The following is a 60,948-nucleotide window of genomic DNA, read 5'->3' on the forward strand; positions in this document are numbered from 1 at the left end:
TAGAGCACGTGCACACGAAACACATGCACTCTCGCCGACACACGCGCGCCCACGCAGAACAGTTAAAATACACAAAGGACGATCTGTATCCAAAAAAACAAAAAATAGTTGGTGTCACATCCAAATTAAGTGGTTTCAAGACAAACAAAGAACATACTGTGATTGTTACACTTTGTCAAAATGTGAGAAATTTCTCACACACTTGAGCAGATTTTTTCCCAACATTGCTGGATTAAAAATATCAGAGCTTTCCAGTTCTGGATCTGGCAGAGACGCATGCTAGCTTTGGTGAGACGTGAGCGTCGTTGAAACAGGCACTGCTGGTGAATCTAAAGTGTCTCATACAAGCAGATGAAGTGGCCAGATGTTTAACAGGGTTACCAAGGTAACAGGGAGAGGAGGTCACCGCAGACAGCGGCTGAAGTAAGCAGGTGTGAGAGGTGTTCGATGGCTGCAGTGTCAGTGTTCTCCATCAGCCCCCCCCAAAAAAAAAAGAGAAAAAAAAGCTAGAGTGTGGGTGGATGGAGCTGCATTACTCACAGCCAGGCAAATACACACATATTAAGGAGACAGAAAAGAACACCGCAGAATTACCCTGGACTCAAAACAACCAGCCATGAAATACCTTCCTGCTACATCTGATCGTGCTGAGACTGACTGTCAAAGCAGTGGTGACATTTTTTTTTTTTTTTTACATATACATAAAAGCAGCTGAAGTCATCTCTCAGTGGGGAAACACTTGGACCTGGATCGTCTCCTTCTGGAGGTTCTGGACAGCAGTAATGGCATCCGTCACTGCAGGAGAGACGACACAAGGCGGTCACAGAGTGAATGATCTTCCTTGCTGGCCACTTTCACATGACGTGCTTTTAAAGACATGTTTTTTTTCCGGGTCTGACAAATATTTTTCTTGGAGGATAATCCTGCATAATGTTGAATAATGAACTTGAAAAGCTGATTATGCTAATCTGATTTGGACGCGGTCTCCGCTCTCAGGTTGGTTTATCTCGTCTCTTAACCGCAGTCCTGGAAAGGATGGTAGCATATGGTGGAAAATATGGCAGCGGTTTAGCACATAACTAATCTCCCATGTTCTATCTGGTCCCTATTTATCTGCTCTCTCAGCCAGCACAGGGGCTTAGCACACATACACAGGGACCCAAAAAAAAGACTGTGACCGTTTAGATTTATCTGGACCTATATAACAAGTCACAGTGGAGAGCGTAAAGTGAATATGAGGGAAATAAAAGTCACCGTGGTGTAAATCTACTGACAGATCCCGTGGCAGCACAGCCGAGGGCGATGGAGCGACGCCGCTCGTCAGGTCCAGTGCGATCCCCGATCTGCTCTTCCATCGGTGTAACTGGAGAGGAACACACAACACAAAGCAGCAGAAAAGTGGGACGCCACCCAACTGTCCACCCAAGACACCCCCAGGGATTATTGCTCCTCTGGTTTCTCATTACTGCTCTTTATCTAAACATAAATGAAACACACCCACTGCTGAAAGATCCCTGACATCATCTGTTCTTAATATAAATTCTCCATCAGGTGACAAAGATAATCCAGCCTGTACACATAACCTGTCCTGCTGGTGGATCCTCCCGGTGTCCTGACGGGTCACACGTCAGCTGCTCTGTCCATGAATCCGCTGCAACACTGACCACAGGGTTGCCTACAAAATAAAAGCATGCCGGATAAGGATAAGGGTGTGGAATATTTTACACTTGGTCATATCTGTCCCTTTTGATGTGTGGAGTCCACGACAGTGGACAGATATTTGAATGCTATTTTGAATTCCATTCCCTTAAGGTTAGAGTATTATGTGTCAATCACCAGGTGACGGATCCCCAAAGAGTATTAGCATTGAATATTATGGCATCATGAATTCAAAATGGCGGAGGGAAGATAAGATTCACCAAGATCCATTGGAATAACTGTTAAATCCTCTTGTTCTCAGAAAACCAGACAGCCACAGAATGTTTTTTAACTAATAAAGTGTCAGAAACACGTTTATTCAGATGTTACAGACATTTTTTTTTCTTCTGTGACTGAAAATAAATCCTGCCACTCCTGTAAGTTACGCGCCAAACACTCTGCGTATTCAGATTCTGCCTGTCTACTGTCTTTTGTTTGAAAGTTATGATATAATTTACACTTGAACTGTTAAACAGCAGTATTGAATAGTCTTCAGACTTTATTTAAATACAGGTCCAGTGGGCAGAATATAACCTTTGGCGCATGATGTGTTTCACCTGTCTGGTTTTCCGAGAAAAAAAAAAAAGGATTCACAGTTATTCCTGAATCTCTTCTTCTACCTCTGATGCAAATACAAACATTTCAATTAATATCACTTGGTGATTGAATAGCTCATGCATGAAAGGGCTATCCTTGATTTGACAGTGAATGGTTTTTGAATTCGATTTTTTGGTAGATGGTGGCCCACTTCTAGGCTGGAATCAGAACTGCACATTATATGAATGCCTGAGTCCGATCTGATGATATTCCAGTCACACATATGGTATAGTGGCTGCAGCTCATGCTAGAGATACTGTCTACGTGGGGGCCATGGATGTTGCACTGTAGGCACGGTGCTTACAGCAACATATCGTCAGACATGATCTAAACCTTAATTATAATCTGGCACGTGCCCACCAGAAATAGCTTCTCTATAAATAGGCTCATTTTAATATTCATAAAGCCTTCACAGGATGTGAGACTGAGGAGACATCTCCTCACACTAGGCCCTCCTCTGCAGGAAAGTAATGAGTCAGTGTTTATCTAATCCAACGGCAGATTCAAAAAACAATCCAACCTGTTTGATTAGCGCAGCAAATAACGTGTAACATGTACAGACAGCAGCCACTGATCCTTTTTTTTCTTACCACTGATTTCCAGAGTCCATGCGCACCTGTCCCACAGAATCAGGCGGTGCGAAAAGATCCCATCTTCCTCCTCCTCTTCTCCGTCTCCTTCCTTCTCCTCTTCTTCTTCTTCTTATCTCCATGCTGGGGGGGAAAAAAGAGCTGCCTAACCTGCAAACTCAAGCCTCGTTGTGTGCAGTGATATCGCCCGCAGTGAAAGGCTTGCTCGGCCCCTGGACCTACCTCCTCTCTGCGCACTAACACGAGCCGCGCCTGAGCGTCGTACATGGCCGCCGAGCGCAGAGAGGCAGATGTGGGAGTGCCTACAACAGCTGCGCACTGACGGCCGTCCAGTCCGCGGAAGAAGAGGGAAAAAAAACGGGGTAAAGTGGAGACGGAAGCCCCGGGACAAAGAAAATGGATGGGAGGTGTTGAGGAGGACAGCGACGTCTTTGAGTGAGCAGGACTGCGCGGAGCTGAATTAATGAGCGGGCTCGGTCTCCAGCTGCTGCCACAGGTTCATGGTCTTTTGTATGCGCGCCCTTCATCCACCATCTGTGTTTCCTGGGCAACCGAGGACTGCCTGCAGGCACCACCAGCTCACACACACACACACACACACACACACACACACCAGTGTCTGCTGCACTTGTACTTAAAGGGACATGCCGGAGCTGAACTAATGCTTTGTATTAATGTTCAGCTCAATTATTTACCGATCTCTGCTCGAGGATAAACATTTATTCTCATTTTACTTTTGATTAATAGCACAAAAATACACAATAGCACTGTAAATACGCAGCTCGGATCTTTCATTCAAGATGGTTCGCATAATTATTAGTGACAACAGCTTATCTTAAAGTTTATAGTGTCTGAAATATTTAATTTCCCGCCTGATCGTCCATATTGTAGCTAATAAAGACTCATTCACTTTAGTGTTTCATTGTGACATCTTGATTAGACAGATATAGGCCTACTTCTGTTATTATTGGTTCTCATTTTTATGTGATGAACTTGGGCCAACTTCCTTATGTGAAGAAAGACCAACTAAATAAAGTAGCCTAGTGATACAATGCTAACAAATGTATTAGGGCCTACTTATTAACAGAAAAGCATGTAAGCTTATTAGATTTGAGAGAAAAAAATGATATTAGTTAGCATCGCCCTGGTTCCTTCATCAAAAAGCCTGTGGGATCTTCCATGGGATCTTGTTTCGGAATATAAACTCTGTGGCTAACACAAGTTTATGTAGCCTAGTATACTTAACATGTACTGATCAGCAATATAAGCTTCACAGATGAACGCCATTTTTATCATTGTTTAATTGTTTGTGAAATTGCCAGATGTTAAAAGCTAGCTATATTAGCTATCCGTGTGCTACATTACGATCACATGACTTAAATGTCCAGAGAAATCCTCTCTGCTTGATTTATTCTTATTTCTCCTCGTAAATTCAGATATTCGTATTTTTGAGTGATCATTGTGTTATAGCCACTATCAGATTAGCTAAGCTCCCAAAAGCAAAGCCACGTATAGTTCTTAAACGTGATTATAAACATTTCTGTGAGCAGGGTTTTCATCATGATTTATGGCACTTTGATCGGTCCAGGATCTCACTTTTTAATGATGTAGAGCTGGCCTGGAAGTACTTTTATGATGCTTTTAGCATTATTATAAAGAAACATGCCCCTCTCCGCAAATTTAGAGTGAAGGGTAGAAACAATCCTGGTTCTCCCCTGAGTTGTCCAGTCTTCTTAAAGCAAGGGATGATGCCTGGGATAAGGCCAGAAAATCTAAATCCCAGGATGACTGGCTGATATTCAAACAGCTCAGAAATCATTTTACTTCCCCTGTTAAAAAGGCTAAGTCTGATTTTTATGTTGATAAACTACCAGTAACCTAAATGACCCTATGAAGATTTGGAAAGTAGTTAAATCCTCATTTGGGGATGAAACCAAAGACGAATTGCCTGCTTGCATAGTAAAAGATGCACATACCCTGGCTGACAAAACAGCCATTCTTAATTATTTTAATGAGCACTTTGTTTCTTCAGGGTCTCTATTTGAGTCCTCACACCCACAACAATCTAATGTGCTACACGTTTGCCTTCAATCACCACCTATTAATGCTATGGCTCCAGGATTTAATCTGACTCCTTTTGATGTAGCCGAGGTCCATAGGGCTCTGCAGCAATTGGATCTAAGTAAATCTGCTGGACCTGACAATCTCGAGCCTTTCTTTTTGAGGTCAGCTGCAGACTTTGTAGCAGAACCTGTGTGTCGTATTTTTAATTTAACTCTTTCTGAAAATAAGATTCCGAGAATATGAACGTCTGCTTATGTTCTTCCCTTGCTGAAAGGGTGGTGATCCCTCCATAGTGAACAACTACAGGCCGATCTCTAAATTGTGTGTTCTCTCCAAAGTTTTAGAAAAGTTGGTCAGTGAACAACTTAAATGTTTTTTAGATGCCCGTGGTCTCCTCTTACAATATCAGTCAGGTTTTCATAAACAGCACAGTACAATAACTGCTGCTGTTAAAGTGGTAAATGACATCATAGAGGCACTAGACGAACGAAAATATTGCGCAGCTCTTTTTATAGACTTGTCAAAGGCATCTGACACGGTCGACAATGCCATCCTGGCAGATAGACTCCACAAGATTGGCTTATCTAACCAGGCTGTAAACTGGTTTTCTTATTATTTATCAGGCCACCAGGAATTTTTCCTCTTTTCTCCCTGTCCCAAAGGGCGTGCCACAAGGTTCCATATTAGGGCCACCGTTGTTCACAATTTATGTGAATAATCTCTGTGATAATTTGTCTTATGCTGTGTCCCATTTGTATGCTGATGATACAGTAATTTACTGTTCATTTTCTTCTGCTTTAAAATCACTTGAGTTGTTGCAATCAGCCTTTGACACTGTTCAGTTCCGTTTGGCTCAAGTTAGTGCTGAATGCACATAAATCAAACACCATGCTATTTTCAAATGGCAAGCAGCTTCCATCTCACCTCCCTAGGTCGTCAACTGTTCATGGGGTTGAAATTGAAATGGTCACATCTTACAAATAGGCATTCTAATTGATGAGAACCTGTCCTTTAAACTGCACATCGATAAACTCGTTTCTAAGCTGAAATTGAAATTGGGTCTCTTTTTTAGAAATAAATCATGTTTTTCATTGCAAGTCAGAAAACATTTGATCACCACAACTTTCTTACCCTTGTTGGACTATGGAGACCCGCTTTTTATGAACGCTCCTGATCAGTTTTTAAAGAAATTGGATACTGCATACCACTGTGCTTTGCGTTTTATTAGTGGTTGCAGCTATCATGTACATCATTGTTCCTTATATGCCGTCAAACATTGCCCATATTTATATGTCCATAGACTCTCTCACTGGCTGACTTTTATTTATAAGTCTATTCATGGACTGGAGTATTTACTGGCATTTTTCATGTTGCTGAGCAAAAAGGAAAACACCTCTTAAGCTTGTGTTAACCACAGACCTTAATTTAGGCAGTTAACTGAAAACCTGTTCAAAAGTCCCATTTAGTTTTGAGACGAGGGAACAGGAAGTGCACAAACTTATTTTCACGACAGGAGAGAAAAACAAAGTCAGATTAAACATCTAATATTCAAAGAAGTCTTATTATAATCGAAAGACTGTTTTTTATATTGAATCAAAATTACCATATGTGTGAAGCACAACCCCAGCAGTAAAAATAAGTGTCAGCAGTTTTGTGTAGCTCATCCAGACCCCATCCAGCCGGGGGCGACAGCGTGCGCCTTCACACACATTTGGCCTTCCTGTGTTGCCTTACCGCTGACAGGCGCTTGTTCCTCGATGGATCGACCGGGAAACTTTGCAGCCTTTTCAGTGAGACAACTTCGCTGCAGCGATAAATCTCACTCCCTGCATGCATCAGTCGGGTCGTGCAGGTCTGTCAGGCCTGTGCCGGGTCACCGACCACCTGTACCTCAGTAATGGCCGAGCGGCTAATGATTCCTCCCAGCTGACTCGGTGCAACATAACCTGCATCGTGAACGTTACTGAGAGCAGCAGCCCTCCTCCTCCAGGGGTGGAGGAGTACATCCACATCCCGGTCCCTGACACCCCGGGGTCTCCTCTCTGCGACCACTTTGACGAGGTGTCGGATAAGATCCGGCTCACCGCGGAGCGCGGCGGCCGCACGCTGGTGCACTGCAACGCCGGTGTGAGCCGCTCCTCCGCCCTGTGCATGGCCTATCTGATGAAGCACCGCGGCGCCACCCTCCTGGAGGCCCACAGGTGGGTGAGGACCTGCCGACCCATCGTGAGGCCCAACGAGGGATTCTGGAAGCAGCTCATCCGGTATGAGATGGAGCTCCGTGGGTGCAACTCCGTCCGGATGGTGTCCTCCTCCATGGGAGAGATACCAGACATCTATGAGGAGGAGGCCAGAAGTATGATGCCACTGTGAGGAGGGCAGTGCGTCACTGTGGAGGGCTGTATGGGCATCAGTACTGGTTCACATACACACACAGATACTATGCTGTGAAGTAACATTAAGTGTTAATGTGCTTTCTGAGTTGAATAAACTTTATTGTCTAAAATGACGCTGCTAAAGAAATCTTCACAGGGAATTTAATAATTACACTGTACATTACCCTCAACATCTGAAATGACATCAAGTATATTTTTCTATATTTGTGTATACAGATTATGGGTACGTTAACTAGGTAGTGGAGAAGAGGTTAGCTTTCGAACATGTTGGAGAATTTCTTAATTAAATCCCTTGCATGGGTTTACTGTTATTTCCCTTTTTTATTTCGTTGACTTGTTGTTTTTTTTAAGTCTTTTTACAGTGTGTTCCTTTTTTTGTTTTTACATTGTGAAAGTAAATATCCATTTGCCTCTTTGGAAGTTTTCTGTTTTTTTCAGTGAAAAACAAATTGGTGATGCAAAGATGGATAATTCATGTAATATAGAGAAATTGCAATATCTGTATTAATCACAATACAACTGATTTACCATATCGTGCAGCCCTACCAGTATTTTATAAATCTATCAATGTCAAACATGACTCAACAGCCACTGCATTCCATTAAAAAAAAAAAAAAGTATTTCAAAAGTGCTTTTACTACACATTTCCTGAGTCTAAAAGTCATACTCGAGTAAAATAAAGATATCATGTTCAAATGTTACTTTGGTAAAAGTAACCCATATAAATAGTACTCGAGTAGAAGCCTTAAAGTGTCAGATCTTAAATATGCTTACTTATCAAAAGTACAATTACAAGTATTTTATACATTTACATTTGTGTATATACTGCATTTTATGGGTTGACTGATTATCAGCCTGGAAGATGACCAGATCTGATATTCAGCATTTCTGATGATCAAACTCAGTGTTTGTTTTTTGCTGCTTTTTTATCTGTTGATTAAAAAAAAAAAGAAAGAAAGAAAAAAGAAAATAATGGAAAAGGGCTTCTGTAGTTCTGATGCATCCGACACTTGACTTGTAACTAAAATGATAAAATAAATGTACTAAAAAGTACATTTGCCTCGTATGCATAGTTGAGTAGAAGTATGAAATATAGAGAAAAATTGAGATACTCAAGTACAACACAACACATACCTCAATATTGCACTTTAGAGAATGTACTTACAGTTCAGCACTGCTTTTCAATTACAGTAAATGATCATAGAATTTCTTCTATAGGCTTCAGTTTGACGAGCACTGAACCACCTCAGCGGCTGCGACAGTGCAGGCAGACGATTCAACTTTCATTTGAGGCTAGAAATAACAAAAAGCTTTTCATTTAGAATCAATACCTCTTAATTGGTTCCGTACACACACGTCTATGCAATCATACATTTGAGGGACAGCAGGGGGGTTTTTCATGGACAGCCATTCCGAACAAATTGAAATAAATATATTTATTAAGCAATATGGTCATTAAACATCTTGCAAACATGCTAATTTCATGCTAATTTCGGCCAAACTGCCTGAACTAACAAACTAATTCTGCTGCTTATGTCACTCATGCGAAAAAGCAAAGTACTGTATAAAAACACTGAATTTTCTTTGCAGATTCCACCATACAAAAATATATTTCCGGAGCACAAAATGGACTTTTGATTCTGCCAAAAAAAAAACAAGTGGGTTATAGTTCCTTTCCTTTTTCAACAAAGTGCTCTCCATATATTCCGACAACCACCCAGAGGATATATAGAGTTAATGCAGGAGACAGGCACGAAACCAGAATCACAGTAATATTCTTCATAACTTGGCACAAGTCTGTCATCTATGAACTTAACACACACACATTTCTACTCTAGAAGAAAGATTTAATCTAATGTATTAGTGGTCAAATTATCCCCACAGACAAGTTTTTTTTTTGTTTTTTTTTTCTAATAGTGCAGTTCGAACAGTCAAAACAAAACTTTACTTCTGAATGCAAAGTAACAAGTGGCACAAGTTATTAATGCTCAACCAAAAGAGGAACCACAGAACCACAAAGGTGTTGGGCAGCCATACAGTATGCAGACAAACTTAAGAGATCCAACATTTTAACATTGCCGTTCATGTTACACAGATTTCTTTGCATTGAAGATAACGGAAATGGAACTTCTGTACCCACCACCCTGACAGCAACAGTTGGTTGTATGTCAAATGACCAGTTCAACATTTTGAGAAATATGTTTGGTCCCTTTTTTGCTGAGATTTGGATAAAGACCTTAGCCCCCCTCTCGTGGCTGTGCAACAAGTATGAAGTTTTGAGTTCCCCATTTCCAGTCCTTACGCTGGGCTATGCTAACCAGAAGCTTTGGCCGTTCCATTTGTGTTCCATTTACCAGAAAGACATAAGGGTGATATTGATCTTCTCATCTAACTCTCAGCAAAAAAAGGGCAAATAATCATATTTTTCAAAATGTCAAAAGATTGCATTAAGAACAAACTGTTAAAGGAGACCTATTACACTTTTCTGTTTTCTCCACTTTTCTGTTTTCTTTAGAGTTCAAAAGGGCAAATTCAACACCGACGGAAGCACCTCTCTCCCACAGAATACACTGCTCCTGAAACGCCTCGTCAGTATTCGCGCCTTTAATTCCATGACTTTGTGACATCACACGACATCACCATGTCACACATTTGCACAATGCATGCTTAGTTTGGCATCTAAGAATAGATTTAACACAGCCGCTCTGTTGTGGTAAGCGGTGCTGGTTCAGTCATGTTTGAGCTGACCAATCAGAGGAGACTGGGTATTCAGAAGTAGGGCCTTAAACAGACAGGAGGTAAACAGAGTGTTTCAGACAGCGGGGGGTACGCAGTGCTGGAGCACTGTTTAGTTCAGCGCCAAGGCATGTAAACCTACAAAATTATAAAAAATCTAATTATAAGCCTGAAAATCAGCATATGTCTCCTTCAAAGTCTCAGCCTTTAGCAATTTTTAAATGGGTGAGCACTGTGCAAGCATATCATTTGGAAACAACAATGGTTACCATTACATTCATCTGGCCAATGCTATACGGTTAGCAACAAAAGCAGAAACCCCATTGTGATAATTTTGTACATCTAAATGGACTCGTCATACATTATATCCCATAGACATTTAAAACAAGCTCAAAGAAATTGTACACAGCCAGTATTTTACAAAGATTCAGATGGCTTAATTAGGTGTGCAGTGCAATCACTAATGCAGACAAACAAGTCTGGAATCCAAAAAGCTAATATTTTCATCTGCTACTGAAATATCCTGAGTCAGAACCTTCTTAAGGTACAAGATTGCTTTTAAGAGTGGAATAATGACACGAGTGCAAAAACAGCATGCTTACTTTTACCTTCACTTCATTTGACTAATTCTCTCAATAAGGCAACAGTGTCATCTGCATAGTCACACAATAAGCATCTAAAAAGGTGCACAATAAACGAACGTCCATTTAACACAGGGTGAAATCAATGAGTCCACCAGGAATATATCTGATGGCGGTATCCATTCGTCCTCTTCTCACGCTGCCCACAGTGTATTCAACTGCTCGAGGCAGCAGCTTCAAGAGAACTTCAGATTACATCTGAAAGGAAATGGAGCGAATAAAAAAAAATTAAAATCACAAAGTATTTAATTAAACTATCATTTATGTTGTTCTTATATATCAACAACCTACCTGCTGTTCCAGCTTCTGGTATTCAGTAGATTTAGGTCGGCGTGCGGCCCTGGATTTCTTTCCTTCCAAAACGAAGGCAATTATCTGGGGAGAAACATATACGTTTTTAACTGACTTAGACCGTTGTATGAAGCTTGAAATCAACTGGCAACCTATAACAGGCCCATGCTAGAACTGCGAGACATCACAAAGGAATAAACATTTCTATCTGTGATAAAGGTGCTTTGTGTAAGTATTCAAAACAAAGAGGGAGTAGCAGATAACCACAGTAACTGCTAACTGCTGTTAATTGTAACTTGATGCAGTCATGAGTGCTGATGTTGCAGTTATTCCACTGCACATAGTGGAGATCTGAACAAGTATTAAACAGAGGTCTGCAACATGACGAGCAGAGACATTTCTGGGTTTCAAAAAAAAATAAAAAATCTAATTTCCATCTAGATTTGGTGCAACAAGAATGCACAAACCTCCTTTGCAACTCAAATGTGGGTCAGTGGAAACAGAGGAAGCATGCTTCAAAGATGTCTGAGTGGAAACAAAAGGTCAGGTACCTTGCGCTTGTTGTGGTAGGCGATGTACAGCACGGCCACCAGCACAGCTGCAGAGACAAGGTAGGCGAAGAAATGACTGCTCTCTGCCTCATCACTTATAACATAGGGGACAACCGGATTCATCTTTGTTTCTTTCTTTATGGCTTTACCCCAATCTCCCTCTCCCTCAGTGGCGCCCTCTCCCTCCTTCTTTTCCTCAGTGGGGCCCTCTCCCTCTTTCTTTCCCTCAGTGGCGCCCTCTCCCTCCTTCTTTTCCTCAGTGGGGCCCTCTCCCTCTTTCTTTTCCTCAGTGGGGCCCTCTCCCTCTTTCTTTTCCTCAGTGGGGCCCTCTCCCTCTTTCTTTTCCTCAGTGGAGCTCTCTCCCTCTTTCTTTTCCTCAGTGGGGCCCTCTCCCTTCTTCTTTTCCTCAGTGGGGCCCTCTCCCTCTTTCTTTTCCTCAGTGGGGCCCTCTCCCTCTTTCTTTTCCTCAGTGGGGCCCTCTCCCTCTTTCTTTTCCTCAGTGGGGCCCTCTCCCTTCTTCTTTTCCTCAGTGGGGCCCTCTCCCTTCTTCTTTTCCTCAGTGGGGCCCTCTCCCTCTTTCTTTTCCTCAGTGGGGCCCTCTCCCTCTTTCTTTTCCTCAGTGGGGCCCTCTCCCTTCTTCTTTACCTCAATGGGGCCCTCTCCCTTCTTCTTTTCCTCAGTGGGGCCCTCTCCCTTCTTCTTTTCCTCAGTGGGGTCCTCTCCCTCTTTCTTTACCTCAGTGGGGCCCTCTCCCTTCTTCTCTTCCTCAGTGGGGCCCTCTCCCTTCTTCTTTTCCTCAGTGGGGTCCTCTCCCTTCTTCTTTTCCTCAGTGGGGTCCTCTCCCTTCTTCTTTTCCTCAGTGGGGTCCTCTCCCTTCTTCTTTTCCTCAGTGGGGTCCTCTCCCTTCTTCTTTTCCTCAGTGGGGTCCTCTCCCTTCTTCTTTTCCTCAGTGGGGTCCTCTCCCTTCTTCTTTTCCTCAGTGGGGTCCTCTCCCTTCTTCTTTTCCTCAGTGGGGCCCTCTCCCTTCTTCTTTACCTCAGTGGGGCTGTCTTTCTTATTGTCTACATTCTTGTCTCCTGCCTTTTCATGGTTTGTTTCTCCAACTTCTGCTGCTGGTCCCACACTCTGCATATTGTTCACTTCTGTTTCTTCATGTTTGTTTTTACTGCTTGGGCCTGGACTGTCACCGACCTCCAGAAGTTTTCGTGCTGGAGCCCCTGTTAATAAGAAAAAACAACTGAAATTGAAGATTTAACCAGCAGAACACGGGGCATGGTGACAATAACAGAAAAAACAGTGTCTAGAATGACATAAAATAATAATTGCTGCCATTATGAGCTCTGCATTGCTGACCTAGATGCAACTGTTTGCTTGCCCTCATTCTTTTCCTCCGTTGTTTCCGCTGCAAACATTTGAATATTAGTAGGCACTGCTCGTCTGTTCCGTCACACCTTGTTAGTAATCTCCGCTGTCTTCTTTCTGTCAGCTACCCCAGCTTGATGAAATTAGCCAAGATGATTACCTTAGATGATCAGATTATATGCTGTAGAAAGCCTAACTAGAAGGCCATAACGCCGAAGTCGCAGACAAAGCCTCCACACACTGGGAAATATGACAACTATTTGGTGCAAGGGTTGAACCTATGACACTACAAATCACTGAAATTGCTGTTATTTATGATATGTATCCTAAAACCAGAAAAGAGGGACATAGTTAATGTTGAATCCATGTCACTAAGAGACTTTATTTTGACAAAAACGTTTTTAATTTCACGTCAATGTCAAATTCTGAATGTTTAAAAAGGGTGTTATTTCTACATGTTTATTTTCTTATCATCATTATCATCATTACCATTATTTTATGCATTAAGAGGACATTGACAGCAGAGAGAGCACACTTAATGACAGGATGGAGAGATTAAAAAAGACAACCAACAAAGGTCCTCGTACTAGGGCTGCAACTAACGAGTAGTGCTCAGCCGAGGAGGCTGTCTTTCCCCCTTGTCGGTTTGTTGGTTGGTTTGTTAACAGGAAACAAAAAAAATAATAAGTCCTAATGTATTTTCACAAAACATCAGTGGATGAGGGGTCTGGAATAGACCCCAATAACCTTTGCTGCAGATCCAGACAAACAGAAGAATCTATTTTTTTCTGACTTTCTTTAACATTGCAAGAGTGTTTGTAGAAATTCCGGTAAATTTCTCAGGGAATAACGCAGGGATCTCAATCACAATTAAAGCTGCAAGCAGCGGTGAACGGGCCCTCGCAGTCCACGTGCGTCGGGGCATCCTGCCGTCGGGCTTGTTCATGCCCACACCTTCCACTGAGGAAGCTGTTCCTTTATAAATTTGGTGGGCTGCTCCCGCTGGTATTAAATGATGTGCGCTGAAGTCAGAAAGCTCCCTGCAATCTACATGAAGAACAAATAATGACAGGACTACCACTGTGTTACCCTACAAACTCTTAAACAGAGGTTTGTATCCATTAGCAAGGCAGCACTGCCCTCTGGTGGAGAAAGCCTGTCCACTCAAAAGTGAAGATATTTCAGCTGGGGTTTTTTTTGTCATTTAGTCATGAAGGCGCCATCTATTGGCCAATTTGCACCAAATTTTGCACAAAAGCTCATCGCGCCATGGAACACAATTAACAAAAGTGTTGTGTTAATCGGACTATATTTGGTCAAGATATGCAAGACTGTCCATTTTGTACACAATGTGCAGGAATTTGTTGTTTGATATTTTGGGCATTTTTTAGAGTATCAAAATTCTTTTGATAACTTTTTGTCAGGAAGGTCCACAGATGCTACATGCAAAGTTTGGTGCAAATCGGTCAAATCGCGTAGGAAGAGTTAAAAAAAAGTAAGGTTTTCATTTGTCACGATTTTGCGAATGGAAAGTTACCGCGAAAGTAGGCGTGGCCTACACCACACAATTCAGCTGAATTCAGACACGCTTTTGCATTGCAAATAGCGCCACCTGCCCGTCATTTTTAGTGTGTGAGTTACAGGGGCCAGCCTATACCACGCCTATCAATTTCACTTCCATAAGTGTTATGGTGTGGCCACAGTGCCAAATATTAAATTAGACTGCCACCTAGAGGCGGATCGGTAAGTCCTTTGTCAGCTGTCCTCGGGAGGGCACTGACAAAAATTTCACTAAGTTTTGTCCTAATCTGATGAACCGAAGTGGAGATATCAAACACTTCAATTTAAAGAGCGCCACCTTGTGGTCATCGCCTAAAATTTTGCACAGGGCCTCAGGGGCTAATGGGGAACTAGAAACCTGACTTTCTATGTCATTCAACAACACCAATGTGGAGATATGCAGCACTCCCTGTTTTGAACCAAATCTGCAGGAAGTAGTTATTTAATAACTTGAGTATTGTTTGGAATATCGAAATTCTTTGAATAACTTTTTGTCAGGAGGGTCCAGAGATGCTGTGTGCCAAGTTTCGACCTAATTGGTGAAATTGCCTGGGAGGTGTTAGAAAAAGTAGGTTTGACACATTTCGCGAACTAACGAAAAAAAAGCGCTAGGTGGAAATGGATGTGGATGACGAGATTCATCAGAACTCACTGAACACATAGATATAAGGTTTGAATGTGCGACAAAGTATATAAGAGTTATGAGCCAAAATGCACTTTCCTTGATTATAGCGCCACCTAGTGGTGGAAAGTCAGGACGACAATAGATTATGAAATTTTTCGCCAGGTGTGAGTTATATTCCAACTTTGGTGAGTTTTGGGGTATGTTCAGGCAGTGAAAAATGTGATCATTTGCTGGGGAAAAAACAATAGAGACGTTATCTTTAGGTGGCCAGTATCGACGAGTAAGTCTAAAAGAGGATTATTGGGCTGAGTGCCATTCTAGTTTTTATTAGCAATTAATCTCTTGATTGTTTCTCCTATAAGATTTCAAAACCCAAACATTTTTTTGTTTACTATCACAAATGAAAAAGAAAATCAGCAAATCCATGTGTTTAAGGAGCTAGAACGAGAAGTTGTTTGACATTTTTGCTTCAAAACTCAATAAAATAATTACTTGATAATTAAAATAGTGGTTTTCGATCCAATCGATGAATCAGCCAGTCGCGACAGCTCTACCTCGTACAAACACAAACTCGGGACATTGTGGTTCATGCTGTTTGAAATGATCACATTTACATACATAAGAAGTCATACTAGAAAGAGCACAGGTGGAACAAATGTTGTTAACCATGACTCCATTCCATTTATGGGTCCTTATAAGCAGGCACGCACATTACCTGGACATAAGATCACCCATCTGAATTATTCCATCTAAATGGAATGCAGCTATCGTTAATTTGGTCAATCACACCTGTGCTTTTCCTGCAATCACGTGACAAAATGTCTGTCTTAAAAGGCTTTAATTTGAATTTCCCCTAAATAAAATGCAATCCAGTACTAGGATGCCACTAACTATTGTCTTTATAGGATTCATATAATTCAATAATAACTCTGACAAAAAATTAACACCATGATCTTAATTAGTGTAATACTGTTAAATGAGTGCTAGTCTATGGACTATTAATACCAGCAACATCATTGAAGGTGGTTCCTGCATTATAAGCTAATATTGTGGCCATGTCTTGTAGAGCTAAGTGGCAAATTCCAATTTTAAAAGCTTTCTTAGATTTATTTAATGTTGTGCTCGCATTGTGCATATTTCAAACTAAAATTGTGTTTGTTCTGACTGTTACAAACTGATAAAGGACAAAACGAGGTATAATTTCAGGATAGGAGTGCTGTTTGTCAAGGTGTTTAATTAAGCTGCTATATATAGTCTGTTGTGTACACCGCACTTAACGGAAACTTAGAGACAACTGCGTCCATAGAGTAATACATGAAGAGCAGTAGATGTGGGTGTAGTGTCAGTAGTCCCAGGTCCTCAAACGGAAAAATACACCTTCATACCAACCTGTAGTGTTTTGTTTTGTTATATGTGCTTTTGATTTTGAAATGTTTGATTTTGTACATGAAAACTAAAACAAAAACAAATAAATTGCTCTGTTTAAAGGGTAACTTACACATTAAAGTGTGTTTACAGGTCTTGGGCAGGACTACAGCACATGTGAAAAACAAAAAAGTGTAAAGCCTTTAGTGGCTCCAGAGGAAGCTGCCTGTAATCTGATGAATTGCCTGCAGTGATGTCACTCAGTGACTAAGTTGCATTGTGGGTGATGTAGGCTCAAGGTTTTGAAAAGGAAGAAGAACACCTAAAATAGACCATACTCTCACAGCGGCCATTTTTTTCTGATGCCAAACTTGGGGTCGAAAGATCAAATGTAGTACTGTTGTGTTCCTGGTTAAGTAGTAAAACATGGGGAATCCGACAAATTGTTATCTTTTCACCTACATTACCCACAATGCAACATTGAGAGAAATCACAGAGAAAATCAAATTACATGCAACTTCCACTGGAGCTGCAGAAGACTAGACTAGACTGTTTTTGCTTATGCAGTAATACTCACCAGCAGTCTTATTAAAAGTACACAAAAGTCATACTTGAGTAAAAGATATTGTGTTAATATTTTACTTTGGTAAAAGTAAATGTCACCAATATGAATAGTACCTTAATAAAAGTCTTTAAGTATTTATATGAAATGAACTTGCGCATCAAAAGTACAAGTCAGGTAAATTATACCTACATTCACATGCATGTATATACTGCATGGTGTGGGTTGACCAACTATCAGGTCTGACATTAAGCATATTTCAGATTATCATAATGTAATTATCAGATGATAAGCTTTTTTTCTTTTTTCTTTAAGCGGATTGCTGGTTAAAATACATTTAAATACGTGCTGCTTCAGCTCTGATGTACAATACCAAAAGTAAGTAAATTTCTCATGGGAACTAGTAACTTAAGTTATCGAGTTCAAGTAGTGGAGTAAATAGTACAATAATTGCTTCCAACATACAGTGGAGTGGAAGTATAAAGCGGGCCCTCTTCAGAAACTGAGAAATGATTAACCCACAGTTCTTATCTGTGATTAAAACGGTGGGGGGAGCTAATAATAAAAAGAAGGAACCGAGTAGACTATTAGTCAATCAAAGAGAAGCAAACTCTACAGGCTTGGCTTATTCCCTGACGTAACATTGAATCAGAGTCATAAAAATCAGTTTTACTTGATATCCACCCCCTCTGCAGTGACTCTACACCTCCAGGCTGGTTTACACGCTGTGCCAGCGTCTCTGTCTCTGCTTCCACACTGCGCATGTTCCTCTCGTTACCGTCTAAAACAGCATTGATGGGATTATGTGACGACACTTACAATGTTTGAAGTTAGTGAACTAATACAACGATAACAACCCAGCAGCAGGTGAGAACAGGTCATATCTGTGGATAAATAACTAGCTAAGCTGGCTAACAGGGGGACTGTGGGGGTGTCAGACGCTCCTCGCTGATGACACACGAAGCCAAAACGACCCGACACAGAACTCACCTCTGACCGAGCAGCAGACACTCAGAAACACAAGCGATATCAGGAGACACGTCCTCATTGTGTCCACACGACGACCAGAAGACGATACAGACATGTTTAATCTGTCGCTGCTAGGGGCTCACACCGCAATCCGCGTTGACAAATGCAGCTCGACAGGTTGGAGGCTTTGACAAGTCCTGTTCCTGCTTCCGTGTACACACCAGCCTGCTCTTCTTCTACGGACCGACACACAGGACAGGAGAGGAGTCTGCTGCCTCCTGGCGGCCGAGCGCTGACACCACAGGCCTCCGCTGCATGACGCTGCTGCAGGGCTGTATTTGCCTGCAGCAGGGATGGAAAGTACCGAAGTATCCTTTGACTCAAGTGCTGTGCTTAAAGGAGAAGTTCAGTCAAAATCATGTCACAGCACTCTCCTAAACAACCGAAGAAGCCGGGAATGGTTATAAAAAAAAAAAAATCCAAACATAAAGCAGTTTAAAATAGGAAGGCATAAAGACACAAGGTAGAGGGGTGAAGAGGTTGTTTATGTGGGCTACTGTTTGTTTATTTATTTATTTGGTTACTTTTTTATTAATTCTTGCTTTTGTATTATCATTATTATATTTGTTATATTCTACATGTTTAAAAAAGAAGATATAATCGTCATGTTGTATGTTATTCACTGTATTTGATACACATTAGATATTTTATATTCTATATAGTTCATTATAAGACATATATGTACCGTATATAATATGTAATAACATACTCATATACAAAAAAATATGTTTATGGTTAACATAAATATGATTGATACAGATATGTAAATGATGAATGTATATGTTTGATCAGTGTAGTTTATAAATAATTAATTAATATTTTAGTAATAGTATATTTTCAGACCATTAAGGAGGCTGCTTGATTATCATTCAGTGACTTGTGGAGGAGGGGTGAGATTAAATAAGTTTATACTTCTCACTCCTTTTCCAACAATAAGTGTTTGACAGTGTCTTTGTTTTCTGCTTTCTGCTTTTTATTGTCTTTGAATATTGTTTTTTTTCTCTCTCAGTCCGCTTTTCTATTATGTTCATTCTATTCATGCTTCGTCATGCTCCCCTTGTCAAACTTTGCTCTCAGCAGCCATCACCACTCCAGCTGCCTTACACAACACACGTGGATTGTCCCCTTTCTTTGCATGCATTTATTCAGGATATCTGTTTGCTTGCTGAAGGCATGAATACGTGTTCATCACGCCTTCCTGTTCTGCAAACACATGTGACATTTCACTTACAACAGTGCGATTAGCAGGTAAATGTCTCACTGGGTAAAAAAAAAAACGATGCACGCAACTTCTGGAAAAACAAATAGTCTTCTACAACTAAAGGAAACAACACGTGTCCTATAAACTTGAATTATAAAGGTTTTAACATTTTTTTATTTAATATTGGCACATCAAATGAGCAAGTGACATTTTCAAGTTTCAGTCATACGAATGCCAACAGTTACTGTCATCATTTTCCACAACCACAGTGAACAGGGAAATAAATCCACTAAAGTTTAATTAACTATACATTTACCATTTATTAATGGATATTATCATAAGTGTTACCAAATTAACTGCAGGGGGTAAAAAAGAACTCTGTGAACTTTATTTTCTACAGTTGTATTGATAGTTTTATTTAAATATGACGATAACGGCTTCAAGAGTCTGGAAGTTTTCGAGAACCTTGATATCCAAAAACTCTTTCCTCTTCAAAAGCTGTGCTTTGGATTCACACCTCCGGTTGAGTTTTCTGCGTGCTTTGCACCTGTTATTGTTGTCGAGTGTTACCTAAAAATAACCTTTCCTAACGATTTCACAGTGCTCCAGTCAGGTGTAACAAAACTTGTTAAACAAGGTGAACTTCTGACCCTGAAATCCAACCAACCGACCGAGCGAGCGAGCAGATAAGCAACAAGATATCACCTTACCAGACGCAAACAGAACAGAGCCTCGGGAATAAATACAAAGTACTACGAGCTAAAGCATGTATTTAAAGCAATTCTGAAGCTGTGCTTGCAAATGTCACTGGGGTGAGAGTTACAGCAAAGTCACATGCCCCACAGCCAATCACTGTAGCGGTAGTAGATTTGAAGCAGTCGTCCGCTTGTGATTGAAATGCTGTTACTGGTATGTGACAGTTGTTCAAACTGGGAAGTTGTAAAGGATCCGCTTCCTCTTTTTCAAAAATAGTCATTGCATATTTCCTTTACACATACCTGAAATTATCTCGGTGTGTGTATAGGTTATTGAGGAATCACAGTGTCTGTGAATCTCTGTTGGACGTTCAGTGAGAGGAGGACACGACTTGATGGCTGCATTACTTTTTTTTATTTTTTGTTTTTTTTTTAATGGCACATGTGGAAATGAGGGGAGACTAAATATTTAGGCTGGCTTCAGCTACAGATGCTACTGCACGCGAGGCTGACATCCTCCTATTGTGCTCAACTGACCTGAACCTGTGGAGGCGAGGAGAGTGCTGCTGAAGAATTAAATGTCATATTTATTATTATATGGGTACTTTTTTTTTTCTCCTTAGTGGGGGGAGAGAGATAACATTTGTGTTATTACTGCCACCCACAGGTTAGGCGCTGACATGATGAGGAAATTCTCTCCACATGAGGCGGTTGTGTCGGCGTTTGACCTTATCAGCAGATGGCAGTATTGACATACAGTGGGAAAAAAGTGATTACAGCACATCATGACACCAGATTACCGTGTGTGTGTGCGCGCGCGCTCATTAAAATATCCCAAAAATAATAGTAAAATGGCTTTTTGGGAGAATAATTATCACAGATTCGCTGAAAGTCAAAGCAGAGCAACACGTGAGCAATATTACGGATTGCCAATGAACGCGTGCAGGAGCCGCTGAGGCGAGATAACCATCAAAATGTTAATTGAAGGTGTTTTACATCTCGGCTGGGTGTGGGGGGACCTGTGGGTTCTTGTAATGAATATGTCTTAATTGTGGCAGGCTGTTTGACATTTGAAAAGTCCGATGATCCCTCTCATTCTTGACACCAATTTGCATTTCCATCTTTAAGGTCAAATGGGCATGAATAATACATTAAGGAGGTTCTTAAGCTCACAGCCAGCCATACCTATTCTCACAAAGGCGCCAGCTGAGTCTTGCTAATCTGAGCGAACGTTCCAGAAACAATCAATTAATATCACTTTGAGAAGCAAACCCGGCTTCCTGTTATTAATGGGAGTATAAGGTCAAGAGTCAGTGGAAGATATAGGATCAGCCTCCTCTGGTTAGTCTGAAATAATTCGACAGTGATATGAAATGGTTTTTATTCTATTTTTATTTTATTTTTTGCATTATTTTGAGATTCTTATGACTTCTCAAACGACAGCTCCTCGCTGGCACACGATTACGCGCGCGAACTATCAAAGGGTTAACCTGGAATACATTCAAGATCAAAGGAAGGCCCAAAAAGGGAACCTTGGCAGGAGATTGGAAGAATTTAATGAGGAAAAATTAACATGTATTAAATCTGACCTCGTGCTTACATGGCAGATGTTGAGCGCCGCGGCAACCAGATACGTTATTAGAGATAAACAGTGGCGTGTTACATTTTGTGTGGAGCATGGGAATCTGAAGAGAGCGTGCCGTTTATTCCATCGCAAAAAGATACTTTTCTTAAAACTGAGCAAAATGAGTGCGGCTTGAAGGGGCACTGTGTCGTTATGGGAAAGAAATCCGGAAACTAAAAGAGGTGACATTAACAGTACTTATAAGGCTATTATGCAACCTCGGGTATATATAGCATTTCCATAACAAATTAAAGGTTCATTATGTAGTTTTGGGAAAGACATTTGAGTAGACATGAGTAGAGAAAGATCTTCATTGACTGATTTTTTTTTTTATGCCTATACAAAATAAATAAACAAACTGACGCGCAAGGACGACACAATATCATACCGTTTTACTTTGTTTATATTTGGCGGACCCTGCCACCTCTCTTGCTTCAAACAGGGACCTTGTTTTCCCCTGGGAACAGCTTGTTTATTCAGTTAGGGAACAAATAAATATTTCTGAGTTTGTATCATTACCTCATTAGTATTGTAAATATTAACGTTCTGAGTTTGAATTTCTTTAACGACAACAATGGGACAATGAGGAAAATATGGTCTCCAAAAAGTATTCTGAATATAGAAAGGTGGCAGGGTCCGCCAAATATAAACATGTCCTCCTTTAAGGTTGCCTATTTTGTTTGTTTTAGCATGAAAATCAGTCAATTAATATTTTTCTTTACTTCAACTAGTGCACCTTTTAAATCCTACTTATTCATCGCTTGTTTGATAGATTTCGTCGATTACATTTTGTTGTTATAATCATGTTTGTTTGTTTTTTTTGTAATAGATCTCATGGGATTTTTGCACCAAGATAATAAAGCTCATTTTAGACAAAAACCGGCACAGGGGGGAAAATGTATGTAAAAGAGGAGCAACCATGAGCAGGACATTTGAAGTGGTTCACCTGGGGACTGACTTTAATAAGGAGGCTACTGCGTAGGGAGAATTGAACATTGCTGTGGATGTATGGCCTTGAGGAGACAGATCCGCTGGCTGTCTTGACAACTCATTACCTGTAATTTCACTGACGGATTGGCGGAGTGGCTCAGAGTAGGCAGCCGTGGCACCAGAGACTGCGCGGTTTGTGCCTGCAGAATGATGTAAGATAGAGCGGCAAACGAGCAAAAGACTTATTATGGCTAACGATTGCTTAAAACATAGCGGGGGAGGCTCGACAGTTTGGTGCCTCTGCGGGGGGGAAGGGAGGGCACCGTCCCTCCACCTGTGAGTGGTTTTAGAAGCCTGGCTGAACGGAAGGTGTTTGATTCCGCCCGACTATTAAGTGATAATTGAGGAAGAGGATGTCAGTGAATCTCAGCAAAAAATCCCAGATATTCCTGACAAAGTCAAGATCATTATTGTGGCATCTAGAAACGAAATTGTATTATCTCAGCCGGACCTGCTGGTCCAGTGTGCCTGATGGTTCTGTCTACTATCTGGAAACTCATCTTGATTGGTAAAAACAAACACTTAATAGTTCCAATCAGCTCAAAGACTCTGTAGGTAAAGGTCTTGATTAAGTCTCAACTCAGTAGTGGTCTCTTCCAGGCCAGCGCCCCCCCTACACGATCCTTCATAATTGGTCAATCCCTGGCACTACTCCTCATCTCCAAAGCCACCAAAAACTGTAACCTACCTTGTGTATTTTTCGCTAATTGAAATGCCTAATGAGGTCCCAAGGGCTCCATCCCATTACCTCTGAGTTAATTAAAGCCTAAGCAGCGTGCCAAACGGTGAATAAAGATGCAGTTAAAGTGCAGGAGGAACAGGGAACCCAGAGCAGGGTTCGGTGCACTGGGACGGGGCTGACCTGCTTTTCTGTCATTGTTGTGGGACGCTGCGCGCCGAGAAGGAGCAGATGTCTATTATTTTTTTATTTGTATTTATTCTGGGCTTCAGTTTCGTGTCACCCCGTGTCAGGCGCTCATTTTTCCAGTGTGGTTAGCCCTAATTCTGCTTTATTAATCATTAAAATCCTCGCCACCATCAGCAACGTTTTTTTTTTTTGTTTTTTTTATGAAGATGTTTTAAACTTCAGTGTAAAATAAGCCCGTAGAAGTGACAGGTGTGAAAACTCAGCTTCTGCGTCTGTAATGAAATTATACTGCTCATTAAAATCTACATTCGCGACACCTACAAGAAGCAGTTTTCACCTTGTTATGCTCCGCGGTCACTCTTACGAGAATATTAATCCAAGCCGCATTACATTGTTAAAGAACGGTCTGCTCGGCAAAATGACAAAAAGACGGGCGTGAACAGACAAAATGAGACATTTCTCTTAAGAAACAATTTCAAATGTTTATTTAACATGTCAAGGAAGGGGCACACACTCGTGAATTGAAAAGGGGGCTGCAATTATTGGCCAGTACTATGACTTCAAACTTAATACTAACATTAATCAGGTTTTGGCTAAAAAGAAAACGTGTTTTTGTTCCTTTTTGTTTTTATAAAGAAACTTTATGTACATTGGTTCTTTTATACAAGAGGTTCATTGGATAAATGCATCAAAAAAAACACAAAAAAAAAAAAAAGAAACCAGTTCTGCAGTAAACTTTACAAAAAATACATTTTGTTTTTCATTTGAGAGATGTAGAAAAGGAGACGGTCAAATATTGACCAATAACATTTCTTCCTTTTCATTATTTAGAAAAAAAGTTGTTCTAATAGCTATTTAAAAGAAAAGCAATATACAGCACAATAAATGGGAGAAAACTGCCTCAGCGGATTCATTCGGTTGGTTTGGTAACCAGGGAGAGGGGCTGTGACTGGAACAGGGCATGATGGGAGTGAAGGGCTGCCTGATGGAAGGGGGAGGGAGGGGAGAGCATGGAGTGGTGCAGGGAGGCGAAGGGGATTGGCCGGGTGAGGATGGGTGTGGTCGGCTGGCTACCTGAAGTACCAATTGGGATGGAGATGGGTTGGGAGGAGGAGGAGGAAGAGGAGGAAGAGGAGGAGGAGGATGTGGATCCAGAAGCCTTCCCGGCGAGGGAGAAGTGGTGGTGCATGCGTCCCTCCGGCTTGGTGGTGAGCGACAGCGGCTGGGCCTGCTCCGAGTGAGTGGCGGCGGGAGCAGCCGGCGAGGCCAAGGCCGCGGAGGGAGTGGCTGGCGAGTCCAGCATGCTGCCGTGGGACGACGCGGGGCTGTCGCACATCTTCTCCGAGGGCAGGTACTGCACGCACTGCTTCTTGCTCCTTATCGAGAAGTCTGGGGAGGGCAGAAGAGAAAAGGAGAAGCTGAATTATGGATCCGCCGCTGGCTTCAAATCTGGTTCATGTCCCCCAGTGCTGCCGGTGACAGGAAGCGAACGGGCGAGGATGGCGGCGGCGGTGAGAGCCGTGAAACGTGACATGCTCAAATCAACTTGGAAACAGGCCACGACCGAAACAGGATGTAAAACATATGCGGATGGTAAAAAAAGAACATGACACAGTACATTAAAGTGTGCACTGAGGCGTGGAAGGCTCGCTTAATTTTACAGCGATCACTCGGTTGCACAACGGCACACATACCTGCCACTATTAGCACTGAACCTCATAAGCTGCTTGTCAAAGTGCAGAAGCAGGGAGAGGAGTCGGTAAGAGTCAGTGAAGGAAAGAGATAAACAGAGTAAAAGGTCGCACTTGAAAATAAAATAGTTTCTTCCTGTGAATAAAAAAAAATAAAAATAATTAAAGCCTCTCACCTTCTGGTTTTGAGTCAGGTTTGTTGTCTCTCTTCCTCTTTTTCCGCTTTCCCTGCGCACACAGAACAGACGCGTCAGAAACTTTTTTTTTTCATCAGAGCGAAAGTCAACCACTTCAACGAGTTTCATTTATGAGAGAAGTGTGACTGATTAATTTGACTGGAGAGGTGCTTCTGCCTCACATCCCCCCTCCTCCTAAGAAATAAGAGCAGATGATGACGATGATGATGATGATGATGATGGACGTGTTTCACTCACGTAGTTATCTCGTGCTGACCATCCTGGATAGAGCTGGGAGTGGAGTTGCCTCTCTTTTCTGGCCAGCTCGTAGTATTTGGCTTGTTCCTCTCTTGACAGGGAATGCCACTGTGGACAAAGAAAGAAACATATCAAAGGGCTGCTAAAATCACACACAAACACACACACACACACACACACACACTCACTGTATAACCTGACATGCCCATGTGTGCCTGTGCCACTTACCCGTCTTCCAAGGATCTGGTTGATGGCAGCGCTCTCCTTCAGAGTGCACTCTGCCACTACTTTGGCTCTCATCTCCTTCATATACAGCATGAAAGCATTCAGAGGTTTCTTGATATGAGGCCTCTTGTCTTCCTCTTTCTTCGGAGGGACCGGGGACTTCCTGCTAATCCGAAACATTAAAAAGATGCTTTTAATACGGCGGAGAGGGGCTGCGGAGCGACAGAAGCAGACTTTGCAGTGAAGGTTAAAGGCGTTTTTGTATTGTTCTTACGCATGCATCGAGGGACTCATGTCGCCACTGGGCTCCTGCTTGATGGCCGGGGAGACGATGGCGGGGTGGGGGATGCCGGTCTGGTGGAGGCCGTGCGGCGGCGGGGTCACCATGTGAGGGGAGAAGCGGCTCGACACCAAGCTGAGAGGGCGAGAGAAGGCGGCGTTTAACAGTCGGGTTTTAACAGAGAACACCGGTTAACCTGCCTAGAAAAGAAGTTGCGCTAACTCGTGCCCTGCCGTACCCTCCGGGCGAAATTCTCCGTTCCCACTGCGTCTGTCTAGACTAAATTCATACACACAATGAAATGCTTGCTTTTTGTTCAAATAAAGAGTTTTTCAAAAGCCCCTTTATTCAGCAGCGGCTGGAGAAAAGCGGAGTGGGTTGTTGCCATGGCGACAGCATGGCCGTGACACCTGAAACCACTTTCCTTACCACGTTCCAGACGACGGAGAGTGTTCTGACAGCCGTCCACACTGAGCACCTTTCTCTCAATTACCAGTTACAGCACAATGGAGCATTGTAATGAACAATGGGGGAAATTAAGTTCTATATCCCTCCGTCGCACACTCTGCCTCATGTGCGACTGGAGAATATCTCTATTTCAACTCTTCTGACAGGTCACGAGGGACGGCGCGCACTTCAGCCACGCATGGGGTGAGTGCAGAGCCATCGGCGTTACCTTACGCTACACCCGACTCGCTGTTAGCTTGGCGTTTCCTTTTTTTTTTCTTCTTCTTGTTTTTTTCTTTTGGCAACTGTTTCTAACCGGCAAACACGAGCACTGGAGTCCAGGCTGCAAATGTTCATGCTGAGAAATAGTCAGAAGCTTAAAAAAGAAAATGTGCGCAAATGCACGAAGTCTAATGAAAACATCTGCGATTGAGAAACTGACGCTTTGCTTTATGTTCCATTCCCCCCCCCCCCCCTCTGAAACACTTAATAATTCATGCTGTATAAACAAGGAGGTGCCATATCGTTCCCTCGGTGATAAACCTATACCCACTATCTCTGTAAACATCCCGCCGGGTCCCGGGTGAATAACTCCACGCTACTCCAAGTGATGGCACGCAGTCAAGCTCCACATTTCGCGAAGATAATGCTCCCATTAGCATTCGTGCGGTGCGGTCGTATTTACGGAGCAGGAGTTGTTTCTATAACATTTTATTCTGACTCCGACTCACTTACGTACTGGTTAAATTGTTTCCTTCCTGTTGACTGGTTAAGAGTATTTCCAGTGGCCCTGGAGCTCGAAACACAACAACATCTAACAGAAGCATTTCTGGGAAGTGTTTTGTGAAACGCGTTGTGAAGTGCTGCCGCGCTATCTAAAATGGCGATGCGTTTTGTGAAAATGCTTTTGTGTGCCCTGCAACGCTGCTTGTGTTTTGAGCTTCAGGGCCACCGCAAACATTTGGCACGCACTTAACGTGGCGCATTAAAGGGCGCGCAAACTCCGGCGAGGTACGTTCTGATTATTTCCAGCCCCCCCTTCAGGACGGAGCTACAGATGCTATCGATCGCGGAGGCCCTTCTGAATATTTCCTCTCGCGCTCGCACCGGAAGGCTCGCTACAAATCTGTGCAATTTTGGGAGAAGGTGAGAGAGGAAAGTCTGATGGGACATGTAGGTTCAGATGAGCTTTGATTTGTCCTAATCGATTCACAGCCCTTTCATCTCTGCCGTGTGTGTGTGTGTGTGTGTGTGTGTTGTGTGTGTTGTGGAGGGGCTCAGAACACAGGCCTGACCACTGAAGTTTAGCTCTGAGAGAAAAGACAGAAGAGGAGCACTGAATGCTAATAACGCGTTGGCTCTATTTAAGAAGCCGAACCTGTCTGTGGTCGACTTAGACCTCACATCCCTTTGTAGTCCTGACACCGCCGGCCTCGTCTGTGATCTGACAGCGTTGTCTCTTTTCAGAAGTGGAAATCACGATAGTCAAAACACGATTGCTGCTGTTCCTGTAAACCGTTTCACGATGCAAACAATGGAGGTTGAAAAAACGCGCACGGGTCAGTTTTTGAAGACAGGCTGGCGAAGGGAGAGGAGAAATGTGGTTGCAGAATGTCATGGAAGCGGCAGATATTAGGTGTCTCCCCTTTGGGAGGGTTGGGGGGGGGGGTGTTGCTGAACTTGATCCGCTCACCTGGACATGGATGCATTCATCGCTAGCGCCGGATAGGGATGACGGAATCCCCCCGGAGGGATGGAGTACATGGGCTGGCCCTGCCTGAGAGACAGAGGGAGACAGAGTGAGTGAAAGAAAAAAAAAAAAAAAAGAAAAGCTCCAGTGTGAGGTGGATCAAACACAGCTGACAGCTAACCCACCAGCACTAATCCTCCACTCATCAACTCAAATCCCCCGCTTGTGGAACAGCACCGTTGCAATTGATTACCAGAGCCGTAGCAAAACCCATAAATGTTCATAAATTCCTCCTGGTGAAGTCAAATGTTTTCATTTATTATTCTTCTGAAACGGTGCACCTGCACGCACACATTTTATAACAGATATTAAAAACAAAATTTTTAACAAAAAATGCCAAAATGTAAACTTTTTTTTTTTTTTCCTTTTCTTTCCTGAATCTGAACTCGCTGCGAGGAGTCGCGAACTGTGGCGTGCAGGTGAAGCTGTTTGTGTGAAGAGCTAAAAAAATAAAAATAAAAAATCCAACTTACTGTTGCATGAGCCAGCCCAGGGGGTGCGCGATGGAACCAACAGCCCCGGGAGACAGGGGGTAGTATGGAGAGAGCTCTGATGGGTGAGGTGTCCGAGGAATACCTGCAGGCGGGCCACAGGAGTTATCGAAAAAACTTATTTACATCTCTGAAAATATGCGCTATCGTCTTCGCCACACTCTCGCACTCCACTCAGAATCGATCTTTGGAGCTAGCAGTCCTTTAGTCTGCAGTTTCATCCTTCACAGATCACAGCAGTGAAGTTTTCAAGGTGGAGTAAAGCAGGCACATGTCCAGAGAAACTTGTTCAGTGTGTTCCAGAGAGAAACACTTTCACATTTTCTCCAAAATGTGTCTGAACACACTGTTTCCTTTTCAGACTTCATGACCTTGTAAAGCTCATTAGCGCGCGTTGGTTGGTGCACATTTGAGCGCCTGCCCCCGATTTTTTTTTTCCCACTAGGGCTGGTGTTAACTATTTTAATTCATCGGAGCAGACGTGAATTTAAGCTGATTGAAGCCTCTGAGCTCCTCAAAAGACAAAATTACAACTTTCGCGGCCATCTTTCACGTTCACTGACCGGTTAAGATCTACTGTTATGTGCATCCGTGTGCGCCGTTTATACTTTACCTGTCTTTGGGTCGAGGATCTCTGGGGAGAGGTGTGACGGCGGCGTGCCGGGGGAGAAGTGTTCGTTGCTGTAGGTGATGAGGGGCGTCAGCGGGTGGACGTGGTGGGCGTGCTGCACCACGGGGACTTTATTGGACTGTTGGCGAAGGAAAAACAAGAGAAGAAGAGACACGAACCATTAATAAGCAGGAGGTGAACAATGCAACAAGTGTCCATCAAAGCCGAAACAAGCGTGCTGCCATCCCCCACACTGTATACATTCACAAGATCTCTGTTGGCCATTGTTCAAAACAAACGCACGGAGTAAACAGGCCCATCATGTGTGAATGCCCTCCACGGTCAACATCACAGCCTGTGCGTGTGACCGGGCCCTGTGATGCAATCTGGACCGGCACCAAGGAACACTAAAAAGGCTTGCAGACACATGCCAAAACCATTACGGTCATTTAGCTGAGGAGAGAACTGTTTGTCCAGTCCAGCAAGAAAAACAACGGTGCCACCGAGTCCAAAAGTCACACCAGCAGGCCACAAACAAACACAATCGGGCGAAGGTAAACTGAGCGCCCATAAACATGTGGAGACATCATCTCCCGCTCTGTCTAAGCACACACCCAGGGGTGGATTACAGCGCCGCGTTACACTTCGGATGGAGCTGACGTTGGAAAAACACTTTGAATTCTGTACAACTCGAGATAAGTGGCGACCGACAGAAAGCCCAGAGATGAAACTGCCTTTTTTGGAAAAAAATTAAAATAAATGTACGCACGCTGACAAACTGCGGATCCGCACCGTGACTGGCATTACGCCTGTGACGAGCCCGAAGAAGACAATAATAATAACCAGCGTCTCTACTTTCATTAGGCATCGCTCAGCCTCGCAGTCATTTCCCCCTGGCTGCCTGGCTGAATAGAGCACTTGTTGGCTCAACTTGTCACATGGGAGGGTCAAGGGGTGGGTGGGGGGGTGGGTGTTGGTGGGGGGGGAGAAAGGAGTCTTGTTCCTCCAGGCTAACCTTTCTTCAATATCCCTCCCCACCCCCTTCCCAACCTCTCGTCTCTCTCCAACATGGTCTGCTAAGGGAACAAGGTTTGCATTGAGACTTCTGTACACTCTCTTGCTTCACGCTGCTTAGAATTGTTCCAAATCGTAGCTCTCTCTCTCTTTTTCCTCCAGCCCCCCCCCCCCCCCCCCCTTCCCTCCGCCACTCTTATTTAAAGGAAGGTCCAGCCTTTTTCCTCCTTTTAAATCTTCAGCAAATTGGTTTCTCTGCGAGTCTAAAGCACGCTTTGATTCTGGTAATGCCAGATGGAGTGAGGAAAATATTTGCCGGTGTTAAACATGGCTATATTAAGACCCCTTTGCTCAGGGTTGGTTTTCTCCAGAGCTGGAGCATATAAGGTCAAAGCATACGATGATGCGCAGAGAACACGATTTGACACAACGCGGGGAAAAAGGCTTTGATAACGCCTCGTGGCAGAAATGGTGTTGACTTGCCGGGGGTTGAATTCCCGGGTCCCACACGTCATGTATATTTGAGTTGTGCTTTGTTGTTCTACTTCATGTACAATATGCCTGAATTTTCCCTATATTGTGAGGGCTGCTGGAGACCTCTAGACCTGGGTGCCAACACATTTTGGGAAGCGCTTCAGTGAGAATTCGAAATGATGCCTTATTAATTATTCATATCCTGGAATACACCAATCGTGTGCTCCAAACATATTTCTAAGTTTGAAGGCACTAGTTTCAACTCCAGGGCTGCCGCTCAGTTCAGCAGAGCGAGGAGGAACACAAAGTATGGTGGTGGTTCTGACCCGCATCTTACATAGCGCTGCTGTCAAGATACAGGGTTTTCTCACCTGGATACAACACCTTGATTAATATCGATATTTGATATTAAGGGGGAAAATGTACACAACACCGAGGGAATAAAATACGAGATTTTGACTGAAAGAAAAACAAAACAAATCTTGTGTGCTAAGTTAAAGTTTACTTCTGGAGGAGTAGGGCCTTCAGCGGGCTGTCTTTCAGGTATCTGTACTTCACGTAGTATTTATTTTCCTGGGAGACTGGGATGGGGAGAAGAGGTGTGTTAGTGTCTCGTATCAGCAGAGACCCTGCAGCTCTCTGCCTGGATTCTCTTGTTTTCTCACTTTGTTGCTGCTCTGGAAGCTTTACCAACCCAAAATGTCGGAATTTGACAACGTGGGAAAGCTATCTTCCGGACAAATCCTACTGATCCTACCTTTAAGTTTAACAGTCTATGATTTATATCAAGACGACATGAGGTTCAGTCAGCGTCAAACAAGTACTTCTACTTCTTTTTTTACACAAGTATTTGTAATTCTACTTGAGTAAGGAACGTGCGCACTTTTGCCGCCTCTGCAAATATTCATATTTCGATATTTTTTCCGGCAACACTGATTCTACTCGCAGGACTTTCTATGTTGGAAAAAAAAAAAAATGTCTCCCTCAAAAATTGCGACATTTCTAACGAAATCGAACAAAATCGGCATCATTTTCTACCGGTAAAACTCAATCCTGACTGATCGGTGATTACTCTCCCGTGCTTCATGCGTAGAGATCTTCGTGGCCCGCAGCTTCACAAGCGAAGTGTAATAAGGAAACCACAAGGAACATGACCCGTGTTTTAAATATAAACAACATCTACGTGATAGGACAGATAAAGAGCGACCTGGAAACAGATGGTATCTACATCTACAGTCAGAAATCGGGCTCTTTACATAGACGGGCTTGTCGCAAACAGGTCTGAGGGTGGTACACGCCTCTCAGCTAGGAGGTAAAAACACAGAGAACTGGTCTGAGGGTGATTGGACATAGTAACAGGAAGGTTTAAAGGAGGAAAAAAAAACACAGAAAAAAGTTGCTGAGCCGGTGCGGAGAAAAGATGTCTGTCTCTTAAGAGGGTTTGAAACTAAAAAGGCCGAGGTGGCAGTACCTCGCTTTGGCTGTCCAACTTGGAACGCCGCTAAGAAAAGCACAGTCCTTGGTCAATGTGGGTGGAGGGGTGGATTTCATTCAAGCAAACATGTTTTTGGATCCTGCACATCTGAATTGAATTACTAGGCAAACAGCCGATGGGGAAGAGAGCTTAGAACAAACTGAATAACCCCGCAGCTTTGTGTGTCTTTATGCTCGGTGATTCTGGGTGGGAGGCTCAGAGGCCTTTCAAAACTCCAGGAAAGACAGGGTGAAAAGAATGCCTGGCATGCTGAGAAATCCAAGCCTTGTTTGTCAACGCCAACAGGAAGCGGACGTGAGAGGGGACTGGCCGTGTCGTATGTCTTTAAAATCAACCGCTCCCAAAACTATGCCATTCATCGCGGCCAACGTGTGCTTTGCGTCTGGTCATCGCCTCTGAAAGGGTCAGCGGCAGTAATATTCTGGCTTGAAATAATACAGAGCAGAGTGGCGTCATATTACCGGAGCGAATACCCCCGGCGGTCGCTGCAGAAATTGAGAGAGGTTTAACAAAATCAACACGGCACGTCTGGACACAAACACGGGCGAATATCACTGGAAATCAAGGTTTGTAAACCGACACATATGCGGTAACGTTTTTTTCCTGGCGGATCCGCCGCTCATAAACACCGGCTCGCGTAATTTCACTCCGAAAATCTGAGTTTAAACGGAATCAAAGCACCGGTTCCCTATTCCATTTCTGAAGAGGATCTCGTCTCCGCAGTGGCCCAGCAGGACTGCAGACCTCAGATCAGTATTCAGTTCAGTCCTCCCGAAGCCTTTGATTTCATGATGGATCCCGGTTGTTCACTGCCTAATGCAAAATGAGAGAGTCTCACCGGACTTCCACTCAAAGGTCTGTTGGAAAATATGGGTCGAAAGCGAGCGTGTGTATCGCTCGGAGAGAAGAAGAAAAGAAGGGAAAAAAAAACAAAAAACAGCATATTTTCTGTTAATATCTTCACTTAAAGTGTCGTATCGCCCCGAGGGGGGAAGATTGCACCGGACACATGCAGGGAAACAAAAGGCATCTCCGGAATGATGCTCCAGACTTTGCTGCTTAAATTCACTTAAACAATTCGGTGACTAAGTGACTTATGACACCCTGACAGGACCCGGCCCCTCCGTGCCTTAATGACAAGAGACACTAATGCGATATTGAAACAAAGAGGAGGATTCTTGCGTCCCTGTCAAGTGAAGATCAGCCCATATTTGAGTATAACCAACTGACGGGCAGACACCCTGGTCAGTTCTACCTCATTAGAGAGTCACAGCTCCGTCTAATCCAGAATAACAGAAGGAGTCAGTGTGGCCGGTAATGACACAGAGAATAGGCCTTATGGACAAATTACTGCAAGTGACTGGGTGACCTCAGGAGGGGAAGTGCCCGGCCTTGACATCATTATCAGCAGAGTGTTGATGATTGTGAATCAGTGCGTTGTGCAGGATGAGTGCGAGACGGACATGACCGAGACAGCAACGCCGTCCCTACTTCATTTCATTTCCTTCCCTACCCTCTGCTCTCCTCTCATTTCTTTTCCTTCTTTCCCCTCCTCTCTCCCTTTCTCTCCTTTTCTTTCCTTCCCTCTGCTCTTCCCTCCTTTCCTTTTCCTCTCGTTCTATTTTCGTTCTCCTCTCTTTTACCTTCCCTTTCTTTGCTCTCCTCTCCTTTTCACCTTTCCTTTCCTCTCTTCTCCTTTCCTTTTTCTTTCCTTTCCTCTCCTCTCCTCTCCGGTCCAGCTCAGCCACTACTGATGGGCTGACAACTTCCCGTACCGCATCACCTGGCCCTGCAGCGCCTTTGATGTATTATTCATTAGGAGGCAGCCCTCTGAACACAGGAGCTTATATGGGGGTTTTGGGGGGGCGCTGGACGTATGTGTGTGTTGCGTGTGTGTCTCTGTGTGTGTGTGTGTGTGCATAGTGTGGTGCGGTATGTTGATAGAAAAGCGTGTTCCCTTCCTCCTAGTCCTCCCAATCCCCTACCACCACCACCATCACCACCGCCGCCATTACTACCAAAAGCAACACCAACTGAATGCTAAACAAACCTGTCTGTTGAATAATTGAGGCTCTCAGGCCGGAGCAGCCTCCGATTAGCATACCGGCCTTATGGACCCAATCTGCACAGTGACAGGATGGTCTTCCCCTGGATGTTCGGATCCACTGAATGCTCTGATTTCTATCTTACATCCCCTCGTCTTGTCCCGCGTCGGCAGAATTAGCGGAAAATGTCAAAGCAATCTGAGTTCAAGCAACAGTAATTGCATTGATCTCCACAGTGGGGACATGAGAGGATATCACTCGTGAAAAAAAGAAACCTAAATATCAACACTGTGTTCGCACTGCGGCGGCTCGTGAGCAGATGATTTAATAATCCGCGGAGGCGTTTGACTGTGAGGACCTCTTATCTGTAAGCTAACATTACGCGTGGCTCCGTGCATATATAGTATCAGATATACATGCACCTACAGGCAGCTCTTGACTGATATTCCAATCCATGCAAGTCCATCATCAAGACAAAACAACGATGTCAGATTGGACACATGCTTGCACAATGACTGCAGGAGTACAGGTCTGCTGCAGGAGTCCCTGCTGGTGTCTCCTCGCCTCCTCTCCTCAGGTCTCTTTTCTCTGGCTCCTCTTGGCCCTGGGCAGTAATCCCTGGCCCCCCGTGTGTGCCCATCCGCTCCCCCTGCTCTCATTAGTGCAGTGTTGGGGCCTGGGGAGCCTGCAGGCCTGGGGAGCCAGCCTGCTGCTCCCCTCCCACTCTCCCTCTCTCTCTCCTCGGCTGGAGTAATGAGCACATAATCAGCCTGGCTCCCTGTCAGCAGCAGCACACCAGAGGGGCATGTGGGCTCCTGGCCCAGAGTGGGGGGTACCGCCACAGCGGGGTGTTTCACTTTCTATCCTCCGTGCCCAGGGTACACCGCGCCCGCTGCTAGAGCTTCCCACCACACATCAAATGACCCCCGTGATCGCAGGTCACCAAGATCACGCACGGCGACTTCCTGTTTTGGTTCGCATACTGAAAGCTGTTACACTTTAAGTGAACTTCCCCACCTTTTACACCACTTAATACGAAAGTGTTACTTGAGTTCCAAGACAATACCGCTTATATTACTTTCTTCTTCTGCCCATTTAGGGTTAGGATTAAGATGTTTGTACGTGGCGTTTTGGCAATTCAACAGCCTTAAAAAAAAGTTTAATGATCGTAATAAATAGCACCCTTAAAAAGTCTCTTATACTAAAAATACAAAGAAAGAGATACATAACCTGAAAACCCGAGAAAACTATCTATTTCAACAAACGAAAAGTGAAGGCTACTTCTTACTTAGAAAAAGTGAGAGCCTTTTATGTAATGTGAGTAAAAAAACAGTTTGATTCCTCGCATTCTTTGACAATGTTTCTTTCTGTGTTGAGTTTCTGGTTGAATGAAGTTCACGAGGATGAAGGCCAAACAGAGATACCGACACGGAGCCACATAAAAAGTATCAGCAACTACCGAAGGACAGAAAAGCAAAGGAAGCAGGGAACTCGAACTGAGTCGATGTGCTTTCACTTCACTTCAGCTCAATTCAATTCACAACTTTTCAAGCACTTAGAAGGGAATGAAAACAAAACATTGTCAGACTGTCAAAGCCACTTTCATCACATCTACATTTTTGAACAGAAGTTCACACATTCCTTTGTGCCTCTCGCAGATTTTTCTGGTCACACTTTATGATAACCATCATTAATGCATGGCAAATGTATAGTTATTCCTCTATTTATAAACAATTAAATGCTTGATAAACTGTCCATTAAGCAATTGTTCATTGTAAAGTTGCTACTGACGTTGGTAATACTTTATAAATGGTAAATAAATACAGTGTAGATCAGCTATAAACATTATTAGGGCATTATGATGATGAAACAGATGTTTATGAACCTTTAGAACTGCTTAATAAATAAATGGTGTATAAAATATTTCATTGTTCATTAACTGATAATAACTACGGTGTAAACTTCCAAAGCTGAGTTTGATTTTATAAAGTAAGGAAGCCCATTACATCAGAGTTATCAAGTTGAGAAGATTTCAATTTTAAGGTTGCACGAGCTAAAAAGTTTGAACAGTGAAAATGATTCAGTCAGTCAAGTCGCTTTGTCAGAGTTTACAGTGTATTAACTAAAGTTTGAAGGTAAACTGTGCAGTTTTGGGAGGACATTTTAACCAGAAGATTTATTTATGCCCAGACATACTTATTAAAACCAACTGTCTTTGTCTTCATGACAAAGTAAACAAACTTGAAGATCAACACAATTTCATGCAGTTTGACTTTGTTGTCAGTGTTCTGGGACCTTGTGTTCCTCTGAGAACAGCTTGTTTATTCAGTCATGGAGAAAATACATATTTCAAAGTTATTACCTCATTAATATTGTAAATAAAAAAATTCTCCAAAAACAATATAGTGCCCCTTTAATTAACTATAAATTAACCACTTATTAATCATTGTTACAATACAGTGCTACGTTTTTTAACCTATTGATTGTATGTTTTTGTGACTAATTTTGATGCCAGGAGACAACAAACAAACACTCACACACCATTTCGTCACAAATTAAAAAATGAAATGCCTCTTGTGTTCACAAGAGATAATGTGAAGATGAACCACCAGATTAGATTAGAAAAAGAAATCCAGCGTTTGAATTCAGCACTTTCCCTCACCTCAAGGAAACGTTAGAGAGGATTAAAAGAGACTTTGTAGGATCCCTGTTCAAGTATGTTTGCCGCAACAAATCTCCACACAGTAGCTGCAGTGTCCCGAAGAAAAAGCAAAAAGGTCACTGACGGGTCAGCATTTATTCTAATAAAAAATCTTCAATTGCTTCCTATTGAGACTTAAGTCAGTCCTGGATTCCCATGAGCAAACTCCGTCCCCTCCGCAACAATTTCCCATTGACTGCTCTCAATGAGGACTTTGTTATGAGCATCACTGCGATTATGGGATCCAGCAAATCAACCACAAACTCAGCAAGAACGTCTAGCCAGGATGTGTAAGGTCAAGGGGCTGAGTCACAACAGCTCTTTCAACTAAAGTGGTGTGGTGGTGGTGTTGTTCTGTGCTCCGCGCGCTGCTTAGCATGACTTCCTGAACCAGAAAACGCCCCGATGCAATCACACAGGTGAGATGGGAGATAGATAGACACTCATGTTATCTAATGTTTTTCGATGCCGGACACACATTCCCCAGTGAAGCCGCGAACCAAACAGGTCTGCTGAGGCCCCGCATTGTCTAATCGGGGTGAGACACCACGATGACTAGTTCACACCTGTGTGGGAAAAGTTCAGGAATGGTGAGGAGGCTCAAACTTGGGAGATTTATGAGGGAGGGCTGAGTTATTGTGGTAAAGACAGACATATTGTTCAGCAGCTGGCCTGCGGGCGCTGGAGGGAGAAGCTGCACATGGAGGGATGGGAACCAGTGCATTAACATGCGCACAATAACTTCATTATCGCGAATAACCACATTACGGTGATAGTTTGGTTAAATGATTTATATGGTTCGCAGTCAACTGATTCCCCCAATAAGTTTATATGATTTGTCTGATAATTAGGTTAATGTAGCCCGCAGGAAGCGCCTTATTAGCGGCACAAAATAAGGAAGGGGAAATTGGTGCAACTGAGGACCAGAGATCTGTTATTGGACGTGTGAATTTCACTGTGGAAAATGCTGACTTTACCCCCCCCCCGAGCGAGCATGCTATCTGAAACATTGATGAATAAAGAGATAATATATTAATGAATCCTGACTCCAAGCGTGATCTTTGCTCCAATACAAGACCAAGCCGTAAGCCTTCACACCGCGAGAGTTTGGCCCTGATCTCGTCTGCTGTTTTGAGAGAAAGTATCTACTTACTAAATGACCCGGCGTTGGAGAACGGGAGTCTTTTAGTCCTGCAGATCCAGGGACGTCCAAAAGAGGCCATTTCATCTGCAGGTACTGTGGGTGAGAGGAGACAGAGGGAGCAGAGTTACACACAGGATATTACAGTAGTAAAAAAAAAAAAAAAAAATGCAGGCCAAAGAGCTAACCCAAGGCTTCACTCGGCAAATAAAAGCTCTATATGTTTACTGATACAGAGCAGTGGGGTCTGAGTGTTTTCCTAGAGCGTGCCAGAGTGGTATGAATGGTGTCAAGCCCGCAGAGATCTCTCCGGCAGACACCTGTACGGGACCCGCATTGCTGCTAGAGTCAGACAGTGAGTTCTGGCACGGGGGAGAGCAGGGAGAGTGATGTGAACACAACGGACTGGTGGAGGACTGTGAAATTGCCGTTTGTCAAGGAAAAACAAGAGGCCAGCTGTGGGCGCCCATCGCCGAGCGGGTGGGAAGAGACAGCTGGAAGGAAGCCCCGTGTGCAGAGCGGCGAAGGGGCCGAGCCGCGGACTCACAGCTAACTCCCGTCTCAATTGGTTTGGCCTTTTGACCCGCGCGTAGCCCCGCCTCCTTTCTGTATCACCACTTTTTCACACATGTATCAAAGTTTTCATAAAGGGCTATTGTGCGAGTGTTTGCGGTCGTTTCACTCTTTTTCTTATTTCCCCCTCGCGTCACAAAGAAAAAAAAAAGATTTCCACCAACGTGTTGCGGCGCCCCGGTGCCATGGAGAAAGAGTTGTGTACTCCAGAAGAGTTTTTTTTTTTTTTTTTTTTTTTTTTTGTGATTTACTGCTTGATACAACAAGCTGAGCATTTTTTCTTTTTCCTCCAGCGATGGAGATAGCATGAAGCCAGGGCTCCAAAAAAGCACGGCTCAACCATCTGGTTTATGAATCAGTTTAAATACCGGACACAGCAGCTTGTCATGCATGTGGATTTTCTCCCTGGTACGATTTCAAATTAATTAAAAGGGTTTTATATCGAAGGTTATGTTTGGCTCATCCAGGCTCATGTAGCGCAGAGGCATAAAGGTATCACACTTCATTATTTAATGTACGAAGGGTTGTGCATCTGTCTGCGAGAGGCCATTGCGTAAATCTGCGACATGTATCCTCGGTAATCATTCTGTCCTTTTTTTTTTATTTACACAGCTCGTGAATTCCGACGCACAAACAGTCTGACGTCCGCCCATAGCAAACATCTGGACGAGAAATAGTATCTGCCGCTAACTGAGGCGTGACGGACCCGACCAGCAGAAGAATATACGCAGAAGCTTTGTCTGCTTTGCAGGATAAATGATGACAAACAAGCAAACTGGAGGAGTCCTGCATTCAGGTTTTGATTTTTAAAACTTCATTCATCACTCAGGGTTTGTAAGGAGGAAGGAAGCTTGGATGGCTGCGGGTTAAAAATGGAAAAGACATTATAGCGGGAGGGGGGAAAAGGGAGAGGAGGGAAAAAAAAACATTTTCAGGAATGAGTTTGTCGGAGCAGGCAGAGGGTATTGTTTCCTGACAGCTGGGGTCCAACAGAGCACCGAGGCAGGGGGAAGGGGACCCTTTTTCCCTTCGAAAAGAGGGGGAAATTCTTGGAGTTGACATCAGCCCTCTTCATTTTCACTATACTGCTCAAGGCTGAATCGTAGGTTCCAACTAATGGGCCCAAGTCCATACAACTGTCAGGAGGCAGTTGCTTTTAGAGGCTGCGAGCTCCCTATTGAAACTTTACTCTGCTGTGTGCATGGGGCCTAATGAATGCCGCTCTCCGGAGAGAAAATCCAAAACAATGCAGTTTTCTCTGTCTAATCTATGTCAATCATGAGTCCTTCCACAAATGAAACAAGCGCTATTGTGAGCGTTTGGTCTTGCCCGGCCGTGCCCACCCCGGCTCTCCCACCCGATCCATCCCTTATTTGACAGCTTTCTGCCAGTGCCGGGGAACATGCCCCCAGGCACTTTTTTTTCCTGAGCGCCTACTTTTCTTTTAATTGCCAGTGTGCCCCTATGGAGCAACTGTTCACACACTCCCCGAAACATGCAGCCAGGTAATGCCAGCCGCACACTGTCACATTAGCTCCAGTCCAGACTGCGGCAGCACACCACTCGCTGTAACACATGAGAGGCAGAGGGAGGGAGGGCGCTTTGGGCCTGCGAGTTGTTTCAGGAAACAAAAGGCGAGGAATTGTGGGCCATGCTGCTCAGCAAAAACTTTCTCGGTGAAAGAAGAAAAAAAAAAAGGACACCAGGGAAGTGTAAGAGAAAAAAAGTTAGGACAGCCTGCACTTAAAAATGGATGATTCAAATGGTTATGACATGGTTAGAAGATTGAAACAGGAGATAGACTAATATCTAGACATTTAGTAATGCTTTACACGTGCCCTTATTTTGCTGGAAACAAATGCAGGCATATGGTCGGGGCCCATAGCAATGCCTGTTTCAGCAAGGGAGCTGGAAGCCCTGGTAAACAGACTCGGACAGAGTACTGAAAGAAATGTGTGACTAAAGTTTAGCTGATCCATTTTCATAGCTCTCTAATTGTCTTCCAGCCTTCCCTGCTGCATCCAACGCTCAGAATAGACATCAGTAGAATGTGCCACTTTTACAGGACCCAGATGCGACAAAGGTGGCAGCGATGCCACTGAAATTTTCCAAAAAGCTACACTGGAGCCCTTTGGTTTTCTGAACACAGAGAATGCAACATATGCTCTGGGGCATGTGGCCTGCCAGAGCTGGGTTCTAATTGTTACATTGCTCTCACAGAGCGAAGGAACACACAGCCAAGAGTCTTTGTCATCTCTGAAGTGTGTGGTGCCATACTGCGGGCCAACATCAGAGCACGGAGAAGAGACAGATGTCTGGACATTTGCTGTCAAACTAAGTCAGACACTCTGCCAAAGGGACCGAAAAAAATCACAAACTTTGCTCGCAACTATCTGTCGACTCCGGGGCTGTGGTGAGAAGTCGTAATGGCTGTCAATCAGACACAAAGTTCAGTCAAAAATAATATTGACACAGAATAAAGGGCTGGCTAATATATCAATATTCGATTGACTTAGATTCAGATAAGTGTGTGTGACATATTGTCAGTATTTCCTGCTTTGAAGGGCCGCATTATTTTATTTTCTAAACATAAGTACTTGCCATCACCCACTTAGTCATAACATCTACATTACTGATGATTATGAGGAATCTAATCGTGTTAATATTGTGTGAAAGTACCAACAGCCATCCCAACATCGAGGTATTTAGTGAAAACATCTTGTATTTGATTAATATTTGTCGCCCGGTCCCAGTATTTATAAACTGCCTACGAGGAGATTTTGTTTATTGGAATATAGCCTAAAAAATACGGTGAAACTATTACAGCGAAATAACTATATTCCTAAAAAAAAGTTGCAAAACTACAACAATTATGGATATGTCTTGATTCATGAAAACAGCAACCACTGTCACCTAAAAACGGATTAATTGTGGTTCTGTTAAATGCTGAGTTGCTTTAACTCAATCAATCAGGAGCAAACAATCAGCCCCAGTCAAACGCCGAACAAAGGAGTGAATATGTATAAAGTGGCAGCTCAGACGAGGCCCGCCGCTTGTGAAATGGCTTTGCCCAACTTGTGTTGAATAGCGGAGCAGCAGGAATGCCTCGGCGGATCGCTCCAGCAGATAATGTCAATCACCTACTGTGTGGAGAACCCCTCCCCATTGTTTTCTTTTACCCCCCAACAGAAAACAAATGGGCCGCACAGCTTGCTGTTTGGCTGAGGTGTTAATTACCGTCCCCTGCCCATATGAACAGCAACTTCAGACAATGGCCCTGTCAGGCCCCCTACACGACGGGCCCTCCCTGGTTTACTCTGCTGATATCACCTGCTCATGCGGGGCCATTGACACCTCAACCTGATCTATGCATGAAACACAATTCTTGCTTTTGGGGGACAAAGACAATGCAAGCAGGAGCCCCCGCCTCGCCTCAGAGTTTGCATTAAAGCTCATTGTTTGCCAACATTAGAGGCAATTACAGTGACAATTCTTAAGCAAACCTCGGCAGTCATTGTGCTAATTAGTGTGTAATTGATGGGGAAACGACAAGCAGCTCAGCTGGTCAGAGCCACAATGCACTATTGGGCCACCGCAAATTTTGCTGAATGGGGACCATGTCCTATTATCCGGTCCACTATGAAGTAAGAAGATTAGTGCGGGAGGAAGTTATTAATTAAAGCTATCTTAAAGGAGTGCACAAAGAGAAGGAAAGAATAAAAAATATAATGTTGTTGCTAGGTAAGATTTTGTTCACACTGGTCACATCAGGTGCCTGTGACACACTAACACACGGCTGACACTGACCTGACCAGTTCCTCAGCTCATCTCTTGAATCTCGGCATTCACGTCATTTTAACCGTGTGAAGCCCGCAGTGGAGATAGCATCCTGCTAATGGCTACCACATTTGAAGTGTCCATTAGCCCAGAGAGGAGTGAAGTTAAGTGACTATGACAGGGGCACTCCCTCGGTTTGCCGGGCCTCTATTGTGACCTGGTCGGTCGTCCTGGACTCTTATTCACAGCCAGTAAAAAAAAACTGGGTCAAAGGTCAGACATCCAGAGTGCTGCGGTTTCTATGGCAACGTGGCCTATTAAGGCCAGGCTCATTGGCCTCTTAACATGCTCTTGTACACAAAAGAACTATTAGTGCAAAGAGGGAGCGAGGAGAGTGAAGAGGGGAGGCAGCGCGAGGGAGGTCCGAACAACACCGCGGCAAGGTTTTTTTTCCGAGATTCCCAAGATGGTCGGACACTCTGCCCACAGCTTCGTCCACTTCGACATGAGTGGAAGAGCAAGAAAGTATGTGGAATTATGTTGAATTAAGATTAAAGATTAAACTTTAAAATAAATCAATGAGCACCGGTGTCACGTGAGCGCCTCATGCATATTCTGTGCAAGGCCAAACTGGCCAGCGGACCGGGTTTATTTGAAAAGTCCTGGGAGTGAATTTACTGCTGTTTCAGTAATAAAACAGCATTAACAGAACACAAGGCCAAGATAAACGCCCCTAAAAAGCTCCTCTAACATTCAGCCCCGGTGAGTGAGCTGCCACTTCAGCAGGAGTTTGCATTTTTGCAACCCAAGCAATTATTTGTATCGGGGTTTTATTATTTATTTTTTTTTCTTCCTTTTCGCATGACACGATCGTGAGTTACTGCTTCCTGTATCCACAGCTTGAGAGCGTTACCGTGGAGCTCGTCTGAATCTTTAAACGAAGCCAGAATTGTTCTTATCCAGTCCCCACTGACTCTCAGGTACATTTAATCAGGTGTAGTTAGAGGAAAAAAGTTCCTGAGTCGCGCTGAGGTTAGGAATAAGTGAGTAATTCTGTTACTGGGCAGAACAGCAGGTCATATAAAACTCACTGTATAATTAGACACACAAGAAAATAATTATGCATCTGGTAAGTGCAAGGCCATCTCATAAAGACAGAGAGGAGGGTGCGAAGCTATTCAAGTCAATTATGTGAAGTCAGTTATGTGGTTTCCCGTACCTGGGGGGATCTGCTTTCAATTGTCACAAACTGCTCCGCTTAATGTCAGCGCGATCTGGTGTCAAGACGGGCTACACCTCGGATGTCGAAGACGTCGTCCTCTCCCGCGTCCTGTGGCATTGTTTGTCCAGCCGCACAGGAACACAACTTTTTTATTGTTCGGGGAGTAGCCACGTTTCATTGAAATTCACAGCCGTAAACGTCTGTGTAATTAACTCCAGAACACGAGGCGGTTACTAGTGGTTGGCTGGATGTTTACAGTAAAGCTCGACTTAGAAATCATATGTGTCTGCGTGTGTGTGTGTGTGTGTGTGCACCCGTGTGTCTGTGAGCGTAGGTGTGTGCGCGCCAACACCGGTTTACGCCAATGACACACCAGTGCGAGCTGAATTTTTCATTTATGACCAAACACAAATTGACTGGAGACAGCATGGGTTACCAATATAATACAGCGTTTCCTGCCAAGGCATTTAGGAGGCAATAATAAGTCCAGCATGCACCCCTCACACTCAACAGGGCAAATACCACAGCGCGGTAATCACTCCAACCTCTCGGTGAAAGACATAAAAATAATCCCTTTCTCTTCTTCTTCCAGAAAGTGCAGATAAATATTTACCCCCCCGCCCCCTGAGAGTAAATTTGAGCACGTCTGCTAAAAGTGTGTCTCTTTTTCTGACGGGGCACACTGGCCGATTGTTCCCCTCTTTTTCAACTTCTCTTGGCTCTTTTTTTAAACTTCCTAAAAGCAGCTGAGAGCGGCAGGGGAGGCATCTTGAAGGGGAGAACGTCAGTCTTGAGAAAAAGAAAAAGAAAAAAAAAAAAAAACACTGAAGGTGGGCAGAAGTGGGTGTAGTAGCGGAGAAGGCGAGAGGGAGAGAGGGAGAGAGGGAGCGAGGGAGAGGGAGGGAGGAAAAAAAAAAAAAGAGTCTAAATTAAACACATTTGTTTCTGCTCTCACATACCACAAGTCTTATGAAAACAGAGGGCTGATTGTGTTCACTCTGCAAGTCCACCCCCCTCCTCTCTTCACCACCACCCAACACCACCACCACCACCACCACCCAGCTCCACACCCCCACCCCATCCTAAGCAGCAGCAGCAGCCCCTCCCCCCTCTATCACACACACACACACAGCTGCCTGCAGATGCCTCCTGTGTTTGCTCTCCTAGTGCAGGCGCAAATCTCCAGGCCCCCTCGCAGACTCCCGGGCCCTGCCTCATCTCAGATTTTACTACCTGACATCCCTATCACCCCACTGCTAACCCCGCTCACTCCACTCTCCACTCTCTCCGTCGCCTCTCCTCCCCTCTCCTCTCCTCTCCTCTCCGCCCGCCAGCCAGCCAGCCCGCCCGCCAGCCAGCCCGCCCCGCCGCCCTCCCCTCCAGCTCTACTCAAACACACAGACACATTCAGACACCACAGGTATGTTTAGACACTCAGGCCTGTCGCGCAGGCACAGAGGCTGCCTGTTAGAGGCGAAACTCATATCATTCTCATATCTGAGCATTAGACAAACAGAAACAAGTTTGGTCGGAATGAGTCTGAGGCAAAGGTACGCTCTTAACAGCCGTTATTCCACTTTTAACAAACTAAAGCAACATAAAATAAAAAAAACTTCTGGAGCTGATTATAATCTCACTGATTCAATCATAATCTTTGAAGGATCTAAGCGATCGATGAAGTGCTTCAGGAGTGGGTTCAAACCTCCACAGTGTGCGACAAAAGCGCACAACTTACTGCCATGACATTCCCGGGGATCAGCGTGTTGTCAGCACACTGCGCGGAGGTCTGGACCGTCGCCAAGGCATTTTTATACCTGAAACATTTGTATAAGTCATTCCCATTGCAATCTGCAGGCTTCGTTTTCATCACGCTGCGCGCAGTGATATTGAGTGCTAAATCACGAGCCAGTGAAACATCAGGCTGTAAATTCAGTTCGCGTCCACATCGAGGGATCTGCTTACACGTCTGAAACTTTGTAAGGAATAAATTCTCCACAAGGAACGTATGGGTTTTCAGGGGCTGGAGGACAAAGCCTTTAGAGGAGTCACAAGGCGGGATGAGGTTGGGTCATGAGGATCCCGTACCTCTTCAAGGTTCATCAGGTCTCTTGAAAGCAAAACAATGGGGCCGCAATGTCATTCTTTCTATGTCAATATTGATTAAATCGCTTTTCGCACGTTTTCAGTAGTGATTTCTTTCTCTTTCAGTTTTCAGGGCTGCTGAAATACGTCTTAGTGACAGTTAGCAGACCACAGAGAACCCGAGGAGGCTGGACACGCTGCTTAAAACAATATATACAGCTGTTGCTATCTTTCAGTTTCAATACAATCTAACGAGAACAGCAAGGTGATTACGATCAGGGGCTGCTCCAAATATCAAATTCCCAGGAACAGAGTTTAGGAGAGGCCCCCTTTCAATTACACAGTATTCAGGAATGCAGAGCATGAACCACAGTAACATGGAGCCTAAAACAAAACGCTCGCAACTCGTTTTGGACGTCGGGCTCGCGCCACGTGACCGAGGGAAAAGGTTTACAAACAGCACGAAAAAAAAGTTGCAGCGTTTATCTTTCATGAAGAGCTGTTTTCCGCGAGGCCCCCGAATCTGCACCACAATGCAACAAACCTCTCCTCAATCTAAACTGCACACTTCTGCAAACAATTAGCGCTAACCCAAGAACTGTAAGCTGCTCAGAGAGAGAGGGAGAGAGGGAGAGAGGGAGGGAGAGAACGGAGGGGGAGTGACTGGAGAAAGAGAGGGGTGCTTGTGCACAATTACAGCAGGGATTTATGGCCTGAGAAACAATTTATAAATCACAGCGCCTGAGCTAATGTGCTCCAGATTGTTCTCCATGCAGCTGCAATTTTGGTCTGCGTGAAACGGCATAATAAACCTGGCTGGGGGACATGTTTGGGTGGGTGGTGGTGGGGCAGGGAGAAAAAGTTGAGGTTGTGGGTGGTGGCTGATGTGGGCGAGGTTGTGGGCTCGCAAAGTTTCTGAGGTGTTTCAAACAAAGAAACCGTGAACTTTTTATTTTTCTTCCTCTCCCTCTTTTTCAACAGGCCGACGAGAGATTTCGCCGGAGGTGCGACTCTTGATCGCTGCTGTCGACGGGGGAACGGGACGAGAGGACGGTCTCTAATGAGGAGAAGCGAAGAGCGTTTTTTTTTTGCGACGATATTTGGCTTAGACAGTAGCTGGACGGCGAAGGCTGAAACAAAGAGCAAAACAAGCGCTGTAACTGAATAATTACACGAGTTTCCACTGAGAAACAATTAAAGTTTCAAGCCGTAAAACTAAGCCAGTTTTACGGCCTCATTGTGAGACTGCGAACAATGCGCTTATAATTCTTGACACAAGCGAAAATTAATTTTAGGTTATAATAAGAGGAGACAAATGTTGCAAACCGATCCGCTGAATGTGGCTGCGGGCTGGTGCGGACGACGGGATCGGATGTGCTGAGGGGAAGCCCGGGCTTTTGTGGCCACTCAGCCAACTGGCCCTGAACCTTGAACTCTAACCCTTCACCCTGGGGGGCAAACAAAGCTCTGAGTGACATCTGAAACTAGACACTCTGTGGGGAGAGAGTGTCTGGACAGGACTCAAATAACCCCATTAACTCTGCAGAAAAGATTTACGGCTTTTTATTTTGCCCGTGCAAAAATCTCGAAGCCGAGGAGTCGCGCGGATCTGTCAGAAATAATCAAGCAATTAGAGGTGTGCGCCGAGCTTCGTCTTGTTTACTCGCCAGCATCTCCATCTTGCATGAAGATAAGCAAAAAGTGTTCCATAATTAACGACTCCTAGTAGAGTTGTGATTAGCGGTGATACGCACACATGCCAACAGTTAGTCTGTATCCAAATACACTCTGCTTAATACGAACAACATGAGGCTAATCTTCGGGCGGTTTTAAGAGAGTCGCTGATGCATATTCACCAGCACCTTTGATGGATTCTGTACAATGGATTACGTAAACTGCCCTGGCATTAGTATACTGTAAACAAAAACAGAGAGAAAAGTTGGTGGTAAATGTGCGGCGGTGAATGCGAGCCTCCGTCGCCAGAATGCTGAAAGCCACTGTAGTATTTAAATCAGGCAAGGAGGGAGGAAGACTCGGCCAAGCATTCTGTAGCTCAGCTGTGAGGCTCTAAGCCGTTGCCCTAGGGTCTTTGTCCTGCCTTTCAGGGCAAGTCTGAGGTAGTCAAAGACCCTATTCATGACCGGCGCTCCCCCTGCCAACACACCCATACAGCCCCAGTCAAGTCAGCCGAGAGCTATAGAGCCTTCCCATTTCACACGAGAATCAGACCTGCCCCTAAAGCCTGCTTCAGGGATTTCCAATAGCCAGCCCCTCCAACCCATGTACAAATCAAACAAAAGGGCTCCTTGGCCTACTCCATGTCATATAGGGCTGATTAGATCTTTTTTTCCTAATGTAGCTACTCTAAAGTTGAGAAATAAGTCAGTCACATTTGGAGGATTCGGTGTCGAGTCGACCGATAGGGTTTTTTCATACTGATATTAGTGCTCGAGGGGACCATTAGCTGATATTAGAAACATACAAACATACATTTGCAGAAAAGATGACAATTTCAGTGTCAAACTTTAGAAACAGTGATGGACTATAACTAAGTACAATTTTCTCAAGTGCTCTACTGAAGTACAACTTTGAGGTACTTTGACTTGAGTGTTTCAATTTTCTGCTACTTTTTAAATCCAATCCTTTCACATTTTAAGAAGCAAATATATTTGCACGGGAGAAATTTTAAGAGAAGAGAGAAATCTTAATAATTGTGTTTTTCGTCAAAAGTGTGTTATTAAGTGTGTCTAGTGTCAAACAGCTTCCACCTCCATTATGTTTGTATCTTTTTCACAAGGGTTTCTTAACATAATTTGAGTCATACACATATATATATATATACACACACATACATATATATATATATATATATATATTTATATGTGACTCAAATGTATATAGTGTATAGCTCCCAAAATCTTTTATCAGTCGGGCTCTAGTTTTTACTCATCTGAGTGTATTAGTCATAGGTTACTTTGCAGATTCAGATTGTTATTACTAATATGAATTGATAGTGACGATGTATTAAAAAGAAAGGACATTTAAAAATCAATGTATTTTATCAGACATCGGGATAAAAAAATTAATAAATGAGAAAAAAAAACAGTTTCTTATAATCATAAAAATGCTGCATATCGGATCTGATCATCAACCATCGAGCCATGTAAGGTGATATGTCAGAAGAGGTGAAGTGCTGCCTTCCAACTCGCCCACGTCATCATCCGACACGAGATTCACCTGATGCTAATACCCATTTTACAGACAGAGTGCAGCCAAAAGACAGATACGAGTACATCAAATGATTAAATCTCCGAACAAAGAAACCTAATGATGCTGATCATCTGAGGCAGGCGCAAGGGGAATTCCCACCATCACTAAAGAGTGTCTTATGTCTGAGGAGCACAAGGCGCTCAACAGCGGCCATTACTCATAACTAATCAAGAACATCGCCCCATAATTTCCAATTTGGCAGACAAGGTCAGGAGCTCAGGAGTGAGATTCTGTGGCCGGGGTCAGCGTAAAAATATCAGGCCCTGAGACGTTTCTGCTGCTCCAGCTGTTTATTCTAACAGGATCCACAAGTCTGCCTTCAGATAAGGAGGCCACACATTTTAGATGACTTGTGGCTTTGCTCGGCTTAAATCGAATTTGCTGCACTGCAGAACATTGTGACTTCTTAACAAGTACAATTGGTTTATGAGGGTAAGTCAGGGAGGCAAGGGGCACCCAGAGGTTAAGTTATTATCAATATTAGGACAAGCAGCCTGAACTCATGGGAAAACCGGAAACGGGAAAAACTTGCATTTATGATATTTAACCATCAATTACAGACCATATGGACTCATCTATATGATCCCTATGATCAAAACAAATAGAGGGCAGTATATCACCAGAGCAACCGCTAACTGCTGCTGACTGTAGCTGCTATTAGCTAGTTAGCTCAGTTAGCAGTGCAGCTAGCAGTTTGGACCGGGAGCTTAGGGCCGAGGGGAGTATTGGTGTTTACATCGCAAGCACAAGAGCTTCGGACCAGGATGAGCCAGGGCTGGCTGGTTACCATGCTAACTTCAGTAGATCAGTACAACGTAAGACATGGACATACATGGACCACATGAAAATGTGTTCAACTAACTCTTACAGATAGCCCCTGTAACTAAAATGTAAGCAATTCCATAATATTTGAGAAATAAGTTTATTGTAATTTTTGGGAAAATATTAATGAAAATATAGTAGAGCCGCGTTGAAACTGGATTTTTGGGGGCCATGCTGATCCCGGTATTAAGGATTAAAGACATTCTGATATGGATATATTCTTTTATACACAAAATAGTAACATCAACACAGTTTCTGCACTGATCCCTCGAACGCGGTTATAAAACATTCCTGACAAACATACGTCAGGATACTGATGTTAATTACTTTTCTTGAATTCTGTTTTTGGGCTTGGGCTCACATCAGACAACAGATACGCTGCTATCAATATATCAAATATCCACAACAAAAATATATCGGTTGGGCTCTAAAATATACAAACAAATACTTTTATGTACGTTATCAAGCAAACAAACAGATAAAATAACTCAGTTAAAAATAATGTTACCCTTGACTACTTGTAACACAAACCAGCTATGCTCTGTCTTCTGTAAGATCTTATATACACTCATTTTCACCCCATTTTTCAATCTTTCTCCACTGTATCGAAAACAAGCTCGCAAAAAGTAACCACACAGCAACATGTGTCTCGCTCATATAAAATGTATTAAACATGAAAAGTTCCCCGTGGCTCCTGTAAGATTCATGTAGTCGAACAGACGATCCGTTACATACACGACTTGTGTTTTTAGAGCTAGAGCTAAATTCAGATTACAGATGGCACGTCAGCCTCATCAGTTACATCATCGGTTACAGCTGTAAGTCAATCGTATGTGTACGTTTCAAGCTTGTTTTTTTAATAGGTGTCATGAGGGGAAAGCGATCCATGCTGCAACATAAAGTATGTATTAAAGAGGAAGAGAAACAACCGTCGACCATAAACTGGTTAATATCCGTGGGCAGCAGGTCGCACGTGCATGCAGGTGCAATCTGTCGACGCGACATGTGTGCGTCGGGGGACACGAGCCGACCAGAAGACCACACTCGAGCCACCGTTACAGGACAGACTCGGTGTCAGCTGATTTATAACTTCTAGAAGAAGAACAGCTGCTCTGCTTGCTGTCAACTAACCTCATCCTGGACGGATATCCATCCACTTCTTAATTTAGTATGACCACTACAACCTGACTGATACTACACACATACTTGTATGACATGGCCTTTAACAGACCCCGGGCAGGGAGAATGCATTTCTGTGGCCTGCATGTGAACTGAAGCGAAGCTTGAGACAAATCTCAGTAGTCCTGATGCAACATGTGCACCATCTGATAGCCTCCTGCTGCTCGCTGATTGGGCTGTGACTGTAAGGGAACGGTGAAGCATTGTGGTGTTTGCTGGAGAAGCGGTGCTCTGTGGGAGACAGAATCCCTCAGATAAGTGAGTGCCTCAAGGTCTGGAAGCCGGCCCACCTCGGGATAACAGGCGGAGGAATAGCAGGGCCCGTATCTGCCCCAGTTTATGCTCCCACCACCACATCTCATCAACAATCTCTCCTCCTGCCTGCTCTCTCTCTCTCTCCCTCTCCTGCTGCCTGCAGTGCTTAAACTGAAAACAGCTGCTTGGAATACCAGACTGATGAAACCCTGTTTAGAGCGTTCTCGTTTTCTTCCTGCTGTACAATCACGTTTTATTAGCATGGAGCGAAGCGTTTAAGGTACAATTACAGAGGGAAAACATTTCTTTATGTGAGCTAAACAGTAGTGGTTATGGCTATGTAAGGGCCACATGCACTTAAATGGGACAGTCCAATAGCACAGTTCGCTGTCGCACCACTCGCCCACCTCGGTGTTAGACAGATACGAGTGCGGCTGAAAGTAAGTTTCACTATCCGCTCATCTGAACGGTTCATTGAGATTCTGTCATTATTTACTTAACTGATACGTTTGATTATTGAATAAAGGTCCAGCGTGTCGGATTGAGAAGGATCTATCATCTACTATTATATCTACAGAGCAAGCCGGTCCTCTTCCTGGGAGTCCTCCATGTTTATACGGTAGCCCAGAATGGACAAACCAAACCCTGGCTCCAGAGAGGGGCATGTACGTTTTTTTTGTGCTTTAAGTGGCCAATGTAGATTCTAGTTCACTCTTAGAAGGGGAGGGTGAGCCGAGGGGTATTCAGCTGGCTGCAATTTGTAACCTCACTCCCAGTAAGTCCTACATATTGGTACTTTAAAGGATAAATTCACCCAAAAAAATACTAATTCAGTCATTATCTAATCCCACCCATGCCGGTGGAAAGTTGGAGGAAGATCGGAAGTCCGGGAAACATTTCTGGAGCTCAGCACAGCAAAACAGGGTCGCAGCATTCTGCTAAACAACTGGAACTGATGGGGTCTTGTTGTGAAATATATATAAAAAAAAAAAAAAAAAAAAAAAAAAAAAACTTAAAGAAAAACCTAAAATCCATCTAGTGTGATCAAATACTCAGGAAGTCCAGAGATCCAAAATTGATTTGAGAAGACTTTTCATACTTTTAGCCCAGGAGCCTCAGTGAAGAGCTCAGCATTAAAAAGGAGGTAAGTAAAAGTCTTCTCACACCAATTTGTGCTCCCGGAGGCTTGGATCACGCTGGATGAGCTGTAAGGATCAATTTTATGTTTTGTCCACATCTACTTCAGTACTTCATGAGGACTTCGCACTGCCGTTCTCCCTCACAAATCCAGAAATGTTCTACTGAAACTTCACCTGACTTTCCATTGGAACGGGGGTGAGTATATAATGATGACTCAGCAGTGAGAATGAATTGGTATTACTTTGTCTTGCTGACAGTAAATGTAATATATTTGGGTTTTGGGCTGTAACTCATACAATCCAGGCAATATGAATACCTCAACATGGGCTCCAGGAAATCTTTACGGATGTCTCTTTTAACTATTTTCCTGAAAATGTATGTCAACAATTAAAGATTTAATCATGACAGTCATCATTATTAGCAGCCACGTTGTCCCAAAAATTAAGGAGGAAAGAAGTTGAAAAGAACTCATGTTCGGATTGGAGGGACTACGGGGTGTTTACGGGCGATTATTCCGTGATCAGAAACTGTTTGAGTACAAAGAGTTTCAGGACTGTGGTCACCTGGGAGGGAGTCTGCGCCCCCCCCCCCGCACCAGGAGCCCAGGTTTATACCACAGAACAGACATGACTAAGCCGGTATTCACATGACACATGATGATCTTTTCAGTAAAAGATCATCAAGCAGCTGTGGAGGACCAGAGGAAGCGAGCACTACTTCAACTTCAACTCCTCTGTCTTCGAGCCTCAACCCTCCGGTACACGAGGGTTGCGACAGTTTCTTCCGCAATAAGCTACAGATGTTGTGTTTTAATATCTAACTCCACAACGGCGTGTCTGTCGTTGTACAGACGGGGTCAACACACGCACGGATGATCTCTGCGCGAGCTCGGCCGCGCTTGGAGATTGTTCACCTTTCGGCTAAACGTCTCTCGACTCAAACACAAGTTTCGCCCCGGATTTTCACAGGGAAAGAAGCAATGTACCAAGCTACGCGGCGGCTCTGGCCAAACATAGCAAATGAGAAAAACACATTAATTGATAAAAACACATTTGCACACATATTCATCTTGGCACATCAAAGGGATTCATTGATGTCACTGAACACGGGGAGTCTGCGGCTGGAGAGGGGAGATGTTGGTTATCCTTTCCTCAAAGGGTGCTGAGATGCTCCTGATGGGCCCGCCGCTCGAGAAGCCAGAGAGCGCTATAAACAGAATTTCTAATGTCAGGCGGGCGAGTGGGTGGGTTAGGTAGCGAACTAGCAGGCTATGGGGTAGCGGGAGGATATTGACGCCAGCTCACGCTTCCACAGAGACCAGAGAGGGAAGGATACAGACCAGGACTGACACCATTTCTCACAGTTCTATAAGAGTGATGTGGGGGAAGACTGAGAGAAAAAAACTGCATTTTCCCCGTACAACTCCATAAACAAGGCTGTATGTGAAGCCATGGCGCGCACCGGGTGATTTATACATGTTTGGGCGCGTAAAAGTGGAACGCTTGCAACATGTTACGGCGATATAATCACCCCTATAAATTGCTTTGGTTCGTGTTGCGCTAATTAGACCTGACCTCGATTACCCCTGTGTAATCTAAACGTAATTGCTGACACGTACAAGTGTTGAAATGCGTAACAAATGCATACTGTTACCAATTAAAATGCTTCCATTTTTACGTGTATAAGTGCAAACATCGGCGCGAGCACCCCCCCCCCCCACCCACCACCACCACCACCACTCCTCCTCCATCTCAAACTAAATCATGATTCACTTCATATTTCAAAACATTTCTCTCTTTTTTTTTGTTGCCAATTTTAATTTGATTTCCTCGAGCCCCAGCAATGAGTTCATTATGAAAATTAATCACTCCAGGCAAAAAGAGCCCCTCAGCCAGTGATGGCATTTCTGCGGTCGCTGGCGATCTGCTCTTAATTGAACAGAGCCCCGAAACTGATGTCGATGTGTTTGCCTTTGAAGAAAAAATCTTCTAAAAACTATCAACCTAGTCAAAAAATGTTCGCTCTGTTGACACAGCGCTTGGTTGAAAAAATATTTGCGCGCCAACGCTCAGGAATACAACACTGAGGGTTGTCAGAATGCGAGCGCCGCGGTACACTGTTCCCTCTGTTGCAGGGTACCCACACAGCCTCACCTGAACGCCTCCCCCCTTCCTCCTCCTCCTCCCTCCTCCTCCACACTCACAGACCTTACACACACAGACACGCATGGACGCACGTGTGCACGTTCGCACACACGTACGCGGCAAGGTGAGCGCAATGCCAAGTAAGCCACCTGATGAAAAGACACCTCCACACAAACAGCGTTTGCTTATGCAGGGAGAGGCCCTTTTATTCGGCGGGACAATGTCTGTGTTGACTTTTCTTTGTCTGCACATTTTTAAGCACCAAAAGCAACAGAAAGAATGGGGGGGAAAAAAAAAAAAAGAAGTCAGACAGGCATGCAATCACAGCCGCTGACATGTTCAGACTTATACAAGCTTTTCCATTCATATCTCGATCTCAAACAATTTGCTATTCAACAATCATGCTCGGGAGCTCGCTTGACCCGCTGCGTGCGTATATTTGATGAAGATATATTTGAGCGGCTCACCTCGCTCTCGCTTACTCGCCACCTCTCACACACAAGAGGCATTTCGCTCTTTGGTGACGACGATGATGTACTAGCAGAGTTATCTAAAAGTGCTGATGAAGCTGACAAGTGGTGGCGTCAAGCAGAGTATGTGTGTGTGTGTGTGTGTGTGTGTGTGTGTGTGCATGTAAGTCCAACAGTTAAATCTTGCACCACAGGAACAATCACATCGGTGAATGGGCGAACAGTAAGCAGGATGTCGTAAGAGGTGGGGGGAATCAAAAATAAAAAAAACAGCTCTGGCCCTGCACCCCTCCGCAGGCTGCAGGAGTCTGGTGGAACATCTCTGCAAACATAAAACCTCCTCCTCAGCTCTCAGTGGATTACAGCAGAATGTCAGCTCAGAGCAGGCTTTAAATCAGTTATGCTTGGCCCTCGGGGGAACTCTGTGATGATCCCATGTAGGCCTGTCTCTCATTGCTCATGATAAGGTTGCCACATCCAAATTAAAAAAAAAAAGTTGGAGCTTCAAATGCCTCATCGTGTCGCACTGCAAGATGACGCTTGAGCAACGCCTCGCATGATTTAGCCCATGATGTGTGCAGAATAAACACATTTCACTTACGCGAATTTGACACACGGGGGGAAGGAGATGTGCACAGATACATGCAGGGCATGTAAAAGAAAAAAAAAAAAAAGAGAAAAAGGCTGCACACACTTTCAACACTCTGTCTGTGAATCCCATAAAACGCTGCATTCATGAAACTGCAGCTCTCCACCTGGAAATGCGAACTCTGTAAACGTGATCCGTTTAAGAGACATCACTGTAATGTGTCTCATGCAGCACAACCACATACCGCGCCGTGCTTATAAAACAAATCTGTCAGTCCCTGCAGGGCTTTCTAAGACACGCACTGTAATAAACTGTTTGCAGGCATCGGAGACTGTTTGTATCTCAACACCGTCGAGGTGACAAAACACAGGAGGTTGCCCTGTGGGCAAATTTTATCTCATGCGCTAATCATCACGTCCCAAGCAACAATTGTGCATGATTTATGTAACTGTGGAGGAAATCGGTTAAACTAACTTGATGGCTGGATGTGATTGCACATATCACCCGGTAAATGTAACTCTAGCGGAGTTCATCCACAGGTGTAAACAAGCCAGGCGTGCAGAATGCCAGCTTAAAAAGGTACTGAGTCCAACAACTCATCAATCAAACCCGCTGTGCTCACGCTAAGCCATGTGCAATATGGAGACCTTCAGACGTCTGCTAAGTATGCCAGCTATTGTCTGCCTGCATGTTTTCTGCCACGCCGATGATTGACAGTGTCAGCTCACTCTGTCCCATTGACCTCATTCCTCTTTTCTTCCTAATATAAAGGATTAAACCTCTGAATTTTAAATCCCCCACCCAATTATTTGCTACTTTAGCTGGAAGCGGCAGGAACGGCCGTTTTTTAATTCTTTCAACTTTTCTGCCGTACCAGAGACGCCGGACAAAAACAAAGACGGGAGAGGATAATGGGCCGCTGAAACTAAAGATTTGCTCCTTAATCACAGCAGAAACATCGATTAAAGTAACCAACAATCATCTCCAAAAACGCATCACAGCGCATTTACATTCCGGCATGTTTATCTCTGACATCATTCCCACGAAACTCTGGTGGCCCAAAGCATCCAGAAAGACGATCTACACACTGATATGTATCACCTAGTGTGAGCAGAGTAGCCATTTAGTTAATGAGCCCCAATGGAGACCTCCAATGAAGCCATCAAGACTGCTCAGAATAACAATGGTCAACTAACGCCTTTCTAATTGAATGGAAGGTAGAGGGAGGCGAGGGGAGTGGGCCTGGAACAGTGAAAAGGAGACAGAATAAGGAGGGGGGAGGTGGGGGTGGGGGGGAGTCCTTTCAGTCAGATGCCTGCCAGGCCTTAACGAAAGTACTTGTTTTGGGGGGGGGGATGTGACATGGACTGGGGGAGGGACGAGCTCGGAGGAACACAGCTCTCCAGCAGGGATTATCACAAGGAAGTTTGCATAGCTAAACTGTATTTAATATTCCAAACAATCCCGCATGTTTGCTCAGAATCTGCGCTCATTTTCCCCCCCGTGTTTAACGCCTGACCTCGACGTGGGGTTCGTTTTTCTTTCATGGTATTTCATCCGGGGCTTCATTAAAGTTAATACCTGCATCGTTGACGTGAAATGACTGCGGGCTCTCCGTTCTCAACTGAAATGTCGTGTATATGTGATACGTGCGGCTTGTCGTGGACAGAATTAACAGCAGAATACCTGCGGAGCAAACCGCCGCAACAACTGCCAGCAACGCTCCGTGTGCTGGTGAAAGGCCCTCCGCAGCTTCGAGGACAATGCGTGTGACGCAACAAGCAAATGACTCACTGCAAACTGCATCAACAACACTCAGTTGAGAGTGTCAGTCTTATCTGGATCTCGAATAAAGCCTCTGGACAACAGCTGTAAGGGACGCCGCAGCGGAACGACTCCCATGTGTGTCAAAGCGGGGTATTGCATTGTCGTTATAGTAGGATGTGACTTCAGGAAGACGTGCTCTCTGCAGAGAACGCGTGCAAAAAGTTTTAAAATACACTAAGCCGATAGTTACAGGCATGCATGGCAACGAAATGCCTCCATTATAACACCTGAAGTACGCAAAGAGCAACAGTGAAGTGGGCCAACTTAACAATATCTTACACTTCAGAGGGAAACTGGCCTCTGGGCTGTTAAATAGAAGTCCTTACAGGATATATACATCTATATAATACACAATCAGCAGTAATAAGGCCACTTTAAAGCCCACTGTCGAGACCCAGTGTAAGTGCTGCACGGTGCTTTTCGACAAGCAGCTCCCGTAAATCACTCAGGGGGAAAAAGAAGTGACTAATGTGTCTGAACTTTAAAAAATGAGAAGTTGTCAAACGCCTGTTGTGGGTGGGTGGCAGGGAGAAACGTATATCTCCCCCCCCCCCCCCCCCCAAAAAAAGAACAAAGAAGTAGTTAGTACTCCTTGAGAGGCCACTCGGAGGGAATATGGCGGTCTGGCAGTGCACAAGGAACTTTTACGCACGGCCGGAGTTTTTGTTTTTTTGCAGAGCGCGACAGAAATGAAGAGAGAAAAGACAATAAAACATCCAGAGGACAGGGGACAGGAGGAGGGAAGGAGGGTTGGAGGAGGTGGGGGGGACTTACTGTTCTCGCACTCGGGGACAGTGAACCGTTGGATAGGTACGGGTTGGTGAGGTCTGGGATCATGAGGAACGGGTAGCCAGGATAGTGAGGACTCTTAAAAAAGCCACCATCTTGCTGCCTTCTGAGCGCTGCAGGGACAGAGAAGAGCCGGGGTTAATGACGGCGCACCACGACACATGATTAGCAGCTGAAGGACACAAAGTACTCGGAGGGTTTTTTGTGTGTGTGTGCGTGTTTTACCTTCACTGAAGTAGTCCCTCGCTTTCTCGTAACTTTCTGTGTCGGGTCTGGTTTGGGGGCGCCTCTCTGCCTGCTGACAAGAGGGGGGAATAAACAGACGGAGGAGGGAGAGAAACTATTGAAACTTTCAACCGCATTAGATCTCGTTCCCCCTGCATGCTCGGAGCACCCCGAGGTGCCGTTTGTTTGTTTGTTTTTGTTCTATATAAACGTTTAGCCTTGTAATTTCTCACCTCTGAGTCCGATGAGCTCTCCGACTCGTTCACTAGGGAGGATTTCACATCATCCAAATCCCTTTCCGCCGATACGTTCTCGGATATCTTTTCCTCCTGCTCCCCTTCGTCTTTAAAAGAGATCATCTCATCGTTGGCCCCCAAATCGTCCCCGCCGCCTCCGTTCAACTGTGGCATGTTTGCAGATGCAGTGACGAGGAGAGGAAGAAAGACAGAAAGAAACCAACAGAAAAAAAAAAAAAAAAAACCAACAACAATCGCGAGAAGAATTTAGTTTTTTTTTCCTTCTTTCCTAATCAGGTCGGTGTAGTCCAAACGTGGAGTAGCGGGCTCGACTAACTACAAGAAAGTGTTCATGTTTTCAAAACTCCCTTTTCATCCTCTGATCGGGATCTCGTGGTCCATGACGAGCCTCGCAGTTTAAAAAAAAATTAAAATAAAAAAAAAAAAGATAATCCACAGTTTGTTTGTTTCTCGAAACAGTCACAGCAGATATCGGTGGTGGATGTTTGGCGTCAGCGGCCGGATGCGCAGCAACTTGGCAAAGTTTCGCCTCCTTCGCAGCCTGTGGACAACTTGTGGCCCCTGTGCGCGTCTCCTTGTTGTGCTGCTGAGGAATGGGACCGTCTCTCCTCCTCCTACAGAGCCCGGGGACCACATAAACTACCAGTCCGAGCAAGCGAACACGTCCGATTTCATCTCCTAATAATCCATGTGTGAGAAAAAAAAAAAAAAAACAATGGCTGGAGTCAGAGAGAGAGAGAGAGAGAGAAAAAGAAGAAGGAGGAGGAGGAAAAAAAAAAACACGAGACGGTCTGGCTGCAGTTTTTTCCTCCACTTCTAACTCGCTCTCTTTTCCTCACACAGAAGGCGACGATTCGCTGACAAAGTTTAGAAACTCGGGATGTGTATAAAAAGAGGGATTTAATAATAATAATTACAAAAGAAAGGCGATGCAAAAGTATAAAAAGAGGAATAAAATGTTCAGCTGGACGTGCTCGCCCTTTCCCTCCACATTGCTGCCGGGGAATGCGCCCTGAAAAACTACTTGGTCGTTCAAGTGGAAGAAAAGCGCAGCCCGTCCGTAGGGGAGGAGTCAGCGCTGAAAACCGACACTTCATTCGGCAGCATGGAGATCAGCTATTCTTCAACCCCGGGCCAGCACACCGAGCGGTGCATGGAGGAAAACAGCAAACAAATAGATTCGTTACGCAGTTATTGTGATTACTATCAGAGCCGCGACGTGTTATTACACGTGTTGCCAACTCGCAGATCAATCGTCCAAAGTCATTATTCTCTGATTTCAGCTTCTTTAATGTGGATGTTTTATCTCAATCTGTTTTAATTGTGGACAAAACAAGACATTTGAACGCATCACCTTGAACTTTGGGAAATAGACATTTTTTTCAAGCCTAAAAAAATGTTGGCAGTTACAATGTCTCCAACCCACTGATACATTCACACTTGTGCATGTTTTTTATCAGGTTCATATTACACGTTTATGTCCTCACTTTTGGTCAGAAGGCTTCCAAGCCACTGACCACAGTTCAAGACTGCGTTACAACATTTGTAACCCACTGGATTTTATTGCAGATTTTTGAAACTTTTGTAAGTGTGACATTGCTGGACATTTTTATAGAGACTCTGAGACGACGTCCGGCTGTATTTGTAGCGACACAAACGATATTTTTGGACAGGGAGTACGGACATCTCCGGCCGTGTTTGCGGCTCGTGATAACAACGCTCCCTGTAATTTGATTGTGGTGAATTGTCATAATCGGGGTAATCGTGACACAAGATAATCACGAACGACTTGAAATAGCTGTTCAGTCCACTAATGTACTGTCCTATGGTGTTTTTTCTAATTTATTTTGATTTGCCTAAGCCTGTCGTCATGACTGAAGGCCCCACAGAAACAAGTTAAAACAGATAGGCGTGAATACTACTGATTCCAAACTAAAGAACAACAGGGGGATGATTTATTAATCCTTTATTTGCTCATGATTTATGGTGACTTATCAATACTCTTTTATTGTGTTTCATAAAAAAAAAAAAATGTGTGTCCTCTCTGTGGTGCAATGAAATTATTTGATTCTTCACAAAATGTA

General features: G+C 44.0%; 3 protein-coding genes across 7 annotated transcripts; 1 reads left to right on the forward strand and 2 right to left on the reverse strand.

Moving 5' to 3' along the window:
* Nucleotides 1-2,865: 2,865 nt before the first annotated feature.
* On the forward strand, nt 2,866-7,765 carry LOC115581503 (dual specificity protein phosphatase 18). The gene has a single exon (XM_030416638.1). It carries the CDS (start codon nt 6,780-6,782, stop codon nt 7,320-7,322), a length of 543 nt encoding a protein of 180 aa, XP_030272498.1. The 5' UTR covers nt 2,866-6,779; the 3' UTR covers nt 7,323-7,765.
* Nucleotides 7,766-10,914: 3,149 nt separating this feature from the next.
* Nucleotides 10,915-18,262, reverse strand: LOC115581661 (ribosome-binding protein 1-like). Its single transcript, XM_030416943.1, has 4 exons — nt 18,029-18,262; nt 12,210-12,781; nt 11,014-11,097; nt 10,915-10,920 (listed from the first exon to the last, which is right to left on the reverse strand). Exons 1-4 carry the CDS (start codon nt 18,120-18,122, stop codon nt 10,915-10,917), a joined length of 756 nt encoding a protein of 251 aa, XP_030272803.1. The 5' UTR covers nt 18,123-18,262.
* Nucleotides 18,263-23,907: 5,645 nt separating this feature from the next.
* On the reverse strand, nt 23,908-59,891 carry tcf7l1b (transcription factor 7 like 1b). 5 transcript variants are annotated; one of them, XM_030418311.1, is made up of 13 exons: nt 58,841-59,891; nt 58,608-58,680; nt 58,368-58,495; nt 38,256-38,339; nt 29,377-29,512; nt 28,746-28,848; nt 28,216-28,299; nt 26,070-26,210; nt 25,799-25,961; nt 25,571-25,678; nt 25,313-25,364; nt 25,140-25,168; nt 24,725-24,834 (listed from the first exon to the last, which is right to left on the reverse strand). In XM_030418311.1, the coding sequence occupies exons 1-12, from the start codon at nt 59,015-59,017 to the stop codon at nt 25,149-25,151; spliced, it is 1,269 nt and encodes a 422-aa protein (XP_030274171.1). In that variant the 5' UTR covers nt 59,018-59,891; the 3' UTR covers nt 24,725-24,834; nt 25,140-25,148. The 5 variants fall into 5 exon arrangements, with proteins under 5 accessions (XP_030274170.1, XP_030274169.1, XP_030274167.1 ...); XM_030418310.1 differs by lacking the exon at nt 25,140-25,168 and having other exon boundaries at nt 23,908-24,834; nt 25,799-25,958; nt 58,608-58,677; XM_030418309.1 differs by lacking the exon at nt 25,140-25,168 and having other exon boundaries at nt 23,908-24,834; nt 58,608-58,677.
* Nucleotides 59,892-60,948: the final 1,057 nt, after the last annotated feature.

This window comes from Sparus aurata, chromosome 5, assembly GCF_900880675.1.
Source record: "Sparus aurata chromosome 5, fSpaAur1.1, whole genome shotgun sequence".
Taxonomy (NCBI): domain Eukaryota; kingdom Metazoa; phylum Chordata; class Actinopteri; order Spariformes; family Sparidae; genus Sparus; species Sparus aurata.

Bases quoted from the DNA above. Each gene is read 5' to 3' on its own strand.
- LOC115581503 (XM_030416638.1), top strand. From the start codon at position 6,780: ATGCATCAGTCGGGTCGTGCAGGTCTGTCAGGCCTGTGCCGGGTCACC.
- LOC115581661 (XM_030416943.1), bottom strand. From the start codon at position 18,122: ATGTCTGTATCGTCTTCTGGTCGTCGTGTGGACACAATGAGGACGTGT. The intron at 12,782-18,028 runs GTGAGTTCTGTG...TCTTATTAACAG, and splicing joins TGTCTGCTGCTCGGTCAGAG to GGGCTCCAGCACGAAAACTT. The intron at 11,098-12,209 runs GTAAAGAAGAAG...GTTTCTCCCCAG, and splicing joins AGGGAGAGGGCCCCATTGAG to ATAATTGCCTTCGTTTTGGA.
- tcf7l1b (XM_030418306.1), bottom strand. From the start codon at position 59,017: ATGCCACAGTTGAACGGAGGCGGCGGGGACGATTTGGGGGCCAACGAT. The intron at 38,340-58,367 runs GTAAGTCCCCCC...TCTCACCCACAG, and splicing joins TGTCCCCGAGTGCGAGAACA to TACCTGCAGATGAAATGGCC. The intron at 25,679-25,798 runs GTAAGTGGCACA...CTTTGTCCACAG, and splicing joins ACCAGATCCTTGGAAGACGG to TGGCATTCCCTGTCAAGAGA.